Genomic DNA, 72,089 nt, shown 5'->3' on the forward strand with positions numbered 1-72,089 from the left:
ATGCTATAATACTATAAAACATATTATAGCAAAGTCAAGCGTTGGCAAAATTGGATGGAAGAACTGACCTAGGAAAAAAAAACCAACAACAAAAATGTGGAGAGAAAAATTGAAGAATTATAGGTATCCCAGAAGAATATGATGAAACAGAAAGTCTAAATACCACATATACATGATACCATAAAAGAAAATCACTGTATTGGAATCAGATGGGGAGAAATCTTAGTTTAATTCATCCATAAATGTGTCGCAAGGTTACAGGTTTCTTTTGTCAAAAAGAAACTAACCGACTCTCCGGTTCCTAGATAGACACAGATCAACATACTAATGGGACCTTAAGTCAGAATTTTCTGGGTCTATATTTTGGAAATAAGAAAGGAAAAGAAAAATTGGAATATGTCATACCAAAAAGCAAACAAAAATTGCTTGAAATCTAGATAACCTATCCTTCAATTATGAAATAATTTTACAAAGAGAAAAATTGACTTTTCATAGAAATTAATATTTTGCTAAGGATTTTTATTGATGAAAGCAGAGTTGGTAAGAGTTTTGCAAATAGAAATGCAGCAGGCAAGAGAAGCAGGAATAGATAAAAGAGCGAAATTGATAGTCTAGTCTCCTGAAAACAATCCAAAAGGGGAAAAAAAGGGGTAGCTAGGTGGCACAGTGGATAAAGCCGCGGCCTGTATTCAGGAGTACCTGAGTTCAAATCTGGCCTCAGACACTTGACACTTACTAGCTATGTGACCCTGGGCAAGTCACTTAACACCCCATTGCCCCGCAAAAAAACAAAACAAACAAAACAAAAAAACCCAAAACCCAACCCAAAAAGGGGAGAAAAAACCAAACTGTTATTCTATCATTAGTATTGTACCTTTTTAATTGTCAGGAGGGAACAAAGTTTAATAAGCCATGGAAACAAGGAGGGGCAGGGAGGAGGAAGAAGAGAGATAGAAGAAAAACAGAAAGAAAAGGAAAGAAGAAGAGGAGAACAACAAGAAGTCACAAACAACAACATCAATAACAAAAGAAAGTAATAAAGCATTAGTCCCAACCCTTTTGTTTCTTGACACCCTTTTGCACTCTTAAAACAAACAACACCATTTTTGGATAGTCCAAAAGAGCTTTTGTTTTATGTGGGTTATATCTGTGAAATTAGAAATTAAAGCTTCTTAGGAACCCCAGAAGAAAGGTTTCCAAGAACAAAGAGCACATACTGAGAACCACTCCTGTAGAGAAGATGGAAGAAAGGAAAAGGGGAATCCTAAAATTTCTTTTAACTGGGGTATCATTAGAGAAGATTACACAGAATTTGAGGGTGGGAATCTTGTAAGTCTCGTGCCTATCTGAGTTGAGGATGAGGAAGCCAGAGAAGAACACAGGGAGGAAGAAAAGGAAGTGGTAGAAGTATAATAAATTTATCAAGCAAGTAGGATAGGATTGGGAGGGAATATGTGAATGAGAGCAGAGTCAAGGGATGATATTACTTTCAACAAAACAGAACAAGTATACTGTAGTGAATAAAGGCCAAGACGTGGAGATACAGATGTCTAGCTTCAAACCTTAGTCTCCTAACTTTGAAAAACAACAGACAAAAAGCTTTTATTAAATCCTTACTGTGTGCTAATCATTGGAGATGCAAACAACAAACAAAACACACACACACATACACACCTTAATAGCATACTGTCTAAATACTTAAGGGGAAATCTAGCTGCATAAATGATAAAGCACCTACTATGTTGCCACCACTGTGCCAATCATTGGAGAAACATACAAGCAAGACAGTGTCTGTCCTCAAGGACCTTACATTCTAGTGGAGAAAGTGGTGGTGTTCAATCATTTTCCAATCCTGTCCTGTTCTTCATGACCCCATTTGAAACAGCAACAGCAGTAGTCACTTACTACTAAAGACTTGGGCATCTGATGACCAACACGCTTTTTCCACCAACCTAAACACCATCAAACTTTAGGGATGCACCCTCACAGCAAACACTGGCATTTAATAGGCTATGACATTAGGGGTGAGAAAGTCAACACATGCATTTGAACTACAAAAGGGAGGAGACACACCCATGAGTCTTTCAGCAGCACCCTCCTAAGGTTATCCTCCAATGTTCCCTGAGCTTCTTTCCCCCATTTTCAATTGGAAGCAGAAACCCTGGCTTCTTGTCAATCCAAGGTATAGAGTGTCACGGTCCAGTGATTCCCCAGGGTAGTAACGTGTCAATGGGATGGCTGAACCTTCTAGAGAAGCATTAGGATGAAGATTCCTCCCCATGGGACCCTCGGAGGTAGAACTCCCCCAGAGAGTGGGCTCCAGTCTGAGAAACATTACTATCCTCATTACCATGTCCCACTAGGAGACTATTCTTTTGATGGCTGGACTGAGGACTAATAATTCCGAATATGAACTCCAGGCGGGCTCAGTAGTCTGCAACCTCACGAAGCTTCAAAAGGAGAGAATCTGGTTCACATTTCCACCTCAGCACCTCCCCTCCCAGCCAGCAGACATCTTATTGTGCCAACCAGCTGTGCATAGGAAACACACTCTAGGTTAGCCTCCTAACAGCACAATAACGTTCTTTCAGACACGAGACAGGATGGAATTTGAGGGATGACCTCAGAATGCTGGCACCTAAGGGGAAAGAGAAGTGATGAGTACTTAGGGGTGTGTGTGGGGGGAGAATAAAAAAACATTTGACTCACTTTTTTTTAATCACTCGAATTGTATACCAGACTCTTAGGGACCCTGAGTTGTTACCACCTCTATTTTCTTTTGGTATTTTTTCACATACATTTATTACTTTTTTCCCCATTTCTTTTATAGCTAAGGGTAGGGATGTGCTTGTAAATGTTTAACAACCAGATCTCTGGAGACACTCTTTTCAATTTAATGTGCATTTTATCAGTGCTTTCTTAAGTCTAGTAATCAACAAACCAAGTCCTAGGATCAACTTTGCTAGGTATAAATTCATCCCCCAAATTAACAGTTGACTCTTGGAGTCTTCCAATCTGTCTCCAGCACACCAATGATTAAGCACTGTTCATTAACAAAAAGGTCTAATTTTCCATTAGTTCTAGCAGCTTCTTGGTTGTCCTTCATAATCTATCTTGGCTAGATAAGTGTAAGGCTGAAGGTATTCAGCTATGTGAACAAAAGCCTACGCGTTTACATGGACGATCTGTGATTCCATCAAGCATTGGAGAATCTCAATATGGGAGCTTCTTCCACAAACACAGATTGCAACCCCTTTTATGACTTAAGAGATACAGGGTTAGAAGGGAAGTGATTGACATAGTCACATAGCTAGAAAGAATCAGAAGCAAGATTTGAACCCATATCTTCAGAAACCCAGCATTCAATCCACTATGCCACATGTCTTCTTCAAGAGCATAAGAAAGACAAGTATGTGAACTGAAACAAATACATAAGTCCACCATTGTAAGGAACTGATGTCCAGATTTACAAAGTGGTGAAACTTAGACCTGCTGCCTTTTAAGAATGAACATGGGGGGGGGAGGGGCTCTAGGTGGGGCAGTAGATAAAGTATTGGCCCTGGATTCAGGAGGACCTGAGTTCAAATTCAGCCTCAGACACTTGACACTTACTAGCTATGTTACCCTGGGCAAGTCACAACCCTCATTGCTCCACCCAAAAAAGAAAAAAAAAAGAGTGTAAGGGACAGCTGGTGGTGCAGTGGATAGAGCACTGGCCCTGGATTCAGGAGGACCTGAGCTCAAATGCAGCCTCAGACACTTAACACTTACTAGCTGTGTGACCCTGGGCAAGTCACTTAGCCCCAACTGCCTCACCAAAAAAAAAAAAAAAAAAAAGAGTGTACTTGGGATCACCCAGAAGCAAGTTCAAGATACTGAAAATGATCACATGCTTGTCTATAACTTCTGTCACTAACCAACCATTAAACCTACCCCAAAAGATTGACTTTAATCCAGCAGTACACACAATATGTCCTTGTTTGCTGGTCTCTTGTGACCTTCTTTACTGGGGTTCAACAGGAATTACCTGCTACTGTTATCTTAACTGCAGCTGAAAACTCACCCTTATCCTTTTTTGAAATACCCAGGACCAGAGGATTTAGTTTTAAATCAAAAGGATCTTTGGGGAGATGCAGTCCAACCCTCTTCATCTTACAGATGATAAACTAGAGGCCTAAAGAAATGTCCTCAGATCACATAAATGGTAAATACGAGTGCCCAGATTTGAACCTGGGTCCTTGCTTCTTGACTTCTGAATCGATAGCTGCTCAAATCTTTAGGGAGCACCACACTTGAGGTCATTTGGGATGATTTTTTCCCTTGTATCCTCTTCCAGTAAGATGGAAAAAATGTTGTGTGTTCACATGAGTCTTGGTAGTGTTTTGTGCCTGACATGCCATGAAGAGATTGGAAATATTAACAAAGGAGGAAGCAAAGGGAGGGGATGGGGGTGTGTGTGAAGGGATGGGGGTGTCGGGAAAGCAAAGGATATTATTAACTAGGAAGCTAAGCGATCCCATGTTAACCATAATGAGGCAGCAGGTCAAATGCTGTGAAGGTTTCCACATGTGGACCACAGTTCAGATCATCTCTTACAATTTGGTGGATGGGTGGTTCTTGCAAATTTTTTTTTGTTGTTGTTTTGTTTTCTTTTGTAATTTAATGAGCATGGTTGACATTTACATGGGATGTTAAAATTTCCAAACATGCTACATAAATTATTTCATTCTAGCCTCAGAACAATTCATTGAGTTTGGCAGTGCAGGAAAATATCCTTTTTTTGCAGATGGGGGAAACTGAGGAAAAGAGAGGTTGGACGACTTGTCCAAAGTCACCAAGCTGGGACTAGAAATTTCCCACTCATTGCCCCCTCCAAATCCAGTTTTGTTTGGATATGATTATTTTTTAACTCCTTAAGGTTGGAACTGTCTTTTGGTGTTTGTTTCTTGGTATCTGTAGTACTTAGTATAATGTATTAGGTGCTTAATATGTACTTGATATCGTGACTTGGGGGCATCGAGGTGGATAGAGCTCTGTCCTGGAGCCAAGAAAATTCATCTTCATGAGTTCAAATCTGGCCTCAGACACTAATTAGCTATGTGACTCTGGGTAAATCACTTCACCCTGTTTGCCTCAGTTTCCTCATCTATAAAATGAGGTGGAGAAGGAAATGGCCAAAAAAAGTTAAGTGACTTGCCCAGGGTCACATAGCTAAAAAGTGTTTCAAGTCTTGAGGTCCAAGGCTTTATTTACTGTGCCACCCAGCTGCCCTAGTCAATATTCAAATAATCTTGTATTTATTCATTTGCCTATAGAGTATATTTCCCAGTAGAATGGAAACTCCTTGAGGACAGGCACTGTTTTTCATAGATCATAGGTTCAGAACGGGCAAAGCCTTAGACACAATCTAGTCTGACCCCTTTTTTACAGGTGAGAGAACTGAGGCACTGGGAGGCCAAAAACTTGCCCAGTGTCACATAGGCAGTAAGCAGCAGTGCTGGGATTTGATCTCACCTTCTCTAACTCCAATATTCTTTTCTAGAACATTTTGATTTTGAAATTTTTTAAACCAATAAGAATTTTTTAAAAAAATCTGTCCCTGTTGCTTTCTCCTGACACTGCAATTAAGGGAAGAATAAAAGGCCATAATACATATTGTACCTTTATGGCCCCATGTCCCCCCAAAATACATCTGAAAATGCTCATCTTGTCTCCATCTCCAATTCATCACTTCTCAGTCAGGAAGTGAGTTCACTAAGCTTTGGATCACCAAAGCTTACAGTGTTTTGTACACAGTAGGTGATTATTAAGTGCTTGTTGAATTGAATTAGATTGTAGTTGTTTGATAGTCAATTCATTCTGCATAGAGCAAAGGCTTGTGCTAGTAGAAAGGCAGTATCATATGATAGGTAGGGCGCTAGATTGTGAGTCAGAAGATCTGTATTTGTGTTGTTTTGGTGTTTGTTTTTTTTTTTGCGAGGCAATTGGGGTTAAGTGACTTGGCCCAGGGGTCACACAGCTAGTAAGTGTCAAGTGTCTGAGGCCAGGTTTGAACTCACGTCCTCCTGACTCTAGACCGGTGCTCTATCCACTGCGCCACTTAGCTTTCCCTTAAATATCAGATTTCTTTTTTCGTTTGTTTGTCTGGGGTTTTTTGTGTGGCAATGAGGGTTAAGTGATTTGCCCAGGGTCACACAGCTATTAAGTGCCAAGTGTCTGAGGCCAGATTTGAACTCAGGTCCTCCTGAATCCAGGGCTGGTACTCTATCCACTGAGCCACCTGGCCGCCCCCTTTGATATCACTTCTAATGGTGGTGATGATGACGGTGATAGCACCAGCCATTCACTGGTAATGGTTGTGATAACAGTCATGGCTGTGGGGATGATGGTGGTGGTGGGAACCGGCTCTATAGGCAAAGGGCCTGGGTTCAAATAATACCTTTGTGATTAGCAGGGCTGATGAGGATGACTATGATGGTGATAAAGATGACAGTCATGGGGCTCATAGTGATAATGATCCTGATGAGAGGGAGGGTACTGCCAGTGATGGGGATGATCACTATAATTTTTTTGTATTTATCTTTATGTTCAGTGGAGCTCACATAGGAATAGCCATTGGGGAAATTGTTAGTTTGCTATTGTTCTCTTATATTTAGTGACTGGGCAACTACATAGTGCACTGGATAGAGTGCTGGATCTGGAGTCATGAAGACTCATCTTTCTGAGTTCCGATCTGGTCTCAGACACTAGCTGTGTGACCCTAGGAAAGTCACTCAACCTATTTGCCTCAGTTTCCTCATCTGTAAAATGAGCTGGAGAAGGAAATGGCAAACCACTCTAATGTCTCTGCTATTAATATCTCAAATGAGATCAATGAAGAGTGGGACATGTCTGAACATCATCAAACAGCCAAATTATCATACTCGATCACAGAGGCAAATACAAGAATTCATTCTATGCCCTTGTATGTGTCTTACTAAGCTTATCAGTCACATCAATTTGATTGGTTCCTTGCAAAGACTGTATTGATCAATAATTCCAAACTCCTTAAGAATAAGCCTTGGGAAATATCTGATAACCATAGCTACCGTGGATGTTATGTGGAATATAGAAAAAAGCTCTTGGATTTGAATTGGATCATTTTTCAAAAATGTTGAAAAATTGTTGGGATAATTTCCAATGATCTGTGTTTGAATTCTGCCTTCACTATTCACTGGTAATGATGGCGACAATGTTGGTGATGCCACCAGTCATTCACTGATGATGGTGGTTATGACAGTGATGACATAGAATGTGAGATGAAAATGCTGATACACACAGGGACAATCATTGCCATTCACCTGACGTGCTCCCTCCAGGATGTGCTGGTATATTTAAATACTCCTACTCATAGTTCTAGGCATAGCTCTGAAAATGACGTCAAATATGGCCAGCTTCCATTATTCAAACCAAAGAAAGGGTTCTAGAAAAATACAGTTAGCCACAGATTATGGATTTCTATGTGAAAAGTACCTTAAAGTTCATCACGTTCTTCTACCACCACCCCACTTTGCAGATGGAATAACTGAGGCCCATGGAGGCTGGGTGACTTTCTCAAGGTCATACAGCTAGTAAATATCTGAGGTACATCGTCCAGACTCTATATCCAGTACTCTCTCTACTGTACCAAGATGCCCCCAAACAGAGTCAGCTCAAACAACCCCAATGATAACAATAGAAATAACAGTTCATACTTCTATAGGGCTTTATTTAGAGGATCTCTTTTGATCTTTACATCAGCTTTTTTACGGAGGTGCTATTATTATTACCATTTTATAGAAGAGAAAATTGATGTTCAGAGAGGGCTTGATTGACCTGCTCATGATAATAGACAGAGTTAATGAATAGGTAGAATCTGTACTAATTCTTCCCCACTGTCTAGCACCCTAGAAAAGATAGATAGATAGATAGATGAATGGATGGATGGATAGATGGGTGGATGGATGAATGCATGGATAGGTAGGTAGGTAGATAGGTAGATAGATAGATAGACAGACAGACAGATAAAGATAGCCAGCATTTATATAGCACTGACTATGTACCCAGCACTATGTTAAATACTTTACAAATATTATTTCATTTGGTCTTCATGACAATCCTGGATGGTAGGTGCTGTTATTGACCCCCCTCCCATTTTATATTTGAGAAAACTGAGGTAGAGTTTAAATGACTTGATCATGATCACAAAGCTAATACGTTTCTCAGGTCAGGTTTTAACTCATATTTTCCTGATTCTAGGACTGGCACTCTATCCACTGTCCTAGAAAAAAAGAGGAAGAGAGAGAAAGGGAGAGGGAAATTTAAAAAAGGAAAAAGAGAAAGCAAAGAGGAAAGGAAGAAAAATAGGAAATAAAGGTATTAGGAAAGGAAGTAAAGAAGTAATGAAAGAAAGAATACAATTTATGAATAAATGAATGGATGAATGAATGAATGAAGAAAGAGGAGAAATAGATGGAGAAAAATAGGAGAAAAGAAGTAAAGAAAGTAGGAAAGAAGAAAGGGAGAAAAGAGAAGGAATAAAAGAGAAATATGGAAGAAAGAAAAGAGAAAAAGAAAGAAAAGGAAAGAAAGGAAGGAAGTGAAGTGAGAGGGAATGGTAGTGGGAAGGGGGAAAAGGAAGCAAAGAAAGAATGAAAGTGAGAAACAAAAGAAAAGGAAAGAAACTAGGAAAGAATGGAGAATGGGAAGGAAGAAAGAAAGGAAAGAAGGAATGAAAGAGAGAAAATTATTATATCATGAAGAAAAAAGGAAAAGGAAGGAAAAAGATAAAGGAAAGAAAGTGGGTAAGAAGAAAAGGAGATGAAAGAAAAAAGGAAAAAAGAAAAATAAAGAGAAAAGGAAGGAAAGAAAGAAAAATAAAGGAAAGAAAATAGGAAGGAAAGAAGGATGAAGAAAAGGGATATAAATGAATGAGGAAAGAGAAGGAAAAGAAAAGAGGAAGGAGAGAGAAAAGAAATAGAAAGGTAAGAAGGAGGAAAGAAAGAAAAAGGAAGAAAGGAAGAAAGAAAATGAGAGGAAAAAAAAGTAAGGAAGAAAGGAAGAAAGAAAAAATGAAAGTTGCCCAGCCTCCTCTGATTTGCCCTTTTGGGATTTAGCTTAATTCAACCTTTCTGCTTGTTCACCCTGTTCTCTTCAATTTCCTCCTTTTCCAAAAACAAATCGAGGTGTCTCTTGAACTCGTGTATCCCCTTGCCTCACTTGCCTTCCTCTTTAAACAGTTTCCATATGTGTGGTTCGCTTAGGGCGAGAAGTCCATCCGCCTCATTGCTGAGATATCCGATGTCTGGGTAATGTTCTTTGTGTTTGGGCCCCTCTGTGCTATGGAAAAGCGCCTCTCTTTTCCTTTTGCCCTTTCATAAATAGGGCCATGGCTTGGGAATCTCATTTCCTCTGTGAATAAGTCCAGCTCTTTTATTTTAGAGGCCTACAGGAGGCCATAATTCCCTTGGGGGGCACCTGAAATCACTTTTGTTTGGTGCTGTGGTCTACACCATCACAAGTGAGAAGTGCCTATAAAATACCACTAATTCTGTTAAAAGGCAGAAGCATATAATGGAATAAATGACAGATTGTATGGGGATGACCTGGGTTCAATCTTGACTCTGTGCCTTACTACTTGTATATCGTGAGGACAATTCATCAAACTTACTCGGATTTCAGTTTTCCATTCTGTAAAATAAAAGATTTAAGGTCCCCTTGGATGTGAGATAGGCGTTGATAGAGGAAGGCATTTTAATGTGTCCACTCAACAAATTATTTTTAGACTTGTGAGAAAACTTAGATATCATTTATATAAAGACTCTTATTTTATATTTAAAGGTGTGGAGGTATATCCTTCTTAATTAATCACAGAAATCCCAAGCATCTAAATTGAATTAATCAATTAATAATAAAAAAAACCCACCAAACCTTTGGAAAACTGAATAAAGACAGATGACTCTATGGAGGAAATGTCTTATGATTGGTTGAAAAAGATCAGGTAATGCCCTTTGGACTGTGTGAAAAGACAAGTGGATTTGGTACCGATCAGCCAAATAGGAGAGGACTCCAAATTTGAGAGTTGAAGATTCTAGCCTCCTGAGAGGAAATCACTCTTGGGAAGAAAAAAAAATGCCCTCCACTTTCTCCTTGTTGTGAAAAATTTTAAGTCCCCAGGTTAGAGAAATTAAAACCAAATTGTCCAAGCCAAAGAAAATAGGTTTATTGAGAGAGGGATCCTTATTCAAAAATTGACCATGTATTAGGGCACAACAACCTGACAGTCACACGTAGAAAGGCAGAAATAGTAAATGCATCCTTCTCAGATCATGATGCAATAAAAATTACATGTAATAAAGAGAGAGGGATCCTCTCTCACAATAAAGCTGGTCTCAGGTCTAGGACCTAAAGACCCTGAGCCTCAGGATCCATGGATATTTATACGCAATAACATCTCCCACAATATTAACACAATTCAAGTGGTACATGTAGAGTAAGTATGAAGTAGGGAAAAAGAGAACATCAGTCAATCATATTCAACTTGCTAACCTCTTGGATTTCATTTTTCCACCTAAGATGGTGTCTCTTTGGTTGCTGTCCACTAAGGTAGCACTAGATTAGAACCAGATGATTGGAGAAGGAATAGATGAATGCCATTTAGATGTTCTTTTTAGCCCTGATGACAATATAGCATTTGAATTTGCTCTACTAGTATCTGTCTTACTTCATTATTATTAGCTTAAGCTACTACTAAAGAATGCCTTGACATGTTAAATCACAGTTTTCTAGTCTTGTAACTGATTATTGCCATAGTCAAATCACTTATATCTACTTATATCTAAGGGGTAGGAAAAATCTCACTCATTCTCCTTTGTCCCTCTTGACCATGTCACCAGAGAGCTTGTACCAGTAGCATCTGACAAATCCAGATGGAAAGAGAGACAGACATGCCAAGGGCTCGGAGAGATGATGACCTGGTGAATTTCAAAAGGTCTGAAAACCTGGAGGTCCCATTAGCATTGGTAGGAATGTCCAGCAGAGTTGGAAGCAGCACTGCTGGTGGCTGAAGGGATGGGCTTGCTTCTTTAGGCCCCCTTTCCATTGGTGACTTCTTCCCAGAACCAACATTTGAAAGAAAGACTCTCAGAACAGCCATCTCTCATTCGCTGGAAGTAGCTACTATTGCTACCTTTCTCTCCTACCCTTGCTTTTCAGGTCCATTAGAATAGCATCCATTAGAATAGACATCTCTGTATAACTTATATTGAATTGATTGAATTCTTAATGGGGGGAGGGTATAAGGAGAGAAGAGAGAGAATTTGGAACACAAAGTTTAAAATTGATGTTACAATTTGTTTCTACATGTATGTGGGTAAAAAATCTAAACAAACAAACAAACAAACAAGAGAAGGAAAGAATGATGCATCACCTAGCCAGAATACCCCTAGTATCCTGACAGAGTAATTAATTATTTAGTCAGTTTCTAGGGACCTGGCCTGACAATATGAAGAGAGAGTAAAAGGGCAAACCCTGGAGGGGGTATTACATATAGATGAAAAAAGCAAGAAAATGGGGAGTCAGCTAGGTGGTACAGTGGATAAAGCACTGGGCTCTGGATTCAGGAGGACCTGAGTTCAAATCTAGCCTCAGACACTTGACACTTACTAGCTATGTGGACCCTGGACAAGTCACTTAACCCTCATTGCCCTGAAAAACAAAAACAAACTAAGAAATGAGAGGTTACCTGTCTAAGTTCACACAGCTAGAACAACTCAAATAATTTGCATTTCTGTTTCTCTTTACATCTTGCAAAGTAGAATGTTTCACCAATGCCATATGAGGTGGTTGGGTAAATAAAATTACCCCTGATTTACAAGAGAAGAACCAGAGGCTTAACATTTTTGTTTCAGCATTTCCATTGCCTAGCACAGTGCCAGGCACATAGTAGGTGCTTACTAGATACTTGATTGATTTGCAAAGTTAACTGTTTTCACTTTTTAGAATCTCTGATTCTTTTCCAACATACAACCCAAGCACCCTCTCTTCAATTAACGCCTTGTCTTAGCTCCCCTCCCCCAAACTAAAATACTTAGAATTTGCTTTCTAATATACATGTGTACATTCCCCCTCCCCCAATGGAAAGTAAGGTCTTCAAGGTTCGGGACTTTTTTCCTTTTTGTCTTTTCAATTCTGATGCACAGTAGGCCCTTAATAAGTGCTTATTGAATTTGAATTGACTTGAGTGACTGGTTGGATTTGAACTCAGGTCTCCACAAACCAACTCCAACTCACTACCTGTCATTCTGAGCTGCTTCTCACAAAACAAAATAGCAATGCACTTTATTACGTCTCATCTCTAGAAATCAGAGTGTAGGGCAGAATGTATGACCCTTAAAAGTCAGGGACCATAAGCTGAAACTCCTGAGGTTAGAAGTGAAGCATTATGGGAAGTGCCTGTTTTTGTAAACAGTCATGAAAAGCCTAGACAGACAGGCTGTGGGAGATGAATTCAAACTCATTGCCAAATGGCTTAAATTATTAACATGAGTTAATAACGAGATTTCCATCTAGTGTAGACCCAACCCTAATAAGTGACCTTTTAGACATGTTTCCAGCATTACTGGCTTTCTTATCATAGACAGATTTTTTAGCAGCTAATAAAAAGTAAAGGAAAAATAATCTCATGTAAAAGGTCCTTACTGGAGTTCAAAAGCAGAGTGCAATTAATTTTTAAATACGTCATTATTTAGTAAACAATGAATTAAATAAAATGAGCTAGACAGTCTTAAAAAAAACTAAACCGTTATTACTTTAACTGTTTAATTCAGTGTTTTTGAAGTTCTCCTTTCAAAAATAATTCAGTTCATAGAATAGCCTCACTTTTAAGTAAAAAAAAAACAACAAAAACACCTCATTTAAAATTACTTATATTCTTTACTATTTTTTTCAGCCCTGAAGCAGGCTTTTAAAATATGCTTCACTGACAATTTGCAGACCAGCTTCTATTTAAATTACATTAATCTAAAAATGCAAATTAAAGCCATTTTGGTATGCCCCCTCATCCCTATCTGATTAGTAGATAAAATTTGCCATTAGCAGGAATAAGTTAGGGATATCCTTCACTTCTAAGGAGAGCAGTGATTGGGGTTATCTTTTTGAAAAACAAATTGGGAATCTGCAAGAGATGTTGACCCTTTAGTTCAGGGATACCACTATTTGAGGGGCACTAGGTGGCACAATGCATAGAGTGCCAGGACTAGAGTCAATAAGACTCATTTTCATGAGTTCAAATGTGGCCTCAGACACTTACTGACTGTGTGACCCTGGTCAAGTCACTTAACTCTATTTGCCTTAGTTTCTTTATTGGTAAAATGAGCTAGAGAAGGAAATGGCAAACCACTCCAATATCTTTGCCAAGAAAACCCTAAATGGGGTCCTAAAGCGTCAAACATAAATGAAATGACTGAACAAACTACCGTTAGGACTATAACCTTGTAATGTAATTAAAAGAGAGAAAGATTGCCCTATTAGTATAAAAATATGTATAGGGAAGTTTATTTGTGATAGACAATATCCACATAGTCAATGGTGGTGAATGACTACATATATTGGTTTTTATCAATAAAGGAAAGATTAACTTTTTCAAAATGAACAAGTGACAAATATTAAAAATACAAATAAGTAGTGATATAGCAAAATTATAAAGACAGAATATATTGCTGAATTTAAATATTCTAATAATACCCCAAATCTGAAAGATATTATGTATTTTTTTAAAAAGGTCAGAAAAAGACACCAAACGAACGAGATGTCATTATCATCATTTTTTAGAAGTTACTATATTCAAGGTGAGTACAAAGAAGTTACAACATGTTAGCATGATTACTTTCATTCATCTTCAGTCTTCCAGCTCTAAAGCCTTTGCCTAGGCCATCCCCTATATGAGGGATGCATTCTCTCTTCACCTCTTCAGAATCTTTTTTTTCTTCAAGGATTTTACTTAAGCACTACCTTTATGTAAAACCTTTTCTTATCTGCCTCCAACCTCACCAATTTTGAGCAACCTCCTGCCTTAAGTTTCTCTCCTGTTCTTCTTCTTTTTTAAAATTACATTTATTGGTGTTGGTGTTTTGTTTATAGTTTTTTTGGAGGGGGGTGGGGCAATGAAGGTTAAGTGACTTGCCCAAGGTCACACAGCTAGTGAGAGGCTGGATTTGAACTCAGGTCCTCCTGAATACAGGGCTGGTGCTTTATTCACTGCACCACCTAGCTGCCCCCTGTTATTCTTTTATAGTCTTACTAAATCATCAATTTAAGGTTGGAAGAGTCCAATCCTTTTCTTTTACATATGGAGAAACTGAGGCACAGAGTGGTGAAGTGAATAACCTATGGTCATACAGCTAGTAAGTGACAGGAGTCTTACATTTGAACTCAGGTTCTCTCCAAATCTAGCACATTTGACACTGTTAGATACCACCTCTCCATGTTGCCTACCCTCCATAGAATGTAAGTTCTTTGAGAACTGGGATGGCTTCATTTTTATTTTTATATCCCCAGAAGTTGGTACAATATGTGGAACATAACAGATAATTCAATAAATATTTGTTGATTGACAGATTGAGAAATGACATAAAATACCTCATCAAGGCATGTATGGTCAGGGAAAAAATGGATTTGGTTTTGATCAGGTATAGCAAGTATGAAGATTGAGATGGATAGCTCAAGCACTTATTTGGATCTAAGAAATTATAATAGCTAACATTTACATAGTACCTACTATGTTCCAAGCACTGGGCCGAGTACTTTACAATTATTATGTCATTTGATCCTTATAACAACCTTGGGAGGCAAGCGCTATTATTATCCTCATTTGATAGATGAGGAAACTGAGGCAACAAAGACTAAGTGACTTGTTCAGGAACACAACAGCCCGTAAGGGTATGAAGCCTAGTTTGAACTAGGGTCTTCCTGACTCTGACATTCTACCCATTGAACCACGCTATCAGCTGGACACAAACCAGAGAAAGATGGCTACCATATTGGATGGATCCTCTAAGGCAGAAATTACTAATTTGGGTTCTGTGAACTTGGTGTGTATACATACATATCTCATATACATATGTATACATACATACATATGTATATTATGCATATATTTATATATCAAATAATTCTACTTCAATAGAATTAGTTTCCTGTAATCTTGTATATTTTGTTATATGCACGTAAAATATTACTCTGGTGTAGCTAGGTGGCGCAGGGATAAAGCACCGACCCTGGATTCAGGAGGACCTGATTCCAATCCGCCTCAGACACTTGACCCTTACTAGTTTTGTGACCCTGGGCAAGTCACTTAACTCTCATTGCTCTGTTTAAAAAAAACAAAAAACATTACTCTGAACAGGAGTCCAGAGGCTTCACTGAATAGCAGCCAAAGGGGCCCATAATAACAAAACTAGTTAAGAATCTTAGTGTACAGTGGACAAAAAGTATGCTTGAAGGCTTCACCATGACATGGAGGGTAAGTCTGGGTTCTACTGAGCTAGAAAGGCATTGAGTTTGGTCCTAGCCAGAGATGGATTTTTGTTGGCTGCAAAGCCAACATTCTAGCAAAGCCCAGAAAAAGAGGGCTCTTCACTAGGAGGTCTTAGCTGCTGATCTATACTCAAAAAGATTTGAGATTTTATCATTTCCAGAGTTCACTTCCAGTGATACGAATACCACCCATCTACTTCTAATCTTTCTGAGAAATTATTGGTCCTAACTAGTTCTTCTTCCCCTAATTCCACTACAATGTTAGCAACAAATTACCTAATTGGGGTCCATATAGCATGCTGAAGAACTTCTTCACCTTAGCCCAACATTATATGAGTACCAGAAGGCTACTCCATAGATATTCTTCATCCACTTGGCAGTTCTGTGTAGATGGATGAGCGCAGATGCTGTTGAGCTTTTCTCTTCAATATTGACTGAAAAATTTGATTCGTTTTGATGCAGTCAATATGATGTCATCTACAAAATGGAGCACTTAGAAGACCTCACTACCCACAGGGAATCCTTTTTGCAGCCTGAAGTCTGCATTGAATATCCTCCACCAGAGTGGTGAATAGCTTTGGCAGAATTCATCTCGTCTAGTTTATGTTTCTTCTGATGTTTATTATCGAGAGTTATTGAGCAGTGTTACATCTAAGTAACACTTATCTGACTCCAACCTCTACCAATTTCGAGCAACCTCCTGCATTAATTTCCCTCCTGTTATTCTTTTTTTTTTAATTTACACTTATTGTTTGTTGGTGTTTTGTTTATAGTTTGGGGGGCAGGGCGATGAGGGTTAACCTTCCGATGTCATTGTGCTCTTGAGGGACCAAGGACCAAACACAACACAGGATCTTCAATGTTCTCATAAGTGCATGTCTCCAGCAACCATCTTATCTATAGAATTTGATCCATCTGGTTGCTTTTCCTGTCTTTGTTTTCTTTCATGCCATTTTGGTCTTTTTCCAGGTTACATCTCGCCCTGAGGGTCCAAATGTGTTGGTTCTACTATCTTGACATCTTAGAAAAAGATAGCGTATTAAAGTCTTTTTTTGCAAATCTTTTCTATTTTTACTTCTGTTTGTATCTCTTTCCACTTTTCCTTTGAATGCCTTTGTAATGACTTCACTTAAGTATTTTGCGATTGTTGTTTGGTCATTTCCAACTCTTCATATCTCCATTTGGGTTTTTTTGGCAGAGATAGTGAAGTGTTTACCATCTCCTTCTCCAGTTCATTTTTCAGACGTGGGAGGAAACTGAAGTGAATGGGGTTAAATGACTTGCCCAGGGTCACATAGCAGTAAATGTTTGAGGCCAGATTTGAAACTCAGGAAGATGATTTCTTCTGATTCCAAAGCCAAATGCACTATCCATTGAGCCTCCTTACTCCCTATATCTTTCCAAGTTTCTCTAAGCTGATTTTATCCTTCATTCCTTCTTTCTGATTTAGAAGACAATACTGACTACAAAATCCACCATCCTTCTTTGAAAAAGTTTAAAATGAGTCTATATTCTGACCCAGTGTTGTCCATACTAACCATCTTCATTATTGTGGCAAGTAAGTTAGGATGTTTGGTGAACAAAGAATGGTGCTTTCTGGGCTCTCCTTTTGTGGTAATTACTTTCCACTGTTAAAATTCTATAGAAGGCATCTGTGTGGTTTCTGTGGTTCATTTCCTGTTTTTTAATTACTTGCTTAAATAGTTCAGGGATAAATCTTTTTTCTCTTTGTTATTCTTTCTTTTTTGTTCGATTTCAGATCATATCTCTGACTAAAGAATGAACTACTCTACATTAACAAGTAACACAGAGCTAACATGCATATCAATGAATTATTTTCCTATATATTAAAATATGATCATTCTATTTTGATTGTTTTTTGCTGCGCCCTTTTCTTTTCCTATACATTGAAATTCTTCCCTATACTATCATTTTTTCTTCTTTATTGTTCTATTGCTATTCACTATATTTAACTCCAGCTATTTTTTTTAAAGAAAGTTTTCAGATATAGAAACATGTGACTTCTAAGTATTCCAGAACAGGGCTTCTTAAATTTTTCCACTTGCAACCTCTTTTCTCCCAAGAAATTTTTTTTGGGGGGTGGGAGGGCTGGCAATGAGGGGTTAAGCGACTTGTTCAGGGTCATACAGCTAGGTAAGTGTCAAGTGTCTAAGGCCAAATTTGAACCCAGGGTCCTCCTGAAGTCCAGGGCCCGGCGCTTCTTACATCCACTGAACGCACCTAGCTGCCCCCTCCCAAGAAATTTTACAGTACCCTGGGATTATATAGGTATATAAAATAGGTATACAAATCAAACATTTAAAGCCAAATTTTTCATGACCCCCACATTCAGATACGTGATCCCATATGGGGTCACGACCAACAGTTTAAGAAGCTTTGTTTCTAGAAAGCTTTGGATTCTTTCATTCCTTCTTCCTGAACCAGGCTTTCCCTTAGATTTCTCCTCATCATCACTTTTCCCTCACCTTTCGCTTGAGGTCACCAAGTATCAGAGGGTATGTTGATTTCATTAGGGTCTTGTCATGTTCTGTAGAATTCCTGTACTTGAAAACAACTGTCCTGTTCACCCTTACGTCTTCTTTTCTCCAGGCTAAATGATCCCACATTTTTCAATTGATCTTCAAATGGAGGCATCTTGAGACCCCTCACCACGTTAGTTACCCGTCTTTATGTGATCACTAGCATATCAATTATCTTTTGTTCAACAACGTGGCTCCTAGAATTGAACAGATGTATTCTGATTGTCAGAAAACATTGGGAGTATCATTGTCTTAGTCTTGGATATGCTACCTCTCTTAATACAGCCTGCTAAAATCACATTAGCTTTTTAGAGATATATTTATATGTAGACAGATATGTATACATATGCATATATATATAAGTATATAAGTACAAACATATAGATATATGCACAATGCATTATATATTTAAATTCATGTATGGCTCTGTTAGTGTGTATATATATACACATATACATACATACATACATATTTGTTTATCATACTGTTGACTTAAATTGAGGTTACACTATATTCATTATATAACAGGGCTGTATACATATTATCTTCCTAATAAAATGTAAGCTACAGGAGCATCAAATGCTTTGATCTGTAGTCTATTTATCTGATACACAGCAGCTCATTACTAAATACTTATCCACTGTTTAATAAAACTCTTGGGGGTCAGTTAGGTGGTGTAGTGGATAAAGCACAGGCCCTGGATTCAGGAGGATCTGAGTTCAAATCCAGTCTCAGACACTTGACACTAACTAGCTGTGTGACCCTGGGCAAGTCACTTAACCCTCATTGCCCCACCAAAAACAAACAAAAAAAACCTCTTGGATGGTTTTTTTTTTTTTGGGTGGGGGTAATAAAATTTATGCAGTTGTGATGCCTGTATCCTGTATTTGTAAAGTTGGTTTTGGGAGCCCAAGTGGAAGACTTTCCATGAATTCATATTCAGTTTCATCTTACTCCATTGGTCCCAATGTTCTGGGCTCCCGACTCTCATCCCATCCATCAGCTTTTAAGATTCTGCAATTCTGAGATGACGGTCGCCTGTTTACAAACCCTTCATCTCCTGGCTTCCTTGGCTTCTTCCAGGCTCCAACTAAGATTTCTCCTTCCTCAAAAAGTCTTTCTTGATCTCCCTTTAATGCTAGCACCAACTCTCTGCTTATTATCTCCATTTTACCCCATATAGATCTAGTTTGCATGGTATCTTAGATAGGGATTATTTCTCTCCTCTTTTGGTGTTCCTGGAATAGAGTAGGTACTTAATAAATGCCCAGTTGGAACATGCTAGGCACTTATTAAATGCTCATTGACTTGACAGATTTAAAAAACCATATAGAATGATTAATTATAGGATTTTTATGGCATGAACGTAGAAATCAGCCCAGGAAAGAGTTATACACTTGAATAACTACTGCACCCATAACACTTGGGTTCAAATCACACCTGATACTCATTGTCTGTAAAAGTCACTTAAACTGGGCATCATCAGTTCCCTTATGTGTAAAATCATTAGAGAGATGATTTCTGAGATCCCTCCCATCTCTAGATTTTGGATCCAATGAACATCTCCTACCTGTGTGATCCTGGCCAGGTACCTAAGTCTCCTGGAGCCTCTGTTTCTTCATTTATAAAATTAAGGGATTGAACTGGATGACTTCGAGGTCAGATGCCCATCTATGATCCCGTGACCTCCCTAGATAAAGGAAGACGTGTTGACAAAGCGTTGACTGAAGGTGTCAATGTGCCAGCGGTTGCTCATCTTCCTGAGCAAGTCGTGAGACAGAGGAGTGATGGATGGAAACCATTCTCTTTCTGAACTCCAGTCACACACACACACACACACACACACACACACACACACACACACACAAGCTGCTTCATATCCACTTTCTCCGTAATGAAAACCTGGAATGCAGCAACTTTCTCAGGCAAAATAAATGAAGCTGGCCTTTTGCCCCACTTCTGATGCCCCTCTACCCCTCTCTGCATAAGGTGTTAATTACTAATGGATTAGCACCTCATCTTTGTCACAACAGACAAGTGGGGAACTGGAGGTGACAACATGAATCTGCAACCCAATCCACAGGACTTTGGCCCTGGGCAAGAAACACAGGTGAGAGGCAAGAAAGAGGAAGCAGCTCAATTTCAAACTCTCATCTGATAAAGCTGAGGACAGCTGACAAGAGTAATCCATCCAGGAGGAAGTCTTGAGGCTTGGGGGAGGCTCTGCCTCTGCCCTCCTGAGAAGGGATGTCCTTATTCTCACCTCTGCTGGCTTTGTTTTCTAGCCAGCCTGGGGTCCATTTAAGTGAGATACCCTCTTCTCTGGGAACCTACTGCTCCTGTAAAAAGTGAGGGGCTGGACTAGATAGGCTTCAAGGTTCCGGGCAACTCAGAATCTTTGACCCTAAAACACAATAATCTTTGAGTATTATAGAATATTCTAGCATCTTCAGGTACTATAGGATACTATAGTATCTAGGGGTGTTATGGGATATTGCAGTTTCTTTGAGTATTAAAGGATATTGTAATATCTATGGATATTATAGGATATTGTAGTAACTATAACCATTTATTTATTTACTTATTTATCTATCTAGTTATCCATTCATTCATTCTTCATTTATTTATTCATTTATTTACTTACTTACTTACTTATTGCAGGGCAATGGGGGTTAAGTGACTTGCCTAGGGTTACACAGCTAGTAAGTGTCAAATATCTGAGACTGGGTTTGAATTCAGGTCCTCCTGAATCCAGGGCTGGTGCTTTATCTACTGCACCACCTAGCTGCTCCCCAGTAGTTACTGGGTAATACTCATATAATATTCATAGTTATGAGTATTATAGAATATTGTAGTATCTCTGAATATTAAAGGATATTACAGTCTCTTTGGATGTTACAGGATATTGTAGCATCTTTGAGTGTTATAGGATATTGTAGTACCTAGGAGAATTAAAGAATGTTGTAGTATCTTTAGATGTTACAGGATATTTTAGCATCTATGAGTATTATAGAAATCATACACTCAGAAATAAAAGGGATGTAAGATGTCATCACACCAACCCCTTAATTTTACATTGAGGAAACTGAGACCCAGAGACATCAAATGACTTGCCTAAGGTCATACAGTGAGTAAGAATCTGAGGGAGTATTTGAACTCAGGTCTTTGTGGTTCCCAGTGCAAGGCTCTGCCCCCTTGACCACCCTCTTTGTGGGAGAGTGCTGGGGTGTTTCCCTACCCCAGTACTGACTTATTCTTTGGAACCAAAAAATCCAGGGCTGGATCAACTTCTCCAGGGGGGTTGGACATATTTTGGACCATGAGCCTCTTTGGCAATCTGGCAAAGTCTGAGAATACCTTCCAGCATGAATTTGAATACATAAAGTAAAATACATAAAATTATAAATGAAACCAATTATTCTGAAATGTAATGTGTTAGACAGGAGCACAGCATTCACCAGGGAACTAGCTGGTGGTTGTACTAACCTAACTACAGTGATTTCTAAGCAGTGATTAAGTGCAAATGATATTTCCAGATATCTACAACAATTATAATGTGATATTAAAATATCTGTGATTTCTATTGGTGACAAAGTCTGAAGGACTGCCTAATACCACCCTTACGTGTTACTTACATTTCAAATGGAAAGCAACTTTTTTTTATTTGTTTGTTTTTTTGTTTTGTTCGTTTTGTTTGATGGGGCAATGAGGGTTAAGTGACTTGCCCAGGGTCACACAGTTAGTTAAGTGTCAAATGTCTGAGGTCAGATTTGAACTCAGGTCCTCCTGAATCCAAGGCCTGTGCTTTATTCACTGCGCCACCTAGCTGCCCCTGGAAGGCAATTCTAAAATTAATTTAGATGTTGATGAAAATAAAGGTGTGGTGGGTTTTTTTCCCCATTCAAATTCATAGACCTTCTGATTCCCATCCACATGGACTCCAGGTTAATAACTTTTAATCTAGTCCAATTCCCTCATTTTACAAAGGAGGAGACAGAAGCTCAAAGGGTAAAAGGACTTCTGTAAATATATGTAGACAACAGCTAGGTGGTGTGGTAGATAGAATGTTGGAGCCTGAGTTCAAATCCTGCCTTAGACGCTTTTTCTAGCTGTCTTGTCTGACCCTGGTCAAGTCACTTAGCCTCAGTTTGCTCCTCTATAAAACAGGGTTCATGGAGCACTTACATCCCAAGGTTGTTGGGAAGATGACAGATTTGTAAAGTGTTTTGCCAACATAAATGTGCTAACTGTAAGCAGCAAAGTGGGGAATCCAGCCTGTCTTCTGGTTTCAAATCCAGCATTCTTTCCCCTCCATTCTAACTATGGTTGGTTAGATAGTCAACAAGTATTTCTAAAATGGTACCATGAGCTAGTTAGGCACTGGAGATACGCAGAAAGGCAAAAATATAGTCTGTACCTGTAAGGAGCTCACATTCTAATAGAGGATAGTATGTGGGAATAACCATGTACAGAGAAGAGATATATAGTGTAGGATTGGGGGCTAGGGGATGTGGACCAAACACTGGGAAACACACATACAGAAATTGCTGTATCCTAGGCAAATGGCTGCAGGTTTGGGGAGTTCTCCTTTCCACTCCCTCCAAGTTCATATAGTATATGGAAGTTGAAAGGGAACATTTAGTCTAACCCATAGAACAACAACCCCCCCCCCCCAAACATATCTGCCCAGCCTCTTATTTGACATCTTTCAAGGACAGAGAACTCATCACTTCCCCAGTTGCCCATTCCACTTTTGTACAATTTGAATTTGAGGGGTGTTTTTTTCCTGACCACTAACCTATTAGCAACTTCTACCAATGTTCTTGAATTTGCTTCTGGGAACAAGACTCCAGGTTTTAATTGCTCTTGTCAGTCACGTCAGTTGTGTCTGAATCTCCATTATCCCATTTAGGGTTTTCTTGGCAAAGATACTGGAGTGGTTTGTCATTTCCTTCCCAGCTCATTTTACACATGAGGAAACTGAGACAGACAGGGTGGAAGTGACTTGCCCAGGGTTACATAGCTAGTAAGGGTCTGAGGCTAGATTTGAACTCAGGTCTTCCTCACTCCAGGTCTGGTGCTCTAACCACTGCACCACCCAGCTACCCATCTTTACCAGTCACTAACTTAGGAATACTGATTGGCCACCACTCCTCTGAGCCTTAGTTTTTTCCACTTGTGAAATAAGAGGTGGGATAGAGCCAATGATCTTTAAGGTGGTGATGTGGATAGAGCTCTGGGCCTCAAGTCAGGAAGACTTGACCTCAAATCCTACCAGATGCACTTATTGGTTGTATGACCCAGAGTAAGTTAATTTCTGTGCCTCAGTTTCCTCATCTGTAAAAATAAGGATCATAATAGTACCTACCTCCCAGGGTTGTTGTAAGGAGTAAATGAGAGTTTGTAAAAATACTTTGCAAACTGAAAACACTCTATTTTTATTATTAATTATTATGCCAACTCCGATCATCTATGCCCATGATTCTGGGGCTTAAGTTGGGTTTCATTATGCATCTTTGGGGAATTAATGAATTACTGTGGACCCTTTTTTTGGATTAGCCCCTTTAAGCTCTGAAACAGGGAGTCTTCAGCTTGTGGCTATCCTGGGTCTCTTGGGTGGTCAGTTGGGTGAACTTTAAGAACTCTTCCTCAGAATCATGTTTTTCCATGTGTGAAATAAAATAAAACAGGGGCAGCTAGGTGGTGCAGTGGATAAAGCACTGGATTCAGGAGGACCTGAGTTCAAATCCAGCCTCAGACACTTGACACATACCAGCTGTGTGACCTTGGGCAAGTCACAACCCCCAGTGCCCCCCCCCCCCAAAATTAGAGTTCAAAGTCATGGAGGAAGAAGACATCTTACATCTTTCCATTTTCTCAACAGAGGAAAAAGCTAGAATTGAGGGGAAGGGTGACCATATGGGATTATGGGGTATTGAGAATGAAATCTGTGAAGTGAGCAGAACCAGGAGAACATTGTATATAGTAACAGCAACATTGTGTGATGATCAAGTGTGATAGATTTGGCTCTTCTCAGCAGTGCAATGATCCAAGACAGTTCCAAAGAACTCATGATAGAAAATGTTCTCCACATCCAGATAAAAGAAATGTGGATTCTGAACACAGATTGAACGATAACTGTTTCTACTTTTTGGCTTTTTTTCCTTTTTGAGGTTTTTCCCTTTGTGCTCTGATTCTTCTTTCACAATATGACTAATGCAGAAATATGTTTAATGTGATTGTACATATATAACATATATCAGATTGTTTTCTGTCTTGGGGAGGGGGTAAGGGAAGGATGGAGAAAATTTGGAACAAAAAATCTTATGAAAACAAATTTTGAAAACTATTTTTACATGTAACTGGAAAATAATAAAATACTTTAATGATATATTTTTAAAAAGAATGAACTCTGTTTACTTTGAGATCTTGCCAAAGATGTGGCCTTATTTTTTGCAGTTGAATAGGAATACATTTTCATGAGGGCCTGCCTGTTTCAAGGGCAAGCAAGCCCAGACATCGTGTATATTCTGGGTCCCCAAGAGCATGAATAAGCAGAATCCTTGATTTCACATTCATAGGATGGGGGTCCTATATGGACAGCTGGAAGGACTAATTTTACAGAGAAAGAAATAGAAGACCTGAGAAATTAAATGACTTGTGTAAAACCATACAGTTAATCAGTGATTGAGCCAAGATTTGAACACATGTCCTTTGATTCTGGAGTCCATTTCATTGTACCATACTGCTTATATTATAGAGTGTGAGAGCCAGGAGAGACTTTAGAAATAAATTGGATACAGAACTTCTTCACCTGGGCACCATGAACTTTTAAAAAAATTAACAATTGTATTTCAATAGAATCAATTTCCTTTGTAATCTTAAATATTTCATTTTATGTATTTAATACAATGATGCTGAGCAGAGGTCTCTAGGCTTCACCGGACCATCAAAGGGGTGAAGAACACCAAAAGAACTAAGGAACCCCCCCAGACTAAAGCAGGCAGCTCATTTGGCTCCTATAGAAGCTTCATCCCATAGGAGGGACGTGATACCCTAAGGCCACAAGGCTAATATGAGCTATAGATGGAAATAGACAGAGACAAAGACAGACAGAGAGAAACAGAGACAGATACAGAGTCAGGGAGACAGAGAAAGAGACAGAGAGACAGAGATGGAGAGACAGACAAAGAGAAAAGAATCATAGAGAGAGAGGGAGAAGGAGTGAGAGACAGGAGGGAGAGACAGAGAGAGAAAGAGTTGGGGAGGAAGAGCAAGACAGGGAAGGAAAGGGAAACAAAGAGGAAGGTGAGTGAGAGAGGAGAGAAGGAGAGACAGAGAGATAGACAGAGAAAGTGACAGAAAGACAGAAACAGAGACAGAAAGACAGAGAGTATACGTGTGTGTTCCTCTGGTTGCTAAAAACAAAACAAAACAAACAAAAAACCACTTTATCTACCAGCATCTATAGAGAGAGTAAAAATCCATAATACTCCATGTTCAAACAGAAAAGATGAGGTAGCCCAGGAAGTCAGTCAATGAGCATCCATCAAGTACTCACTAGGCACCAGGAACTGTGCTAAGGGGCTGGGGATGACAACATGCAAACAAATATGTGCACACAGCATATAGACAGAGAATGCAGAAAGCAGTCTCTAAGGGCAGGGCACCAGCAGGAGGAAGAGAAGGGAACAATGGGGAGGAGATGGATTTTCAAGTGAGCTTTGAAGCAAGGGAGGGATAGCCTTCCAGGATTAGGGTTAGGGTTAGAGTCAGGGGGTCAGCCAGTGCAAAGGCAGCCAATGGGGAGATGGAGACTGGCAGGCCAGGATCAGCAGGTGTGCCAGGAGAGCCAGATTGTAGACCACGTGGGCAGAAATTGAAAGCCTTTAAATAGCACAGGGAGATCTTTATATTCAATCCAGCTGGTGGGGAAGTGGCTAGAGCGCTTATACTACAGTGTAGATGGCTTCCTCAAGGAGTTTAGCTGACAAGGATCTGTGGGTTGCTTTGTTTTTGTTAATACTGATTCTGCTGTGTTTTTTGTTTTGTTGTTTTGTTGTTTTTTGTTTTTAATGGGTGGGAAATCCCAGCATGGTGACATTCACCTGTACTCTCTCCTATCTGGGATTCTGAGACTGGTGGGTCTTTCTTGGACCTTCACCTAATCACTGATTGTTTAAAATGTGGGATAGGATTGGATTTTGACCAAAAAATTGAAAGCACAATAAAATAGAAGGTATTATTAGAAATGAAGATTCATTGAGGAAAAGAAAGGATTTTTTTTTTAAAAAAGGCAAGGCTGTACCATATACATCTTGCTCTGATGATAACAACAGCTATTCTTCTTAGTTAACAATTATACTTTAAGATATGATACATATTTACATTCATCTTACACATCTGAGTGAATTCTTGTCTACACATTACTCTGAAATTCTTAAGTCAATCCAGGAGCAAAGTTAGAAGAAGATTCCAATGATATTCCTAACTGGGATTTCTTTTTCAATTAGGGAAAGTCAGGAAAAGAAAGTGTCAGCTGGTAGTAGCTATGGGGAAACAGATACCATGGAACCCTGGGAAAATAGGGACTGTGTGCTGGCCATCTATGCCTGGAATACTCTCCTTCAACATTTCCACTCTTGGAGTCCTTGGCTTCCTTCAAGACTCTGGTTAATCCTCACCTTCTCCAGGAGGATTTTCTTGGATTCCCCAGCTACTAGTGCCTTTCCCTCCCTAGTTACCTTTCATCTACTCTGTGTGTAGCTTGCATCTATCTACATATATGTTGCCCTTATTAGAATGTAAGTGCTTTGAGGGCAGAAACTCTTTTTGCTTTTTCTTTGTTATGCTTAGCAGTAAGCAAAATGCCCAGAACATAATCAATCAATTATTCAACTAATAGATTACCAAGTTTTTAAGATGCCTACTATGTGCCAGGCACTGTGCAAGTACTGGGGATAAAAGTACAGGAAGACACAGTCCTTGCCCACAAAGAGCTTACATCCTAATGGGGGAGAATAATATTGATTGATTCAGAACCATACTGATTTCTTGTGATTTCCCAGTTCCCCATCTCCTTCTCTGCACATGGACAGAGTTTTAAAGATGAGACATCGCATGCTATTCCCATCCTCAAACCTTCCACTGGACTGAGCTTGGCTGGGAGGTGCCCAGAATATTGAAGTTATATTTACCTGCTGGGAAGAAGATACTCAATTCAGGGAGTATTTATTATGGTGTTCTAATTAAATTTCTCTACCTCTTGGTGCTGTGGTGAGAAATACATGTCATCCTCTAAAGAATTAAAAAAAATAACTAGAATAGCAATGCATTTATTGAGTTCTCACTATGTGTCAAGCACTATGCTCCTCACTGGGGATAGATAAAAAAGTTAAAAGGCTTCTGCTTCCAAAGAGTTCACATTATAACCAGCAGAGAGAAGACATAAAGGAGGGCTCAGCTACAGGGCAAATGGAAAGTTCCAAGAGTCCAGTGAGCAAAGGGGAAGGTCAAATAGTAAGGCTCAGTGTACTTTGGGGAGCATTGCTAGGGTCAATAGTTGTCTCCTGGGTGGTGGATGTCCTGTGTTGAATGTGGAAAGTCTCAGCTCCCCTTGGCAACAGATTTTGCTGGATCCTTGGGCTACTGGTTGTCCTTCAGAGGATCCCGGAGGGTTCATTATCTTAAATGTTGGCGATGAGACCCTTCTTTCAGCACCTTTAGCAAAGGGCAGCTGACTCCCTCTGATTATGACTCCAACTCCAAGACATACCAGGGAAAAGTAAGCAAGTCTTGTTTCCCTGTAATTTTGCCATTTTTCTCGGTGCCTTTGGGGAATAAGAGCTAGGATTGATCTCTATTTTAAGAAAGGATTATTAAATAGAAAGTTGGAAAGTCCGTGACCAAACCCTTTCCCATTCCTCCTTCTGACCTTGCAGAAGCTGATGGAACTGTGGTCCCATGAAGACATTTCATGGCCCCATAGGATCTTTACAACAGTAGGGCCCAATGTATTGATTTGGACAATTTGCCTCTAAGGTCAGCTATATTTGGGCATTGTGGTTTCCCATCTTAACACATCAAATTTGTCATTTTTCTTGGGCTCCATGAGAAATGCCAACTCTTGGATTCCAGTTCTAGGAGTGGAAATTTGTCTCTTCCTCCTAGAACTCTAGGGTCTCATAAAATGTGTCTTAGGTTTGAAGGATTTCTGTCCAGTCTTTAAAATGGTACCATTACCCCCATCCATTCACTGTTGTGTGTGGTATTAAAAGCCCCAGTGTCACTGGCGGAGTCTCATTGTCTCTCCTTTGGGTTGATGGTTAAAAATTCATAGTAATTTTCGAAGAAAAAATGCTTAAACTACTTTACTCTTTGCTGGTGTTCCTTTTTTGATTCAAAATCAAACTTTTGTCTAGACAGACGAGGGCTGTTTTTGCTGATGTATCTAGTGAGCTAGATACCTTGAGGTTTAAAAAAAATGCCGCACCTCCTCCCTTTCTTTTTTCTAAGTCTTCAAATCCCTCTTAGTTCCAAATGTATCTTCTTTGGATATACACAAACATATTTGGCTACTTGAGTCAAGGGTCCCAAGATAAATTTTGGAGTATTTCTCTTTTGGCTGTCTAGGGATCTTTAACAAATTGACTTGACTGGAAATTCCATTTTGAGAAACTTAATGATGGGGGCCCAAAATTCCCAGGAAGGTCCTAAAAATCTCCTCACCCAGTCATATATCCAGCTAGTTTCTTTCTAATACCATTTTTTTTTTTGGTGGGACAATCACATAATCTCATAGCCAGAACGAAGGACAAACTTTATATGTTTCTAGTCAGAGGTTGACTCCTGCATGAAGTGTGAGACATCATTGATAAATCAAGCCTCTTTTTGGATACCAACAATTATGATGAACCCAGCACACCAAGAGATAGCCCATTTCAGTAAGGTGTGTGTGTGTGTGTGTGTGTGTGTGTGTGTGTGTTTGTATTGCTGTGTTTGAGCATGGAGATAGAGAAAGATCTAATTTTTTTGTTTGTGAGTTCCTTATCATTCTGGAAAACAATTTGAAATTTTTCAACTAAAGTGGCAAAATTACTATATCCTTTAACTCAGAGATTTCACTGCTGGCATATGCCCCAAGGTGGTCATTGATAAAAAGAAAGGTTCTCTATATACCAAAATATCTATAGCAGCATTTTTTTTTCCTGGTAGCAAAGAACTGAAAACAAAGTCAATGCCCATTGACTAGGGAATAACTAAATAAATTATGGTGCCTAAATGTAATGGAATATTCCTGTGCTATAAGAAATGATGAACACAATGAATACAGAGATACATGGAAAGACCTATATGAAATGTGGCAGAATAGAGTTCACAGAGCCAGGAAAAAACATATACATACAATCTCTACAACCATGGAAATGCAAATACCAATAATAACTTCCTCTCTCCTCCAAAAAAAGTTATGAAATGACAACAAACAACCTTGATGCCCCCCCCTCCGCAAAAAACAGATCTAAGAGATACCATTCTTGTGAAAAGGTGGGGAATTCACATATGTGGAATATTTCATTTCATGATGGATTTTTGGGGAGGTATATTGATTGGTCAGCTTTGATGAATTCTGTTTTCTCCTTTTCTTTTTAAAATCTTTGTTCTGAGAGATGACTCTGTAAAAGGAAATAAGGAAAGATTGAAAGAGAAATCTTGGTGATATCAATAATATTTACTTTAAAGGAAGTTATTTCTTATATTGAGCTGAAATCTTCCTTCTTTTACTCATTGGTCCTAGTTCTACCCTCTAGGATTAAGGTGGATATGTTGATATTTATTACAACTCATTTAAAGGGGAAATATGAAAAGAATGAAAGGCCTGGATTCATATTCTGACTTTGCTTCTAACTACATAACCTTGGACAAGTCACTTCCAAGATCACATAATCTCATAGTTGAAAGGGACTTCAGACACCTTCAACCCAACCCATACCCAAACATAAATCCTTTCCACGAACACCCAAACCCATGGCTATCTACTCTTTGTGTGAAAGCTTCCAGAGAAGGGGCCCTTACCATCATCAAAGACATTTTATTTCATTTTTTGGATAGTTTGTATAGTTAGGCAGTCATTTCCTCAATGAGGTCAAGTTTAAATCTGTTTCTCTCTAACTTCCACCCATTGCTCCCACTTCTGCCTCATGTGGTGAAAAATCTCTGAGTCTCAGGTCCTTTATATGTAAAACGAGGTGTTTGGGAATGTTTTCTGAGGTCCATTAAATCTGTAAAAGCCATGGAATATTTGACAATAGCGCCTCATTAGGCTTTTCTTCTCTATAATAAACAAGCCTAGTATCCGGCTAACCCTCATCAGGAATGGATTCCAGTCTTCTCTTCTGGGAGGGTAGATTAGGAGGCATGTTTCTTGTTCTTTAAGATCTTATATTCTATTATTGTGCTATAGGAAATGACAAGCAGGATGATCTCAGAAAAACATAGAAAGACTTATATGAACTGATATAAAGTGAAGTGAGCAGAACCAGGAGAAAGATTTTTTAGTTTTTTGTTTGTTTTGTTTTGTTGGGCAATGGGGGTTAAGTGACTTGCCCAGGGTCACACAGCTAGTAAGTGTCAAGTGTCTGAGGTGGTATTTGAACTCATGTCCTCCTGAATCCAGGGCTGGTGTCGATTTCTATTTTAGCTTCTGCTTCTAGAATATAAGGGCAATTTTCCCTCACAATCTCTTGGAGGATGGTGTCTAAGCTTTTGTTTTGGTCATGGTTTTCAGGTAGTCCAATGATTTCAAATTATCTCTCCTAGATTTATTTTCCAGGTCAGCTGTTTTTCCAAGGAGATATTTCACATTGCCCTCTATTTTTTCATTCTATTCAATTTGCTTTACTGTGTCTTGGTTTCTCATAAGGTCACTAGCTTCCATTTGTTCCATCCTAATTCTTAGACAGTTACTTTCATCAGACAGTTTTTTAATCTCCTTTTCCATTTGGCTTTTCAAACTGTTGATTCTCCTGCATTGCTCTCATTTCTCTTTCCATTCTTTCCTACTTTTCTCTCCATCTTCTTTCTATTTCTCCTACTTTCTCTTCAAAGTCCCTTTTGAGAGCTTCCATGACCTGAGACCAGTTCACATTTTTCTTGGAAGCTTCAGATATAGGAGCTTTGACCCTATTATTATCTTCTTCTTCTGAGGTTGTATTGTGATCTACCTTACCCCCAAAGAAGTTTTTAATGGTCTTCTGCTTTCTCTGGCTACTCATTCTGGCTTACTATTTCTTGGCTTTTAACTCCTTCTTAAAGTGTGGCGCTGCTTCCAGGATACAGGGAATAAGTAAATAAAGGTAGATTTAAGGACCATTATGAAACCACATATATAATTCCTAAATTCAGAGAGGACACTGGGGACCAAAATTATATCTGAGGGACATTGTCCTTGGTCATGAATTCCCATTAAGGAGTCCTTCTTGAGACTATAAATTAGGGGCTGGTGTGGATTATAAATTTCAAATATCTTGGATATTTTTCCTTTATACATCTTCTATTTCCTCCCCTTTCCATAATAAGTCTTGATTTTTTAAAATCACATAGGAATATAGAAAAGTAGATTAAGAGCTGAATCTGACCTGATAGAATGTCTATTCCAACACCTTAATTTTACAGATAAGAAAACTGAGGCAGAAGGAGGTTTTAAGTAACTTAAAACATGACTGATTTCGTTTTTTAGGAATAGATGATTTTGTTGACCCTTCCTCCCTGAATATAGTCCACAGCTCTATTAGAAAACCTCTTAAAAACAGCTGTGACCCTGTAAATTGGCAAAGTTGGCAAAAATAAGGAAGTCAATATTGGAATCAATAGTGGAATGGCTGTGGGGAGAGAGCACACTAATGCACTGTTGGTAGAGCTGTGAATTGGTCCAAACATTCTGGATCCCGGTTTGGAATTACACAAGAAAATTGACTAAATTATTCATACCATCAGACAGCATTAAAACTAATGCTATATATATATACACACACGTACATATGTGTATGTACATGTACATATGTATACACACACACACATATATATATGTACATATACATATATACTGTAAAAGTAGAAATGGCATGCTCATTACACTTGTAGGTGATACAACATCAGGAGGGATAACAGAGTCAAGATCCAGAATCTTACACATGGGTATGAAACCTCAACTTCACATTAAACAGGTGAGGGCAGCACATGTAGGCACAATTTCCTGGAGGAAAAAAATGTAGTGATTTTGGTGGATTACAAGCTCCGTATGAGTCAGCAATGTGATACAGTCACAAAAAAGCTTATGTGACCTTGGGTGATCTTAAGAGAGGCGTGACTTCCAAGATTAGAGAAATGATATTCCTTATGTACTCTGCTCTTGACAGGTCTCATCAGTGCTGGGCACAACAGACACTGATGACTAGGATGGTGAAAGCCTTTTAATTCAGGCCATAGGTGGATCAATAGAAGGAACTGGGAATGTTCAGCCTAGTTTTCTTCAAGAATATCTGTCATGTGGAAGAGGGACAGAGGGATACTTGTTCTCTTTGATCCCATAGTGCAGAACCAGGGGCAATGGCTGAAGTTACAAAGAGAGAAATTTAGTCTTGTTCTCAAGAAAATTCCCAACAATCAGAGCTACTTCAAAGTGAAATGTGCTGTCTCAAGAAAATGGCGTTCTCTCTCCCTGGAAGTCTTTAGGTAGAAGATGGATGACCACTGTGTTATAGATGCAATGTGTTGGACTGGATGGCAGCTGAGGTCTTTTCATACTACTATGATTCCATGACAGACATCCATGGTAGGGGAATGATAGGACAAATTGTGGTATGTGGGTATAATGGAATATTTTTTGTTTGTTTGTTTGTTTGTTTTTTGCAGGCAATGGGGGTTAAGTGACTTGCCCAGGGTCACACAGCTAGTAAGTGTCAAGTGTCTGAGGCCGGATTTGAACTCAGGTACTCCTGAATCCAGGGCCGGTGCTTTAACCACTGCGCCATCTAGCTGCCCTGGTATAATGGAATATTGCTAAACTAAAAGAAATGATTGATATTGAGAATATAGGGAAGCATAGGAAGACATATGTGAACTGATGGAAAAGCAAATTAGTAAGAACCAGGAAGACATGCCAACAACAATGTAAGTGGAAAAAACAATAATAAACTAATGAAAGTAAAATGTAATAAAATAATTATAAATATAATAAAAATAATAAAAGCTAATGGAAATTGAAAGATCTAAAATTATAATGACCAACCTTAGAGTGGATTGTGGACTCCCAGACCTTGAAGATCTTCAACGAGAAGGCAGACATGTACTGGAAAGTTGAGGGATGCCTACTCTTTAAGTTAAGGAGCTAAGACTAGATGATCTCCCAAAGTCCTTTGTTCCAACCATAATATGACATGACAAGCAACTGGCTGAACTAACCAGTGCCAACACTCTGCATTCTATGCATACTCACATTTTTGTTTATTCTTCTTCCAGAGATCAATATCTAGTTTCACTCAATTGGCATGATTTGGATTGTCCTGTAGACACTAATACCTGAGGACTGGTGGGTTCACCACTGAGGTAACTTTGACCCCAAGGGGATAGAGGGTCAGTTGACTGTGTTTGACTCCTGGCTTCATTGAAAAGTCCTGTCTGCATTCCTACTCAAGGAAACATTCTGAAAATGTGAGGATATTGGCAAGAGAGGGGATAGTGACAGGGGAAGGGGCATCGTATTAGGTTGAGAATGCTACCATAATATGAATGTAATAGAATACAATTGTGCTATAAGAAATGATGAGCAGACAGATTTCAGAAAAAACCTGGAAAGGCTTACATGAACTGATATTCAGTGAAGTGAGTAGAACCAAGAGAACATTGTACACAGTAACTGCTACATTGTGTGATGATCAAATGTGATAGACATGTCTTTTCAGCAATACAATGATCCAAGATAATTCCAAAAGACCCATGATGGAAAATGCTTACCGCAACCAGAAAAAGAACTATGGAGCCTGAATGCAGATCAAAGCATAGTATTTTCACCTTTTTGGGGGGGTTGCTTTTTGTTTCTTCTTTCTTGTTTTTTTCCCTTTTGTTCTGATTATTCTCTTACAACATGACTAAATGTGGAAATATGTTTAATATAATTGTAATGTATAACCTATATTGAATTGCTTGCTGGCTTTGGGAGGGGTGAAGGAAGGGAGGAAAAGAGAAAAATGTGGAACTCAAAATCTTACAAAAATGAATGTTCTTTACATGTAATTGAAAAAAATTATTATAAAAATAAAAGCATCAGCTGTTTTCCAAAAAAGAGAAAATATTACCAAATAGAGCTATTAGATAACAATAGCTACTGTGCATATGGTGCTTTAAGGTTTGCATAACCTCATATGAGCCTCCCAACAAGGCTGGGAGGTAGGCGTTAACATATCCCAATTTTATAGATGAGGAAATGGAGGCTGAGTGGAGTTAAATGACTTTGCCCAGCATCACCCAGTTAGTAAGCATCTGAGGCAGGATTCTAAATTAATAAGGAGACCATCTCTCTACTATGTTCCCGGCTGTCTCTAGAGATTTGAGAGTCCAGCTACAGGGGAGATGGCAAGACCCAGTGTCCATTAGCATAGCAGATGGTGGGGGACCTGGGGGATATACAGGCAGTGATGATATCAACATCTGAAGGATACTGAGAGGCAGCAACAGGGTAGATGGCAAGGTCTGGTGGCTCTCCATTCCCCTAGAAGGACTGTAGTTGGTGACATAACTTAACCAAGTGTTATGAACAAGCTATGTGACTTTCCTTGCAGACCCCAGATGGGGTCTGGCAGCTTAGAAATCAGGGAGTAGTACAAAGGGAAGGGAAAGGGAACCCAATGTGGCACTGGGTTAGACACTGAGAAAGACACAAGTAAAACAATTGCTGCTCTCAAGAAGCTCATATGCTACTCTGAATTGGGAAGAGTGGCTGGACATGATGAAATATATATTGAAGAAATCTATCCAACAGATGCCACAATTCAAAAACTACTTGGGTATCTGTTTTCAAGTTATCCAAAAGAGCTGGTGACCCTAAAAGATTTTAAGAAAATGGAAAATATTAAGGATATTTTAAGGATATCTCCCCGCTAAAGAGAGAATCACCCAAGTAAACATTAGCAACTCTCAAATCATATATCTATAAAATCTTTTATGAGAAAGGCCAATGAATCCATCAATAAAAATGGGTAACATTTATATAGAACTTTAAGATTTTCAAAGTCCTCTACAAATATTATATCACTGAATAAAACCCAAATATTATATCACTGGATTCTCATAACAACCTTGGGAGGTGGGTACTAATATTATCCTTATTTTACAGATGAAGAAACTGAGGCAGGGAAAGGCTAAATGATTTGTCCTGGATCACACAGTTAATAACTATCTGAGGCTGGATTTGAAATCAGGTCTCCCTGACTCTCTCCATTGGGCCACATTATTCTAGTAATAGTCTTCCTTTCCCTAACTGAGTTTTTTGAAGGGGATTCCCTACAACAAATGTAGAGTAAGTCAGTCAACAAGCATTCATTAAGCATTTGCTATGTGCCCACCATTGGGCTAAGTGCTGAAAATACAAAGAAAGGCAAAAACATACTACCTGCCTCTAAAGATATCACAGTCTAGTAGGGAAGACATAATTAAATAGTCAGTCAATAAACATTGTTTAACCTCCTACCATGTGCCAAGCATTGTGCTAAGCTTGGGATACAAAGAAAGGCAAAGGGTAGTCCATGCTCTGAAGGAGTCAACCGTGTAACAGGAAAGAACATTCAAAGAACTATTTGTAATTGTGTGTTTATAGGATTGATTAGAAATAACCAACATTAGTAAGACACTGGAATGAAGGAGAATGGGGAATATTTACTGTAGGGGAGATTTTTAGCTGGGACCCAAAAGCATCCAGGGAAGGCAAGAGATAGAAATGAGGAGGGAGAACATTCCAGGCATGGGGAAGAGGCCGTGAAAATGTCCAGAGATGGGAAATGGAGTGACTGGTGTGAGGAACAGCCAGGAGGCCAATGCCACTGCATCCCAGAGTATGTGAAGCAGAGTAATATGTAAGAAGACTGGGAAAATGGGGGAAGCAAATGATGAAAGACTTTGAGTGCCAAACAGAGACGTTCATAGTTAATCCTGAAAGTAACAGGGAACCATTGGAGACTATTGAGTAGAAGGTGACATGGTCAGACCTGTGCTTTGAAAAGATCACTTTGACAGCTGAATGAGGGTTGGACTGGAATGGGAAGAAATTTGTGGCAGATCAACCGTGGGTTATTCCAGAAGGCTAAGTATGTGGTATTGAGTATGCACTCGGGGGTTGGCAGCATTAGAGGAGAGAAGGGGGTATATGCAAGAGGTATTACAAAGATAAAATTGACAGGACTTGGCAATAATCTGAATATGGGTGGGGTGAGAAAGAGTGAGGAATAGAGAATGACTAGCATGTGAGCCTGGGGGACTGGGAAGATGGTCGTACTCCCAAAGCAATAGGGAAGATAGGATGAGGAAAGGTTTTGGGGGAAAGATAATGAGTTCAGTTTTGGACATGTTGCATTTAAGATATCTATAGGACATCCAGTTCAAGGGTCCAATAGGTAATTGGAGATGTGCAACTGGAGGTCAGTCAACAGTTTAGGTCTTATTCAATTGTTTCCTTCATGTCTGACTCTCCATGACTCCATTTGGGGTTTTTTTTTTTTTGGCAGAGATATTGGAGTAGTTTTCTGTTTCTTTCTCCAGCTCCTTTAACAGATGAGGAAACTGAGGCAAACAAGTTTAACTGATTTGCCCAGAAACACACAACTAATAAGTATCTGAGGCCAGATTTGAACTCAGGTCTTCCTAAATCCAGGCCTGGTGCTCATCATTATAGAAATTATCACCAAATTCATGGGAGTTGAAGAGATCACCATATATAGAGGCAGAGAAGATCCACGACAGAGCCCTGTGGAACACCCAGAATTAGAGGATAGGTCTTGAATGAAGATCCAATAAAGGAAACTGAGAAGGTACAGTCACATAGGTAGGAGAACCAGGAGAGAAGGGGGAGTAGTGCCTGAAAAACCTTGTAAGAAGGAGGAGAAACTGACCAACAGTGTCTACAGCTGCAGAGAGGTCAAGGAGAATGAGGATTAAGAAAAGGTCATTGGCTTTAGCAAATGCATACCTATAAGACACATCAAAAGCACTGGTAGGTAGCTCAAGCTGGAAAAGCCCAATTCCGCAGCTGCTTCTACTATGACTAGTCAACATTTAATAACACTGCATGGCAAGAGTTTTTTAACCTGGGGTTGAGTAATTAATTTCCCCTCTTTTTTGATAATCAAATATCAATGTACGGGGGCAGCTAGGTGGCACAGTGGATAAAGCACTGGCCCTGGATTCAGGAAGACCTGAGTTCAAATCCAGCCTCAGACACTAGACACTTACTAGCTGTGTGACCCTGGGCAAGTCACTTAACCCTCATTGCCCTTAAAAAAATAAAAATAAAATAAATTTTAAAAAATATCAATGTATTTGGTTTCCTTCATAATCTTGTACATTTTACTTTTTACAGTAAAAAAAAAAAAACCAAAACCAAGATTCTGAACAAGGGGTCCTAGGCTTTGCCTGACCTTCCCAAGGGATCTGTGACAAACAAAAAGCTTAAGAATCTCTCTGCTTTAAGGTTTATAAAGTCTTGTCTTTGTGTCAACAGTAGGAAGTAGGGAGTACCAACAAGAAGAAGAAGAATTCAATACAAATCAATGGAAGGAGTCCCTTCCCCAGTGACATCACAGCTCTTTGACATGTTCAAGGGACCATCCCTGCCCTGTTTTTGAATAACTCGACAAACAATCAAGACAAGTTAAAAGACAGCCATACAGAGGGACATGCAAAAAAGAAGACTGATTTTATCCTCTGTGTTTTGAGAAGAATATACAAAGGAAGCCATGTGGCCGAAACTCTCTGGGATGGTTTAAAAAAGTGAAGGAAATTCCCCATTCCTGATTGTAAGAAGATCTGGGTGGGACATGTATAAATGAGTTGATTGCTGCCCACACTTTGATGTTGGCTAAATGGTAGTGCTCTCTCAAGGCAGGAACACAATGCAATCATGACTGTGGCTCTCTTTTCCATGAAAAACACAGAAGGAGGCCTCTGTTTGGACTTTAAAATATGCCACTGTGAGTCAAGCAGTGATGGCCACAGCATGTGTGGTTCATGGGAGGTTTATGACTGGCTCAGAATCAAATATGAAGAAGGTGGCTTGATTCTTCCATCGCAGGTGGGGATGTGGGTGTGGGTCTGTTGGAAGACAGATGGAGAAGAAACTGACCAGGATGCTGACAGCCACACAGAGAGGACTGTATCACTAGTAGTCGCCATATTGGTGGGTGGACTGATGGAGGTGGAAGCAAGCTGAAGCTACTTATTGAACACAACCCTTTCCAAGGGTCACCACCACTACCACCATTTGTTTCCTTGTTTCCTCTGTTCTGTCCTACTCTGTCTGCCTTTCTAGATCTTCATCCAGCAGTTATGCCCACTAATCATGGAGAGGGCTCCTCCCTCTACTATTTCACTTGGTGATCTCATCAGCTCTTATGATTTTAATTATCATCTCTGTGCCAATAATTCTCAGATCTGCCTCTCCTGCTCAAAACTCTCTTCCTTATTTCTAGCCTCATTTCTTCAGCTGCTTATTGGACATCTCAAATGTGTCAAAGTTGAACTCATTTTCTTTCCTACCAAACCCTCCCTTCTTTCTAATTTGCCTATTATTGTTTTTTTTGTTTTTGTTTTTGTTTTGTTTTTTAAAGTGAGGCAATTGGGGTTAAGTGACTTGCGCAGGGTCACACAGCTAGTAAGTGTTAAGTGTCTGAGCCTGGATTTGAACTCAGGTCCTCCTGATTCCAGAGCTGGTGCTCTATCCACTGCGCCACCTAGCTGCCCCATTGCCTATTATTGTTGAGGGCACCACCATCTTCCCGGTAACCCAGTCTTGGAGCCTCAGTGTCATCCTTAAATTCTCACTCTCTCTCACCCCTGCCCCCCATCCAATAAATGGTCAGTTCCTGTCATTTCTACCTTCATCATATAAGTATCCACTTCTCTCCTCTCACTTTGCCACTGTCACTGCCTCCACCTTGCCTTCATCATCTTATGCCTGGACTATTGCAATAACTTTCTGGTAGATCTCCTTGCCACAAATCTCTCTCAGTTCTAGCCCATCATCCACTTGGCTACCAAATTAATTTTTCTAAAACACAAGTTTGACCATGTCAACCCCCTCTCCAATTCATTCAACTACAGTGACTCCCTATCACCTCTAGGATCAATTATAAAACTCTCTGATGTTCAAAATGTTTTATAACTTCACCTCACCCCCTCCCACTCCTCCATACCTTTCTAGTCTTCTTACATCTTACTCCCTATCACCACCACTATATCCTCTGGAATCTGATGACCCAGGCCTCTTGGCTATACTTTTATCTCCTGACTGGAAATTCTCATTGGTTCTTTGAGAACAAGTGCTGTTTTTTGCCTTTCTTTGTATCTGTCCCCAGTATTTAGCATGGTGCCTATCACATAGTAGGTGCTTAATAAACGCTAATTGACTGACTAATTGACACAGTTTGTGAGGGTTTGAGGTGATATTTGAACCCAGGTCTTCTTGACTAGAAGGACAGAGCACTACCTACAATACTGCTAGCAGCTGGCCCACACTCCCCAGAAGAATGGGACTTTCATTTAAGTTTTCAAATGCTTTGAAAAGACCCAAAAGTCCACTGGACTTGGTAAAATATGACCCTAGAAGAGCGCTGCTCAAGACCTCCTCAATCTGCCCTTTGCCTCCCATGTCACCCACACCATCTGTCCATCACTGCCTTTACCCACGTTAATTCTTGCCCATCTCTCCTGTCTTTCATCATTAGTCCCATTCAGGCAGAAATTCAGTCCTAGTTGATGAGCACCCAGACAGTGCTAGGACTAGAGCAGGCATTTAATCAGTGAGCAGACCATTAGAATTCCTGGCTGAGCTTTGGGGGAATAAGTACTCAGAAGGCCTGGCTTCGAATCCCAGCTCTGGCTCATATTCCCTTTGTGTTTAGGGATGAATTATTGTGTTCTCTGGGCCTCAGTGTCTTCATCTGTGAAAAGAGACAGCTGCCCCATAGGAGAGAACCAGGAATAATGGGTGGATTGGCAAAGAGGCAAATTTCAGTTTTGGTGAAAGGAAAAACAAAATAAAACAAAATTTCTAATGAGTAGAACTTTCCAGAAATGAAGAGGAGTTTCCTTGGGACATAGTGAGCTCTTCCTCCTAAGTGGTCTTCAGTCACAGACTGGAGGATTTATTATTGGTTGTGTTGTAGAAGGAGTCCTTTTCTGGGTAAGGGTTGGAAAAGTTCACTCTTGAGGTCATGTCCAACTCCAGATTCTGTGATCTCTGGGGTTCCCTCACTTATACACCTTATGTTCCTATATTCCTTTAAGAATGGGTCCCAAATACTAAAATGTAAAACGTCCCAATGTGGCCGGCCTTCCTTCCTTGCTTCTTTCCTCTTTTCCATTCCTTTTCTTTTTCTTCCCTTTCCTTTCTCCTTCTATTCCTTCTTTTTCTTTCTTTTTTCTTCTTTTTCTCTCTTCTCCCTTCACCTCTCCCTTCCTTCCTTTCCATTCTTTTTCTTTTTTCTTCTCTTTGCTTCCCTTTTCCTTATCTTCCTCTTTCTTTCTTTTCTTTCTCCTTTTTCTATCTCTCTTTTTCTCACTTCCCTCTCCCTCCCTCCCTTCTTCCTTTCCATTCTTTTTCTTTTTTCTTCCCTTTCCTTCCCTTTCTCCTTATCTTCCTTTTTTATTTATTTCTTTTCTTTTTCTCTCCTTTTCCAGCTCTTTTTCTCCTTCCTTCCTTCCTTCCTTCCTTCCTTCCTTCCTTCCTTCCTTCCTTCCTTCCTTCCTTCCTTCCTTCCTTCCTTCCTTCCTTCCTTCCTTCCTTCCTTCCTTCTCCTTCCACTCACAGCTAAAACTTTGACACAAAAACGTCCAGGATGGAAAGAGTTACTTGTTTCTGAAATTCACAGAAGATATTGAACTGGTTCCAAAACTTTTGAGAAAAAGTTGGGGTGGGGGAAAGATAGAGATTGCATAGTGAACATTTGGATCAGATCCGATCGTTCCCCTGTAGTTTCACACTATCGGTTGTTGCTTCTTTGAGTGGTGACTCACTGATTTTTAGCAAGACATTGAAGCTGTGGAGACAGGGGATTGATTTTTTTTTTTTTCAGCAGACACTGTATTGAAATGGGAAAAAGGAAGGGAGGTGCAGAAACAATATAGTCAGGTTATAGAGCTTGTCTCCTTGGGGTGGAGTTTGGTGGCTTTTATCCCCATTCCCATTTATTTAAATATTCTCCATTATTTGGATGCATATTACATATAGTCCAAATGACCATAGGATACATTTTTTTTTTTTAGTAAGGCAATTGGGGTTAAGTGACTTGCCCAGGGTCACATAGCTAGTAAGTGTTAAGTGTCTGAGGCCAGATTTGAACTCAGGTCCTCCTGAATCCAGGGCTGGTGCTCTATCCACTGCGCCATCTAGCTGCCCCCATAGGATACAATTTTAAAGGAAACCTTTTCATTCAGATTTTGTTTTTCTGCAGAGACATGGTCTTAGGCGATAAGAATTTGAATGCCCATACTTCAGGACAAGATGTTAGTTTTAATATTCATAATGTCCTAATGTCCCTATATGAAGAAGACAGAACAGGGATAATTATACCCATTTTGCATTTTGAGAAGCTAAGGCATGGAATGGTTAAAGTTTTATTTATCTAAGTCACAAAATAAATATTGTCAGGATTGGGGGGATCAAGAAGGAGTAATTTGAACTAAGGTTAGAAAGTCATGTTGGGGAGGCCTTTAAATGTCAGACCAAAGACTGTATTTTCTCTTAGCATCAATAGGGAGACATAACCTTTGTGTGAGGTAGTGAATAGAGCATGGACTTTGTATCAGAAATGCTTGATCATGGTGAGGGTGGTGGTGGCAGTAGTGGTAGTCATCATTGTCATAGTAGCAGTAATGAGCAGGTAGGTGGGACAGTGGGTAGAGTGCTCAGCTTGTGATGAGGAAAACTCATCTACGTGAGTTCAAATCTGGACCCAGACATTTGCTGGCTATGTGACCCTGGGTAAGGCATTGAACTCTGTTTGCCTCAGTTTCCTCATCCAAAAAATGAGCTGGAAGGGCAGCTAGGTGGCACAGTGAATAGAACATCAGCCCTGGAGTCAGGAGGACCGGAATTCAAATCTGGCCTCAGATACTTAACACTTACCAGCTGTATGACCCTGGGCAAGTCACTTAACCCTGATTGTCTCACCAAAAATAACTAACTAACTAAATAAACAAAATAAACAAACAAATAAATAAGTGGATGGGTGGATGGATAAATAGATGGTTAAATAAGTAAATAAATAAGCAAATGCATGAATGAATGCATGAATAAATGCATGAATGAATGAATGAATAAATAAATGGATTTTAAATAAATAAACAAATAGATGAATGAATGAATGATTTGCTTTATGGATGAGCAAATAATTAAACAAACAAACAAACAAACAAATAAATAAATGAAAGAATGAGCTGGAGAAGGAAATGGTAAGCTACTCTAGTATCTTTGCCCAGAAAACCCCAAATGGGGTCATGGAGTGTTAGACCTAACCAAAGTGACTGAACAACAACAAAAAGTAATAATGATAACCGATATCGAATTGCTTACTCTCTCAGGGAGAAGGAAAGGGGAGGGGAGGGAGGGAAGAATAGAATTTGCAACTCCAAACTTTTTAAAAAATGTTTAAAATTGTTTAAACATGCAATTGGGGGGAAATATTATTTTTAAAAAATAATAATAACAACAAAATAGTTAGCATTTATATAGAGCTTTAAGGTTTTCAAAGCTCTCTTCATGTGATCTCATTGGCTCTCAAATGTGTCTTAAATTGAATTGATTAACTACGTGTACAAGTCATACCCTCACCCAACCCCCACCCCAGCAGAATTCATCCCTCTGAGAGCCAAGAAGTGGTTCGTTCTTGCTTTTATTTGAGCACCAAGCACAAAGACAGGGCACCCAGTTGGTGCTTAAATGTTAAATGGAATGAAATTGATTAGTGGAAAGAGCTCTGTTCTTGAGACAAGAAACTACGGTTCTAGTCCTGGTCAGAGCTCAAAATTAGCCTGGCTTGAGGCAGCTAGGTGGTGCAGTGGATACAGCACCAGCCCTGGAGTCAGGAGTACCTGAGTTCAAATCCGGCCTCAGACACTTAATACTTACTAGCTGTGTGACCCTGGGCAAGTCACTTAACCCCAATTGCCTCACACACACACACACACACACACACACACACAAAATTATATAAAAAAAAAAATTAGCCTGGCTTTTTTCTGTGTAGTGTGGTAGAAAGAACTCCAAATTTGGAGTCCAAAGAACTGAGTAAAAGTCGTTATTTACTCATTCATTCAGCAAATTATTCATTTATTCATTCGTTCATTGATGCTACTTTGGACAAGTTCCTTCCTTAATGTCTCTGGACCTCAATTTCTTCCTTTGTAAAATGAGAATAGGGCAGAAGGGTAGTCATGGTCTTGGATGGTTGCAGGAAGATAGTGTGATAGTGTGCAAAGAAAGCGGGATTTGGAGTCGGGAGGGCCTACGAGTCTTGGCACTGACAGTCTTCCACACCTGGGATATACCACCTCCTCACAGCCGCCCGGTAGGCTACCTCTCTTCCTTCACAACACATCTCAAACATCACCTTCTTCTACACACGAAGCCATTTTGGGTCCCTCCAGATAGATGCTACTATCCTCGCTGTGTGTGTTGAAGTCCTTAGTATTTATTTGTATTTATTCTCCACAAGAATAGCCAGCATTTGGATAGTGCATCAAGGTTTGCAAAATGCTTTACAAATAGTATCTCATTTGATCCTCACAACAATCCCGGGGGGGGGGGTGCTATTGTTACTCCCATTTTATAGTTGAGGAAACAGAGTCCAGGAGGTCGTTATTGTGAGACAGAAGTTATTTGACTATCCCAGGATCACACAGCTGGTAAGTGTCTGAAGCTGGATTTGAAACCAAGTCTTTCTGACTCCAGATTCTAAATTCTGCTTGCTACCATAGTTAAGTGCATCCTTGAATCTATACTTGGTCCCCATTGTGTGAGCTCATTGAGAACATGGATGGCTTCATTCTTTTTCTATGACTCCCTATACAGAGCCTGGCATATAGTAAGAGTCTAATAAATGATCCTTGATTGATCAGTCCGTGCTACACTGAATCTCTCTGGGCCTTAGCTTTACTCCAGCAGTAAATTGAGAGGTTTGGCTTACATGATTTCTAAGGTCTTTTCTAAAACCTATAGACCTCTCATGGATCTAAATCTATTCTTTTCGGAGGTTTTTGTTTTTTTTCCTGAGCCTCGGTTTCCTTATATGTACAACCGGAGGCCTAGCTCATCTGGATTTAGCATGAGGTGTGATACTGTAGATCTCATCGGGGAACAGGGAAATGAGTAAGTTTACACCAACCCAAGAGAAGAAGTGGGCGGGAGTGACTCAAACCCCCAGATCCCTGCTGTCATTGTTTCCCCACTTGGCAACCTCCTCTAGTTCAGGTAAACAGACATGATTTCATCATTGTGTAGCAGGACTTCACCCCTGGGAAGGCTGTCGGGGGTCTAAGTGGCACCAGCGCCTTCCCTGCTAACAATGGTCTTTGTTCTTCACACTTTCCCTATCAAAGTGTCCCAGCAGGGATGTCCTTCACTTTAGGAGGCTGATGGATGTGATATAATTCATAGATTTACGACCTCAAAGGGGGAGGTGAGGACTTGGGCTGTGTGCTGTGCGCCTTGTGTTGGAGGAGAACAGGAAAGGAGGGGTCAGGTGTAACTTTAACCTACTTAAATAGAGCCAGTTATCCAGTCCAGCCTTCCTCCCATTGGTAATAATTACCCATCAGAAGAGGCTATTTTTGGTTCCATGGGATCACTCCTTCACCCTGTGTAGGCCGGCCTGTGTAGATTTCTGGAGTGTGGTTTAAACTTGGACTTTTCCAGGGGGAGGAAGGGGGACTGCCTTCAGGAAATAGCAACAGACAAGAACAACAAGAAAGTTGTCCCAGTGTGAAGTGGAGACTCAAGCCAGTTGGGTTCACTGCAAAAGTGGTTTGCTCAGTCCTAGGACCTTTCGGTGGTACCATAGGAAAAAAAACAACACTCTCTCTGCAGTCAAAGCAGATGGGTTCCAATCCTGCCTGACTTTGAGCAAGTCACTTCACTACCTTGAGCCTCAGTTTACTTTTCTGAAAAATAGACAAACATGCCTCACAGGGTGGTTGTGAGGTCATTCTTTCTCAGTTTTCTTGGCTGGACCATTATCATTATCCTAATCTCCCACAAGTAGGTGCTTCTCAAGGTTCAGTCATGGGGTCTCTTCTTTCTCTACATTCTCTAGGTGGTCTCAGCAGCATCCATGGGTTCAACCACCACCTCTATGCAGATAACTCTCAGATATCTAAATTAATCTACCTATCTAGTTATCATCCATCTGTCTATTCACACACACACACACACACACACACACACACACACACACACATCCCACCCTGGTCTTGTTCCTGAATTCCATCTCTGCTTCACTAAGGGTCTACTAGGCATCTACAACTGAGTGTTACATTGAGATCTGAAACTCAACATGATCACAAAACAAAAAAAACCAAAAAGTCTTTATCTTTCCCTCATGTCCCCCAAACTTGCCTCTCTCCCTAACTTCCCTATTTCTGTTCAGCGTACAGCCTAGGTTTGCTGCTTCAAAGCCGTTCCCCTCCCTCTCCCTCACTCCACACATCCAATCAGTTGCCAAGTCTCCTTGATCCTTCCTCCATCATCCATCTCACACTATTGTTTTCCTTCCATTCAGAGTTATTACCCTGGTTCAGGCTTTTGTCATCATCTCTCCACCCCCCAGACTCCTAAAATGGGGGATAGGGACTGGGCCTATGATTTTCCTGGTACAGGGAATTCCTCAAGGAAGGTAGTCCAGAACCGTCATTGAAACTTATAAAGACGGGGGGGAGGGGGGGCAGCTAGGTGGTGCAGTAGATAAAGCACTGGCCCTGGATTCAGGAGGACCTGAGTTCTAATCCGACCTCAGACACTTGACACTTACTAGCTGTGTGACCCTGGGCAAGTCACTTAACCTTCACTGCCCCACAAAAAGAAAGAAAGAACAAAAGAAAGAAAAGAAAAGAGAAGAGAAGAAAAGAAAAGAAAAAGAAAAAGAAACATAAAGAGTTGGCCAGAGCATTTGGAAGTTAAATGATTTACTCCATGTCACACAGTCAGGATATGTAAGAGACTAGACTTGAACTAAAGTCTCCCTGACTTTCAGATTTTCTCTCTATTCATCCCACTAGTTGAATGAAACTCAAATAGAAATGGGGTCATTAAATTGGACATAAGGATTCCTGCAGATAACTAAGCCAGTCAATAAGCATTTATTAAATGCCTACTATGTGCCAGGCATTGTGTAAGGGCTGGGAATACAAATACAAATCAAAGACAGTCCTCAAAGAGCTTGTATGCTAATGGGGAAAGATATACAAAAGGAAGCTGCTAGTGGGAAATAGGGAGAAAAATATACTGAACCCCCTCTTTAAAATAGAGGCCTCAAAATAGATGGCCTTGTCTTCCAGTCAAAGGGTCCAATCAGAGGGGCAGAAGGTACTGATGAGATATAAGTATTGACTTAATTTTCAATTTGAATATTATCCATCTTGACTGTATTTTGATTTATGTCATTAAATACTTCCCAATTACATTTTTTTTTGAGAGGCAGTGGGGGTTAAGTGACTTGCCCAGGGTCATACAGCTAGTAAGTGTCAAGTGTCTGAGGCCGGATTTGAACTCAGGTCCTCCTGAATCCAGGGCTGGTGCTTTATGCACTGCATCACCTAGCTGCCCCCTCCCCCCAATTACATTTTAATTTGGTTGAAGCTGACTTGGGAGTATGTGGCCTGTACCTCTGCATTACACTATGTATATCCATCTAGGTCCCAGTTAGTGTCAATAATCAATCCTCTGAAATGGTTGCGTTATTTGGATCCAACTAATCACCATATTTTACGCATGAATAACCTTGAATAGTTTGAATTTGAATAATACAACCCCTTTATGAACATCCATTATTTGCACTAATCAAGACCTAGGCATCTATCATTTTAATTTTCTGTGTGCATTATGTCTTCCTAACACCTTTCCTCCTCCTTGAGGTCAGATGCTATTATTATTATTTTTTTTTTTAGTGAGGCAATTGGGGTTAAGTGACTTGCCCAGGGTCACACAGCTAGTAAGTGTTAAGTGTCTGAGGCTGGATTTGAACCCAGGTACTCCTGACTCTAGGGCCGGTGCTCTATCTGCTGCAACACCTAGCCGCCCGCAGATACTATTATTTTTAAATCAGGCATAGTGCCTGGCATACAATGCATGCTCGACAAAAGTTCAACTGGATGAATGAAACAGATTTAATCAACCAGTCAACATGCATTTATTAAGCACCTACTATATACTGGGCACTGATGGGTGTCAGGGATACAAGTATAAAGACTGGAATATATGAGATCAGTGCTCATTTACACCATAAAAATATCAGTTATTATGATTATTGCTATTGTTAATGGCCGGGACGGGGATTTTCTTACTCAAGAGGGTCAGTGGGACCTCCCTCCCCCTCCCCCTCTGGCCACCTCTCTCACCCTCCTACTCTTTCTCCATAGAGCCTCTAGTCCCTCTGAAGGAAGTCAGCCCTGTATGCTAACTTCCTGGTATTATGTGTTTTCTACCGCCTTGGGTTTTATGTAGGTGTTACTCTCTTGCTAAGAATATGCCTTGACACTTGAAAGGGACCTTTATTGTTGTCCTAATTGGTGAAGAATTGCTTTTCTTTTTTAAACATCTCTTCTCTGTAGGGTCAGACTGGAGCCATGTTAAATTTAGATCTGAGACTATATTGGGCCCACAGCCGGCCGGCTTTCCCAAAGCTTTCACTACTTAAGACAGGAAGTGAGTGCAGAAGCTTGGAGGCTTCTGATGAGTGAGAAGCTGACTCCAGAGGCCTCTGTTTAACCGATTTTGGTGGCAACAGACTAGATGTACACAGAGATTTGGAGTTCCTTCCCTCTTCTGACTTCAGAAGCTTATGTGGCCACCCTAGGATTCAGGGCTGGATAGAACATTACATAATATCTCAACTGCAGGTCCTTAACACTTTTTGTGTGTCCTTGGGCCCTTTTGGAAGGCACTTTCTCAGAAAAAATATTTTAAATGCATAAAAATACATAGGATCACAAGGAAAGTCAATTATATTAAAATAGTTATCACATTATTTAAGTTCTCAGATGCTCAGTTAAGAGTCCTTGACCCATTCCAACTACCCCATTTTATGGAAGAAATTGAGGCCCAGAGAGATTGTAACTTCAGGTCAAACAGCTGGCAGATGAGTTAAGTTAAATTAAATTGTTAAGTTGTTAGGTAGTTAAGTTAAGTTAAGTTAAAAGGTAAGTTAAACAGAGTTGGGATTTGAACCCAGATCTTTTGACTCCAGATCCAGTCCTTCTGACTGTATTGTGTTAGCATAGTGTAGCCCATTCCACTGAAGGGAGTGAAGGGAGAAGATGACCATCAGGCCTTCTAACTCTTCAATGGTGGGTTCCAGGAAGTAATGATACCAAAGCAGATGGCACAGTCCATATCCATGTGTAGAGTGTTCTCCCTCCTCACCTGCCCTCTGCCTTTTAGCATCCCTGAATCCCTTCAAAACTCAGCTTAAGAGCCATCTTCTGAAGGTTGTTGTACGGTTGTCTTCTTCTTCTTCTTCTTCTTCTTCTTCTTCTTCTTCTTCTTCTTCTTCTTCTTCTTCTTCTTCTTCTTTTTTTTTTAGTGAGGCAATTGGGGTTAAGTGACTTGCCCAGGGTCACACAGCTAGTAAGTGTTAAGTGTCTGAGGCTGAATTTGAACTCAGGTACTCCTGACTCCAGGGCTGGTGCTCTATCCACTGAGCCACCTAACTGCCCCATGTGCCACCTAGCTGCTCCGAGTTGTCTTCTTAGTACATGGATAACAAACTCCATTGGTGTGCTCCCTCCATAATTATCTGTTACTATCAATTAATCAGATCAGGATTTGAACTCAGATCTATACTGACTCCAGACCAGCTGATCTATCCACTGCACTACCGAGATACAAGGGTGTGTATTCCTCATTAATTAGACAATTAGCCTTTTTTATGTTTCCCAGTCTTTTATTAACCAGGCTAAATATATTTCAATTCTTTTAACCTATCCTCATATGGAATGGTCTTCCATTTTCTTTTTTTAATAATAATAAACATTTTTATTTAAAGTTTTGAGTTCCAAATTCTATCCCTCCTTCCTTCTCTGCTCTCCCCCCTCCCTGAGTTAATAAGTAATCAGATATAGGTTATATATATATATGTGCAACTATGTAAAACATTATCATATTCATCATTTTGCATATGAAAACTTGACAAAAAGAAAAAAAATGAAGGGGCCCCTAGGTGGCACTGTGGATAAAGCACCAGCCCTGGATTCAGGAGGACCTGAGTTCAAATATGGCCTCAGACACTTGACACTTACTAGCTGTGTGACCCTGGGCAAGGCACTTAACCCTCATTGCCCTTCCTCCCCCGCAAAAAAAAAAAAAAAGAAAAGAAATGAAAGAAAGGGGAAAATAGTATGCTTCAGTCTGTTCCATCAATATCAGTTCTTTCTTTGGAGGTGGATAGTATGCTTCATCATTAGTCCTTTGGGATTGTCTTGGATCATTGTATTGTTGAGAATAGTAAAATCATTCAGAGTTCTTCATCAAACAGTACACAATGTTCTCTTGGTTCTGCTCACTTCACTATACATCAGTTCATACAAGTCTTTCCAGGCCTTTCTGAAGTCATCCTGCTTGCACAAAAATATTCCATCACCATCATATACACCACAGCTTGTTTAGCCATTCCCCAATTAGTGGGCATTCCTTTGATTTCCAAACAATTAGCTTTTAAGAAGTGAGTATTTTTCTTTGTTTTATTTTTTTAGTTGGTACAAACCATTCTTCCCTCCCTCAAAAAAAATCTGTAATTGTACATGTATAACCTATATCTGATTGCTTACCACCTCAGGGAGTGGGGAGGGCAGAGAAGGAAGGAGGGATAGAATTTGGAACTCAAAACTTTAAATAAGACTATTTTCCATTAAAAAAAAAGTCTGTGATGCACTCTCCCCATGGTTTACACGGAATCCATGGGAAAGTGGAGTCAAGCTGGGAACACATGTGGCGAATGGGAGGCATCTCAAAGATACTGACTCTTGGACTTCTTTTTTACCCCTTTGTGGGATTATTCATGAAGGCCACCTTAGGTAGGATGGAGATCTTATTCCAGCCTCCTTATAGAACCTTGAATCTATCTTTCCCCATCATGTCTAGGGTATCCCTGGGTCTTTGCACTCATTATGTATCAGATACTGTGACAAGAAATGGATACAAAGAAAAAGAAAAAAAACACTGTCCCTGGTCTCAAGGTGGTTCCTCTTTCTGAGATCTATGATCTCAGGGATGTCGTTGTTCATTCTGCTGCTGTAGAGCCCAAGACCTTGACACCTTCTCTTCCCATGGAATTCTTGTCCCAATGCTCCCGTGAATTGTCCATTGGAGGTCAGCCCATTATGCTGGTAGACTTTCTCTAAAGTAGTTCTTCCCCTATTAGCAGCCTGGGGAAGCCCTTAGATATCTTCTCAGAATAATGTCTTTAAATGTATAAGATGAAATGCATAGGCATACAAAAGAAATCAATCACATTGAAGTATAGTCACTGAAATGTTTTCTTTTGAAACTCAAGTTTACAGACCTCAGGTCTCTAGGTTTCCTTTAGAGGATAGAGCATATGAGCAACAGGGGCAGCTAGGTGGAACAGTTGATAGAACACTGGCCCTGGAGTCAGGAAGGACCTGAGTTCAAATCTCACCTCAGACACTTACTAGGTATGGGACCATGGCTACGTCACTTATCCCCAGTTGCCTTATACATCCGGGGCCATCTCCAATCATCCTGTTGTATATCTTGCCACTGGACCCACATGACTGGAGGAGAGAGTGAGGCTGGTGAATTTGCACAGCCCTGCCTCACTTAAATCCAATTCAGGGCAAGTCAACCAGCATTTAAATAGCACTTTACTTATTTTTATTTTAATTTTTTTGGTGAGGCAATTGGGGTTAAGTGACTTGCCCAGGGTCGCACAGCTAGTAAGTGTTAAGTGTCTGAAGCCGGATTTGAACCCAGGTACTCCTGACTCCAGGGCTGGTGCTCTATCCACTGCGCCACCCAGCTGCCCCTATATAGCACTTTAAAAGTTTACATCTTTATAAATATTATTTCATTTGATCTTAGCACTTAAGTGCTATTTTTATTTCCATTTACAGGTGAAGAAACTGAGGTAGATAGAGGGTAAATGACTTGCTCAGGGTCACAAAACTAGTAAGTATCTGAAGTGGGATTTGAACTCAGATCTCTCCTGACTCCAGATCATCTGCTCTATCCACTACACCACCTATACACAAGGATATCTATTCTTCATTCCTTATGTTCAAGGGACCCACCCACCTTCTCTTCCTATTTGACAATCTTTCACACTGATGGCTTCTTTTAGGTAATGTGTGGCAGCCTGCTTAAATTCTCTTTCTGCCCTTTGAGCCACCTTCAACTTTAAATCTATGGAGCCTGAGGCATTCAGTGACTCACAGATAATTGAGGAATATTGATGTTAGAAAGGCAGGTGTTGGGGCAGCTAGGTGGCGCAGTGGATAGAGCACCAGCCCTGGACTCAGGAGGACCTGAGTTCAAATCTGGCCTCAGACACTTAACACTTACTAGCTGTGTGACCCTGGACAAATCACTTAACCCCAATTGCCTCACTAAAAAAAAAAAAAAAAAAAAAGGGGAAAAAAAAGGCAGGTGTTTTGTCTCATGGGGAAGCTGGCAGGGGTTGTGCTCATGAGAACTGAACTGTAGTCACTTCATAGCTTTGTCAAGGGCCAGGCCTTTGGTCTTAGTTTTTTTTTGGGGGGGGGCAATGGGGGTTAAGTGACTTGCCCAGGGTCACACAGCTAGTAAGTGTCAAGTGTCTGAGGCCGGATTTGAACTCAGGTCCTCCTGAATCCAGGGTCGGTGCTTTATCCACTGAGCCACCTAGCCGCCCAGGTCTTATTTTCTAAAGAAGAATCTCTGGAAATCCTGACACATCTGTCATATGTCCATATGCCCAAACACATGGGTGCATACCCAGAGCACCACATTTTAGGTTTCCACATGTCTAGTCTGCCTATCTGAAAGAGAAACACTTGGAATCACAGAATCTCAGAGTTGGAAATGACCTCAAGGATTACCAAATCCAACCTTTACCTGAAAAGCTTTCCCACTATTATATATCCAAGAAGATTCAACTTGGGAGACCTCAATTGAGTGAGAACACCACTCCTTCCTGATACAGTCCACATACTATATTCTGAACTGTTTTAATTATAAGTGTGAGTTCCCTCACCTCCGATCCTAATTTGTGTCTTGGAAGTTTCTACCTCTTGTTCCTGGTTCCAGGGGCAAGGCAAATCAAAACAAGTCTGATCCCTCCTCCAAGTGACAGCTCTTCCTTCAGTTCCTTGAAGACAAGAATACAATCCCTGCCATTGGGGAAAGTTGAAGTTGGTGGGTTTCTTGAGTTCAGGAGTTCTAAACTCTAGTAGACTAAGTCCATCGGGTGTCTACAATAAGTTTGACCTTCATATAATGAGCCCCTAGGAGAAGTGGGGTGTGACCAAGCTTCCTGAGGAGGGGCGAATTGGCTGAGTTTGAAGAAAATGGAGCAAGCTGAGTTCCCATGCTGATTAGTAATGGGATCAGGCCTGTAATTATCAGCCACACATATAGTCTGGGTGAGATAGGGAGACCTACTCTGAAACCAACCTAAAAAACCAACCAGTTGTAATGATTGGAATAACGCCACCTGCTGGAGACTTACTGTAGAAGAGTTCCGCCCATGAAGCAAAGGTCTTTGAGGGCAAGACCAGGAGTCTTTTCTTTGGCATCAGGAAGTGACGCGGGCTAGTGGGAGGAGGAAGGAAGAGACTGGTGCTCGGTCTCAGGCTCTCTTTCTTTTGGACTCTGGTGGAGAGCGGAGCTAGAAATGTGCTCTCCCTTTAATAGATAGGAATCTAGGCCTTTCTCTCTCTCTTTACCAAATTCTTGTTCTCCTTAATAAATGCTTAAAAGCCTAACTCTTGCTAAAGCTTATAATTTATTGGCGACCACTCATAAGATATTTTAGACAGACTAGCTAGAATTTTAGCCCTTAACACAGTCAAGGAACCCGAGGTACTCGAAGGCAACTATCACCCCCTCCCTTCTAGGTTTTCTCTTCTCTAAGTCAAACACACAAATATTGGCAGCACATTCACAGAATCATGGGAAGGCAGAGATGAGATGAACAATAGAAATCATCTAGGCGAGAGCTTCTTAACCTGGGGTGAGTGAATTTGCTTTTTTATTATTTTGATAACTATTTCATGTAACTGGTTTTATGTATGTGTATGTATATATGTATGTGTGAATATGTATGTTTACATGTGTGTATGTATGTATAGATTTTTTAATCTTGTGCACTATAATTGTTTTTTGTTTTGTTTTGTTTTTGTTTTTGCACAGGGCTACGATTTGAACTCGGGTACTCCTGAATCCAGGGTCAGTGCTCTATCCACTACGCCACCTAGCTGCCCCTTTTTTTAATTGTATTTTTTTTTAATCTTGTGTACTTTAAAACATTATTTTGAGAAGGAATCCATAGGTTTCACCAGACTGCCAAAGGGGACCATGATATAACAAAAGTTAACAACTCCCTGATCTAGCCCAATTCCCTGTTATGAATGAGACCCAGACTTGGGATGGGATTTGTCCCACAAACGGGGCTCATGCTATTTGTATCATGACTTTCTGCCTCATGCCATTTGTTCCAGTTTAATGCAGTCCTTGACAAAGCTGGCCAGGGAAAAACTCAGGGTGTTGGGGGAAGGGGAAGTAGGTTCCCAATGTTGAGACTGTTATCAGTCTACTCTATCATTTCCTCCTCAACCCTCACTTCCAAGGGAAAAGTGTTTTGAGGGGAAATTGAGTAAATTCACAGCTGGACCTTAAAGAAATGCGGGTTCTATTCTTAAGATACACAGATTTGTTACACATGGCAGGGTCAAAGGAAACATTTCGGCCAGGATCCATGTCTCTGCCACAGGTATTTGCAAGGGTTTGGTTCACAGATATATATCTCATATAGGAATTTGGGTTTTAAGGATCCAAGGAGAACAGAATGGGAACAACTCTGCATTTGGAGTCAGGAGGCCTGAATTTGAATCTTTCCCTTGAGTATCTCTGGAGCCCTATTGGAAAGAGCACTGGTGTCGGACCCCAGTCCTGGTATTGAATTCTAGCGCTGCCTCTTGTTTAATGATGTAGTGATCACAGATTTAGACCTGGGAGGGAAATTGGAGGTCCTCCTTCCTGAAAGCAGAGGATCTGGAGTCAGAGATACTCAATTCAGTTACTGACTCAGTCATTTACTACCAGCATGACATTGCGTAAATCACATCACCAATCTGGGCCATGAGGAGGTTGGACCAGATGGGCTCCTAAGGCATTGATCTTATGACATCTCTCTCTTTTTTTAAAGTAATAAACATTTTTATTTATAGTTTGGGGTTCCAATTTTTATCCCTCCTTCCTTCCCTCCCCTCCTCCCTCTCTGAACCAGTAAGCAATTAGATATAGGTCATACGTGTACAATTATGTAAAGCATTACCAAATTAGTCATTTTGTATAAGAAAACTTGAATCAGAGAAAATAAATGAAAGTGGAAAAATTGCATTCATCAGCCTGTGTTCCATCAATATCAGTTCTTTCTTTGGAGGTGGATAGTACATTTCATCAATATTGAGGGCAGCTAGTGGACAAAGCACTGGCCCTGGATTCAGAAGGACCTGAGTTCAAACCCAACCTCAGACACTTGACACTTACTGTGTAACCCTGGGCAAGTCACTTAACCCTCATTGCCCAGCAAACAAACAAACAACCAAAAAACCAAGAGAGAGAGAGAGAGAGAGAATTGTCCTTTGGGATTGTCTTGGATTATGACATCTCTTGACCGAAGTCAGATAGACAGAAAGTGTCTGAGCCAGGATTCAAAGCCATGTGCTCTGACTTTACACCAAATGTTCTTTCCATACTGTGCAGTAGAAGGCATGCTGGGACTTTGAGGCAATAAGATCTGTTGCTTCCTAAGTGTGTGACCATCGGCAAGCTACTTCATCTCTTAAGTCCAGCGTTCTCATCCATAAAATGAGGAAAATGATACCTACAGTACTTGTTTCACAAGGTTGTTGTCAGGCTCAAATGAGATAATGTGTGCAAAGGGCTATATAAATGTCAGCTGTTATTTTTACCTGTACAACTTCGGGCCAGTCACTTCCCCTTCTGAACCTCATTTCCTCATCTATAAAATGAGGGGGTTGGAGTAGATAACCTCTAAGGTCCCTTCTAGCTCTGAACCCTTGCTACCAGGGAGAATGTGGGCAATGAAGGGCACACACCTATACCTTACATATGTTTGCACACAGACACATAGATATACATACAGATTTAGGTTACCCTGTCTTTGCCTAGCCTATCCCTCCAAGGGAGGGGTCTCTTTTCCAGTTATCAGTGAGGCAGAGCACATTCCAGCAGCTCAGTGCATTTATCCCAGCCCATAACTATCACTGTCTTGCATCATCCAGCTGCCTGCTGGTGCATTTCATCACCCTTGCTTTCTCCTCTAGGACCTTGCATCTCCCCTCCAGTTATCGGCATATTCCATCGCCCTCCCATACCCGGATGTATTGCTTCAGAGTAGGCTGGTGTTTGGTGTTGCCTATCAGTGGCTGCCATCAGCCTTCTGGCCTTTTAATCTGACTGATGAATCTTGCCTATTGGGGGATCGCTGGGCCAAGCAGGTGGGAACCAGTTTGGGAGTTTCTTTGAAGGTAACAAGACTGAATCTCTTCGTCCTCCTTTGATCAGGAAAGTCAAGATTGTTTTACTGAGTTCTTGGTCTCTTTCTTTGGATATAGTTGATCAGTCAGTCAATTACCGCTTTTAAGTGCCTGCTATGTATCAAGCAATATGCTTTGCATCAAGTATACAAAGAAAGGCAAACAAACAAAAACCATCCCCCAAGCAAGCAAACAAACAAACAAACAAAAAAAACTACTCTCTACTCTCATGGACCTCAGGGTCTAATGGAATCAATAATGTACAAACAAAATATAGACAGAATAAAGTCTGGGTAGTTACTTTAGAGGGAAGGCTTTAAGATCCAGGAAGACTGAGAAAAACTTCTTGGAAGAAGGTGGAAATTTAGTGGAGACTTGAAGAAAGCCAGGTAAGCCAGGAAGAGGGAGAGGATTCTAGGCATGGAGAATAGGGTGAGCCAGTGAAAATACAGTAAGGACATAGATTGAGTTGGGCAAGTAACAGCAAAGAGGTCAGTGTCACTGGATCATAAATTAGAGTAGAGGATCGGGAGTAAGTAGACTGGGGGGCAGCTAGGTGGCACACTGGCTAAAGCTCTGGCCCTGGATTCAGGAGGACCTGAGTTCAAAACTAGCCTCAGACATTTATTAGCTGTAAATGTAGCAAGTCACTTAACCCACATTGCCTAAAAAAAAAAAAAAAAAAAAAGAGGAGGAGTAAGTAGACTGGAAAGGTAGGAAAAGGCTAAGTGATGAAGGGATTTATAAGCCAAACAGGCAATCTGAGATTTGATTCTGGCAGAAATAGAGAATGTCAGGTATATAAAAACAACAACAACAACAAATTAACAACAACAAAAAAAAAAACCCCATTCCCTCAAGAAGCTTAAACTCTATGAGGCAGCTATGGGGCACCTTAGTGTATAGACAGCTGAGCCTGCTGCCAGGACAGTCCAAAGTTCAAATCTAGCTTCAGACACTTACTAGCTGTGTTACCTTGGGCATGTCACTTAACCCGTACCTGCCTCTGTTTCCTCATCTGTAAAATGAGCATGATAATAAAATCTACATCCCAGAGTTCTTATGAAGATCAACTGAAATAATATTTGTAAAGACCTTGGCACAATGTCTGACACATAGTAGGTCCTATTCAAATGCTAGTTGATAAAAATAATATATTATATATATATATAATGATTATTATTGGCAGCAACATTTGTGGATTAAAATTAAATATATAATACCTGTGGGCAAGTTAGGTTGTTGTATGCTGAAAATAGTTTTCTGGGTGAATGGGGGATTAAACTTCAGTCAATATTGATCCAGAAACATATACATACATATGTATACAATATGCTGTTGTGTGTACACGTATGTATACATATGTTATATGTACACACACAAATACACACAGAGCCTAACAACCCCCCTATACATAACACATACATTTATAGACATATATGTGTATATATACAATGTAACATCTATATCTGCTTATGTTTATATGTGCATATTATATACAGGTATACTATATGCACATATATCTATGAACTCATCTATAGAGAGAGATGATATAGCTATAGCTATAGATGACATAGATCTAAATCTATCTCAGACACAGAACTGGAACCCAGATCCAGTGTTCTTTCCACAATCTTAGCCTGCTCTGTACAATCTGGAAACTCCTTAAGGGAAGGGCCTATGATTGAATTTCTCTTTGAATTTCTAGAACCCAGCACAAATATCAGATTATTGGGGGCAGCTAGGTGGCACAGTGGATAAAGCACCGACCTTGGATTCAGGAGGACCTGAGTTCAAATCCAGCCTCAGACACTTGGCATTTATTAGCTGTGTGACCCTGGGCAAGTCACTTAACCCTCATTGCCCTGCAAAACAAACAAACAAACAAACAAACAAAAACCACACAAACAAATATCGGACTATTGGCTTTGGACTCATGGAACCTGGTTTCTATATCTATAATTATACTCTATTGTGTATATTATATATAATATAACCCATTGTCTCTAAAATGGGAGGATTAGACTAGCAAGTCTCTAATCTCCCTTACACCTCTAAATCTGTGATCTTGGAAATATGAGAAATAAGAGACTTGGTGGACAAACTTTGTGAAGAAGGAGCGTGAGGGAAAGCTCGAAGAAGTTTGGGGCCTGATGAATTCAATCCCTTCATTTTACAGAAGGAAAACCTGATACTCAGGGAGTTTAAGGGACTTGATAGTAGGATTGGGAGGGCACACCAGGCAGAGGGCACAGCCTGAGCAATGGGACAGAGACAAGACTTTTGAGGAGGTCTGTTTAGGAGACAATGAGTAGAGTGGAGGGATTGTGTGGGACAGGACCAGGGACCATCAGTAGGAGGAGGAGATTTTCAGGCTTGGATTGTAAATGTTTCCCAACAAGGAGAGCTACCCCCAAGTGGAACAAGCTCCCTTAGGGGATTCCCCAACCCCTTGAGTTGTTCAAGCAAAGATCAAATGACCAGCCATCAGGGATGTTGGTCAAGGGGATTCCTGGTTAGGTCACGAGGTCCCTTCAAATAGAAAGACTGTGATTGGGACTGATGCGGGGAGAGAAGGCTGGAGAGGCTGGTTCCTAGACCAGGAAGTGAGAGGCATTGGAAGGATGGGCTCCTTCTTCTTCCATCCCCTTCCCCATCTTGCCTTCCCCAAGCCACCTCTGTAGTGAATCTTCCCCATCCATCAGCAGACAGCTAGGAGCCAGAAGTCCATTGAAAGGGGGAACTGAGCTGAGGACGAGCTGCTGAGAGGAGCAGAAAAATTGTTCCTTCGAGGACTTTATAGATTTTTTTTGGCATGTAAAAGCATTTCTAGTCCTTCTATAGGGTGGGGGCAGGGACCCAACCAGATAAAAATACCTTTGCGTCCACCAGGACGCTTTCTTCTTTTTCATAATTCAAGAGTCTGTCAATCACCATCGATGGAGATAGTAAAATGGGACTGAGTGAGTGTGGATTGGCTGGGAGGGCGTTGGGCGATGGTAGATGGCGATGGGGGTGGGCTGAGAAGGCTGGAGAAGGGAGGCCAGAGCTGTCAAGTGGCCAAAAGACCTTTCTGATGTCCCTCTAAGCAGGTAGGCAGGTGAGAAGCCCTGCCAAAGCAAACAGTGCTGGGAAAGTGTCAATACTGAGTCACTAGGTGGTGGCTCTGCTTTTCAGCCTGCAAAGACTGCCTCAGGGAGGGGTCAGACTTGGGCAAAATGTCGATGCATTTACTGTCAGCGCATGCTCTGTTACTCCAAAGCTCTCTCTGGCTTTTTCCTAAACAGGACCCTCAATAGACACCATGGGGGAGGACATAGAGAATCCACATTAGGGCTTTTCCTCTATCCCTCTCTATTCTGGATGAAAAGCTGAAAGTCCCAGCCTAGGCTGTCTCAACCAGGGAAGAAGAGGTCAAATCTCTTCACTGGTAGATTCTGGGCTCCAGGGAGGACTTGTAAAGTGTTGTCTGCCTGGAACAGTGGAAAGAATGCTGGGTTTGGAGTAAAAAACAACCTGGATTTAAATTTTGGCTGTGTCATTGAATACCCAAGTGACCTTGGGTAAGTCATTGGGGCAAGCCTCTCCGCCTCATTTTCCTCAAATGTAAAATGAGGTTCCTTCCCAGCTCTGATCTTTCACATTCTCCTCCATCCATCCATCTTCCCCCACCCCCAAGGGACCATAGGAAAGTATGGTGCAGAGGAAAGAGCACCAGTGCAGGATGTGGAGGGAGCGGGGTTCAAATTCCTCTTTCACTTCTTACTGCCTTTGTGACCTTGGGCTAGTCACTTATCTTTCCCATGGAATTCTGGGAAGTCCTGAAAAATGAGAGAACTGACCTGGCTGGTCCCTGAGGCCCCTCCCAACTCCCCAAAGCCACGATGAGCCGTCTCAGAAGTAAAAAGAAAAGTAATTTTAGGGCTGGGAGAGTCTTGGAGATGGCCCAGCCTAACCCCATGGTATTGTAACAGACACGTCCACATGTGGGGCAGGAGTCACCCATGGCGGGAGGGCATTGATGCAAAAATCAAGATGTGTCTGCACAGTTTTACTGACCAGATACATTTAGGAGAAGATAGACAGTAGGCTGCAGGGAGGAAAGAAGGGACCTGGGCTCTGCTATCCTCAGGCTGGCTGACCTAAAGGGAAACCCTGGGCCGCAGTTTTCTCATTGGCAAAATGAAGATGGTGGATTGAAAAATTTCCAAGTCCTCCTTGTATTCTGATTTTCCTTGCTCCAAGGCCTCTCCCAGCTCTACCATGGCATGTTCTAAGCCCCCTCCCAGCCCTAACATCCCCTGTTCTAGGCACCTCCCAGGCCTGCCATCCCCTGTTCTAAAGCCCCTCCCAGCTCTGCCATCCCCTGTTCTAAGGCCCCTCCCAGCTCTGCCATCCCCTGTTCTAAGGCCTCTCCCAGCTCTGCCATCCCCTGTTCTAAGGCCCCTCCCAGCCCTGAGCTTCCCTGTTCAAAGCCCCTCCCAGTTCCACCATCTCCTATTCTAAGGGTTCTGTCAGCTCTGAAATTCTTTTTTCTAAAAGGCCTTTTCAACCTAGCACAAGACTAGGCAGATACAAACACTACTAAAGACTTGAAGAAACCCAAAGAAGCCTACCTATAAGAGGAAAGCCTACAGGGGCTTTCTTTTAAGTCTCTCATTGTAGGGAGAAGTAAAAATCCTGCCAGATTGAGTCAGAGGCCCTTAGTTCAGGTCCTTACACTGCTCTGGGCCCTCAGTTTCTTTCTCTGTAACATGAAAGGACTGGCCTAGATGTCCCTGTGGCTCTCAGGCCATGACCTTGGGCCCTGTCTTGGGCAGGAAGTTGCTAGCATTATGTCATTTCCAGTCTCTGCCCCAGGAGACCTCATCCCATTGGTATGCCATGCCGGGGTTCAGGGAGGCTGGGTGGAGGTGAGGAATAAATGGAATAGTTGAGCCCCAATCAGCTCAGGTGCCAGATGTTTTCCCTCCTCAGCAAGTGTGGCCAGAAGGTCAATAACAGTGGTGTGTGTGCCTAGGAAAGGTGTCCCCCAGCTGTGAAACATCTCTCATCCCCCCTGCCCCTGCTCCACCATATCCCCACACCCCAAGTCCCAGGTCTTTTCTTTATGGCTCAAGGGTGTTGTCTGACTTCTAGGAGACAGATGGGAGGCCAAAGAAGAGAGGCGGGGGGAGGTCAAGTGAGAGACACTGGTACATGATGAAAAAGCTGAGATCAGTGGACAAGATGTCTGAGCCTTATGATGCTTATCTTGTTCCAGTGGACGGAGGAGTAAAGGGCATTTCTTATCTCTCCTTGGCTTTCCAGCTCACTTCGGCTACTTAAGGAAGCTCCATCTAAAGGCTTTCCACATTCCTGTGTGCTCTGGTTCCTGCAAAGCAGGAAGGGGCTCTTACTCCAAGCCTTATTCCATCTCAGCTGGAAGTGTCATTGAATGTCCAATTCCCACAATTCCCCAAGGACAGAGGGAGGGAGCCTATGTAGCCCTTGGTGAGGAAAGGAGTGGAATGAAGGAAGGCAGAGAAATACTTGGGAGTATATTTTCTTTTCTCTCTCCCCACGCCCTTCTGGTAAGGGCAAATTTCTGTTGGGGGAGGGATCAATAAATAATTTTAAATAAATAAGTTTAGTTAAATACTTTTAATCATTCTCGATCGTTTGCTTGAATCATTATTCTGGCTTACAGATGATCATAAGAACTCATGGTTTGGAAGGATCTCATTGACCACCTAGTCCAATCTGCTTATTTTATAGATGAGGAAACTGAGGACCACTGAACTGAGTAGAGTGACTTGTCCAAGGTCACCCAGGTAGTAATCTTTGGAGGTAGGATTTGAACTCAGTTCCTCTGCTTTCACAAATAGTTCTCGCTCCTGTACTAGGTGAATTGCAGCAAACCTTAGAACAGGCTGCATTTCAATGGTTGGGTATCTGGTTCAAGCTCTGTCCCTAACCATCAAAGAGTATTTTAAGAAGGAAGGCCGATCATGTGTAAATGTCTCATTTCCTGAGGCCAGTTAGCCCGATTTCATGAATGGTTAAGAGTCTGAGGTGCTTGAGTGTGCTTCTGTAATGGAGTGTACCTGGGAGTTTGTGTGCAGAGCCCACACCCTCTCCCCTCCAGCGGCTGGTGTTTTTCCACTTTGGCAGTCAGGTGAACTCGCTGAGATGACTGACGCCCATGGGTTAAACCCTCATTGTCTCTGAAACCTTTTGGCTGTCCTCCTGATGTCTGAGTAGGGACTGGAAGGCTCTCCCCATCAGCTGTCTTGAGTCTTTGTGTCATCCCACTTGGAACTGAGGGAGTTCTTGGCCATGCCATCAAAGTCACAGAGACCTCAGGGCCAAATAGCCAACCCATTCTCTCTATAGCTGAGCTAACCCATGATTGCCTATCCTTAGCCTGAAGACCTCTATTGAGCCACTTGGGGATGGCTTTCCTTCTTAAGAAGTTTTTTTGACTTCAAGTCCAAATATCCTGCCTTTGCAGCTTCTACCCAGGGCTCCTAACTCTCTCCTCTGGGGCCAAATACAATAGGTCAAATCTCTTCTCCAAATGGTCCCCCTGGTCCATTAGACTATGAGCTCCTCAGAGGCAGGGGCTGTGTTTTCCTCTCTTTGTATCCCCAGTGCCTGACCTATACTTGGTGTTTATTGACTGACTGACTGACTGATTGAATGCAGCTCCATGTCAGCTCTCTCCTAAGTCTTCTTCAGGCCAACCATTCCCAATTTCTTCAAGTTTGTGAATTCCAATTATCCTGAAATTTCATCAGCCAACAAGTATTTCTGAGATACCTAGTGGGACCCAATCATGTGAAAAGCCTGCTATTTTTTTTTTTCAGTCAGACCCAAGCGACCTGGTAGTAGAGACAAAGATAAGTAAGGGGGAAGGAATCCATTGGGCATAGCTATCACTGGATCTAGAACTAGAATCTTGGGAATCTTCTAACCCAACTCACTCATTTTTACCAATAAGTAAACTGAGGTCTAGAGAGGGGAAAAGGTTTAATTGAGATCATAGTAAACCCATGGCCTTAGGAGGCCAGCTTGTCATTTTTAAGATGAGGAGATGGAAGCCCTAGATCACAGAGGTAGTAAGAGGAAGAGTCAGATTTTGAATCCAGGTCTTCAGTCTTCAGATCTTAGCTCTCTTGGCAAATGTGTCATAGTAGAGAAACAGCATTGAATTTGGAGTGAGGAGAGCCTGATTTCTCAGATCTACTACCCCTTAGTTGCCAGGAAATCTTGCACAAACCTCATGGTCTCAATCTCTAACTGTCAAATGGGGACAATGATATCACTGATTGCCTCCCAGTGTTCTTGTGAGGATCATAGGAAATAGCATCAGTCACTCAAATAGCATTTATTAAACACCTTATCCTGTGCTAGGGAGATACTGAGAAAGGCCCCTCAAAGCACTCACAGGTTAGTGAGTATAAAGTTCTTCCTGCACTTAGGACAATAAAACAAAAATCCCATATTTTACTGGAAGCCTTTTCCAGCTCCCTTTAATTCTAATGCCTTCCCTCAATTAATTATTTTCTATTTAATCTGTACACAGTTTGATTTGTATATATTTGTTTGCATGTGTGCAAGTCCCTTGAGGGACAGTCTTTTGCCCCTTTTTGTATCTCCAGAATTAGCACAGTGCCTGACATGGAGTAGGCACTTAATAAATGTTTATTGACTAATTAATCAATCCATCAGAGAGAAATTCAAGGTATGACTGCACAGAGACAAGTGACCTAGACGGACCTTCAGCCCCTGGAGGAAGAAGAAGGAGGTCTTCCCCACTGCAGATCTAACCCTGGGTGCCTTACCTGAGTGTTTGCCATTCAGGTAGCTATGACATTTACCTCTGGCATTCTCCTGAGATTCACCGATAAAACCTCAGGTAATTACTGCCTTTGTCCCTTTAATGACCTGTTTAAATAGCTGTTGTTTGAATAATAGAACAATTATTTGGTATGGGAAATAGTGCCTCTGGTCCCACTTGCCATCCCTTTTTACCAGGTAGTCTTTCTCAGTTCTGTTTGTTCCCCCTTTTTCTGTGGGGGTTCAAAAGAGGCGCAAGCTTGGTGGGTCCCTGTGCCCCAAAGAGTGAATGACGGGGCAGGAAGAAGGTCAACTCGGGGTCAGTCCCCAAAGGTACAGTTTAGTAGGGTGAAGCCTTCCCCTGAATTTGGCAGCCTGCCCAAAATATCTCTATATGATGCAAGCAGCCTGAGTCTGCCTAACCAGCCTGGAGAGCTCCTGGGAGGGGGACAGGGGGGGAATGAGGGGAGAAAGAGTGGCTCATTCTGCTATTTCAGGTCCTGCTTGAAATCAATGAAACAACAGTATTTCCTGTGGGAGGAGATTTCACTGCTATAGATCTGATCCTCTGTGTTACCTGGCACTTGGGGACCCCCTGGAAATCTGTGCAGAAGCCAACAGCTACCTGAGGGCCCTTATTAACTTTTTTATACGGCAGCTGTCCCTATGGATCTGTTTCTAAATCCACCTTGACTCTGGTATTCCAGAGCTCAAGATTCTTTGGTGGCTCCCCACTGGCTTTGGAGATGAAGTAAAAATTCCTCAGCTTCAACTCCACAGTCTAAGGACCTCAGTCTGTTTTGTCAGTGAGAATACTCCGTCCCATCTTCTCCTGCTGAAACCTTGCCTCATTTCCACCTTCCCTACATTTGCTAGTAACCCCCCTCACAAACCACCTTGTATTTAGATACTTTGTAGTTATTCAGTTTATACTTATGCTGTATGTGCATATATTTGTTCAGTCATTTTCAGTTCCGGCTCTTGGGGTTTTCTTGGCAAAGATACTGGAGCAGTTTACCTTTTCATTCTTCAGCTCATTTTGCAGATGAAGAAACTGAGGCAAACAGGGTCATACAGCTATTAAGTGTCTGAAGCAGGATTTAAACTTAGGTCTTCCTGACTCCAGTGTTCTATCCACTGAGTCACCAAATAGCTGCCCAGAGAGAGAGAGAGAGAGAGAGAGAGATGTATATCTGTATCTCTTGGCTCCTGGCATTTTCTCTCACTGTCCTCCATTCCTGGAATACTCTACCTCCTCAGCTCTGCCTCCTGGCCTCCCCATCTTCCTTCAAGCCCAAGCTAAATTTCTACTTTTTACAAGATGCCTGCCTTTCCCAACCCCTCTTAACTCTAGTGTCTTCCCTCTGTCAATTATTCCCTATTAATCCTGTACATGGTTTACTTTGGATATATTTGTTTGCATGTTGTCTCTCCCATTAGATTGTAAACTCCTTGAGGGCAAAAACTATCTTTTGCCTCTTTTTGTAACTCCAGTGCTTACCATAATTCCTGGGATATAGTTGACACTTAATAAATGTTTATTGATTGAATGCTTTAAAAATTATGTTGTTACCAGCCCGGATTACTTATGTATTCAATTGGGTTGGTGCTACTTCTTTTCATAAATACTTTTTCTTTTTCTTTTTTTTTGGGGGGGCAATGAGGGTTAAGTGACTTGCCCAGGGTCACACAGCTAGTAAGTATAAAGTGTCTGAGGCCAGATTTGAACTCAGGTCTTCCTGAATCCAGGGTCAGTGCTTTATCCACTTCACCACCTAGTTGCCCCTCTATTTCTTTAAATAGCATGTCTTTGTTTCACAAGTTAAAAGAAATAAGGGATGGCCAGTGGATAGGCAAGAAGGCCTGAAGCATAGGAGATGGACTTCCTGTGGTAACCTTATGGGAAGACATGGGCAAGAATCTCATGAGATAGATAGGCTTGTATGGATTTGAGTCGGCATCACTAGAAGAAAGAGACAAATCAGTGAGATCACAGGTCCACTGGGCAAACACCCAGCAGCCAGCAATATCCCAAGTGCATGTAAAGCTTGATAAGTAGTCACTGGGAAATGTTTAATAAGATAAATATTTAATAAGATAAATAAAAATACTATATAACATAGATAATGTCACATTTTAAGACTAAGTCAGTGTGCCCAGTGGACACACAGAAGTCCTTATGCACAGTTTGGTGATCCTGTTTTTATTTGAGTTTGACCCCACTGTGAATGGAGTTTATGAGCTTAATGCTTATAAGCATTTTAGACCTGAGGTGGTGATTTCATTGTCATTGATGATGAAAACAGATTACTAAAGGAGTCCTCATAAAGCTGTCCATTTTGCATCCATTTCAGTCTATCAATCAATAAACATTTATTTTGTTATTGTTCAGTCTTTCAGTCGTGTCTGACTCTTCATGAACCACAGATCGTAGCACGCCTGGCCTCTCTATCCTCCACTATTTCCCCAAATCTGTCCAAGCTCACGTCTGTTGTCTCTATGACACTATCTATCCATCACCTTTTCCGCCATCCCTTTCTCCTTTTTCTTCATCTTTTCCAACATCATGATCTTTCTCAATGAGTCCCATCTTCTCATTATGTGGCCAACATATTGAAGCATCCACTTCAGCACTTGGCCTTCCAGTGAATAGTCTGAGTTAATTTCTTTAAGTATTGACTAATTTGTTCTCTTTGCTGTCTGACGGACTCTCAAAAGCCTTCTCCAGTACCACCATCTGAAAGTGTCTATTCAACAGTGCTTATAGTCCAAGTCTCCTCATTTTCCAATTTTCACAGCCATATGTCGCTACTGGAAAAAGCCATAGCTTTGACTTTATGGACCTTTGTTGGCAAGGTGATGTCTCCACTTTTTAGTACACTGCCCAGATTGGCTATAGCTTTCCTTCCAAGAAGCATCTTCTAATTTTATGGCTGCAGTCGCCATTTCCAGTGATTTTCAAGCCCAAGAATATAAAATCTGACACTGCTTCCATTTCCTCTTCCTCTACTTGCTAGAAAGTGATGGGACCAATTGCTAAGATCTTAGTTGGTTGTTTTTGTTTAATGTTAAGCTTCACACCAGCTTTGACCCTGTCCTCTTTTACCCTCATCAAGAGCCTTCTTAATTCTTCTTCACTTTGTACCATCAGAGTGGTATCATGTGCATATCTCAGATCGTTGATATTTCTCCCAGTAAGCACCTATTATGCTCCAGGCACTCTGTAAGCCAAACACACTGGCTATTTGGTGACTTTCCAGTTTCTCCTACTCAAAGGATAATGGTTTCTATGCAATCGGGATGATCCAACCTGGTTGGATGTCTTGGTAAACTTAGCCCAGGTCTACTTTACCTTTCATTGCTATTTCATGAGCTGATACCACTAATAATCTCCCACTGTCCTTTTTTGGGTAAGGTTCTGTGAATAAACTACCATAAAATGCTGTTGCCTTTGGTTGCCCTATCTAGTGATATAACAAGATCAGTTAGCACCGTGACTAGCACATAGTAAGTGCTTGATAAATGTTTTACTGATTGACTGAACTATATATTAACTATTAGTTTCTGGACTTTCTGAAAAGTGGCTTAAACTTTTTTCTGTATATTTTTATATATATCTGGGTCTTGATTGGTACAAATAATGAATCCCATGAAGTGATTGCATTATTCCAGTTTTCACTGCACATTTCCATTGGTCTGGAACCAATGACCAAATTTTATATAACTTCAAATGATCATATTTTATATAACTTTAAATAATTCAAATTTAAATACGTGACTACTTCATGAGGTTCTTTATTCATACTAACTTCAACCTAGCTGTACATATATATCTATATATTCATATCCATATCCGTATCTGTATCCATATCCATATCCATATCCATATCCATATCCATATCCATATCCATATCCATATCCATATCCATATCCATATCCATATCCATATCCATATCTATATATCCATATCTAGATCTATAGATACACACATATTTATGTATTTATGCATTCATTCATCCATTTATTTATTTGCTTATTTTGTTATTTATTTATTTATTTATATGCAGATATATGTGTGTACATGCTCCTCAACAGAATGTAAGCTTTTTGAGGACAGGGAACCTTTCATTTTTACTTACATGCTCCTTAGTGCTTAGCGAAGGCTGGGAATAATGTAGGCACTTAAATGTTCTTCATGATTGATTTAGCTGTCTTTTCTTTGTGTGGTGACTTTGGTTACACACAGAAGAATCCCAGAATTGTATACAGGAGACAATTGAATTTTGAAGATACTCAGGGATTGGTTTTCAATATTCCCAGGAAAATATCATGAGAAATATCATTACCCAAAAAGTGAGCAAGAACACCGTAACAACATGTCTGAAAGTTCATGATAGAGGCATAGACAGATGGCAATTGATTTGGAATATATATGTGTAAATGCATATGTATATCTATGTGTGTATATATGTAGGTAGGTAAATATGGATGCATACATATATGCACATATGCATATATGCAGAGCCACACACATATATACATAACATATATACACACATATAAGGTTTTAGGGGACTTCAATGTTGGTAATCTGAAGCAATGTCTTTCAGAGACAGTACCTCATTTAAATAGGCTGTTTGAATGTAACTTTTGTTAATTGATGAAGGACTCTTCTCATTGATATCTTTTTTTTTTTTCAATTTGGGGTTGATCTTGACCTTTGTTCTGATCAGTCAATGATCTGACCACATACTGCTGGCTCTGGACTAACTTCCATGCGGGTCTATAGTCATTTCCTCTCTATTAAGATATTGTCAATTTCTCATTTGGTGACGATGTTTATTCCTTGCCATGACAAGTATCCTCTTCAGACTCTTCTTCAATCAGCCAATCAATCAGTGGATCAATAAGCATTTTAAGTCCCTACTTTGCTCCAGGCACTGTGGGATATAATAGTAAATACAAAATGGCCCCAGACCTTAGAAACTTCCATGGGAAAGACAATGTATGCCTATACATATATAAGTATTGATTAAAAATATGAAAATGAGGGCAGCTAGATGGCGCAGTGGAGAAAGCTCCAGCCCTGGATTCAGGAGTACCTGAGTTCAAATCCCTCCTCAGACACTTGACACTTACTAGCTGTGTGACCTTGGGCAAGTCACTTAACCCCCATTGCCCCGCAAAAAAAAAAAAAAGAAAAGAAAGAAAGAAAAAAGAAAATGGAAACAGAGCAATCTGGTTCTGAGCTATCCCTTGCCTGGGATATTCAGAATATTTTTAGTGGCTGTCCTCCACACCCGGAACATTCTCCCTTCTCATCTTGTCTTCCCTGACTCCCTGCATGTCTCACCTAAAGTCTCATCTTCCATAAGAAGCAATTTCCCTTCCTTAATTGCAGTGCCTTCTCTTGAAGATTGTCTCTGTTTTGCCCTGTACATATATGGAGTGTTCCAGAAGTGTTTATGCAAATCTGTACACATACATCCTGTCCTTAGGATGCATCTTGTACACATCTTGTTTGTGCAGAATTGTTTTGATCATTAGACTTTGAGCTTCTTGAAAGCAGGGACTGACTTTTGTCTTTCTTTGTATTCCCAGAGCTTATCAATGCTGGATACATAGTAGTTACTAAATGAATGTTAAATGACTGATTTATTGGAGGCATTGGCAGGATCTGAGGCGGAGTGGTACTGGCATCTGGGGGGTTCCAAGTAAGACCCCATATAGAATGTGACACTTTGGTAAGTAGGGGATAAGTTCCAGCCATGGGGCACAGCCAGTACCATAACTTGGAGGTGGAGAAATGGAGTAGTCATGTAATATATGTAAAAAAGAATTGTAGAGGGACAGCTAGGTGGCGCAGTGGACAAAGCACCGGTTCTGGATTCAAGAGGACCTGAGTTCAAATCTGAACTCAGACACTTGACACTTACTAGCTGTGTGACCCTGGGCAGGTCACTTAACCCTTATTGCCCTGCAAAAACCAAACCAAAACAAAAAAAGAATTGCAGTATATGAGACAAAGTGCTAGACTTAGAGGCAGGAGGCCTGTACCACGAAAAGAATGAAGAATTTGCAGTCAGAGGACCTGGATTCAAATTCTGTTTTAACTACTATCTGTGTGTCCTTAGTCAAGCCAGTTAAACTTAATGGGTTTCAGTTTATTCATCTGGAATATGAAGAAATTGGACTACATGACTTCTGAGGTCCTTTCCAGTTCTTAATCTACCTACAAAGCAGAGGTGTGACCATAGGCAAATTACTTAATATCTCTAAGCCTCAGTTTCCTTATCTGTAAAATACGGACCATAGGGGCAGCTAGGTGGCACAGTGGATAAAGCACTGGCCCTGGAGTCAGGAATACCTGAGTTCAAATCTGGCCTCAGACACTTAACACTTACTAGCTGTGTGACCCTAGGCAAGTCACTTAACCCCAACTGCCTCACTAAAAAAAAAAAAAAATACGGACCATAACAGATGTGCTACCAATATTGCAAAGTTGTTATGAGAAGAGTTCTTTGTAAGCTTGAAAGTTCTCCAGGCATATGAATTATTATTATCATTATTGCTATTGTTGTTGTTATTTTTAAATAGAGTTGAGACCTCTGAGTCATCTACAAGGATTTAGTCTCTTCTGTTTCTTAATCCTGATATATATTTTTCCAGTATCACATTTTTTGCATTGATATTCTCTATGGCCATGTTTTTAGGCAAATTTTAGTGAGGTAATGTCCCTTTTGCATGGGACTATTTTGGTTTCAGAAAGGGGATGGAAAAATAATTTTTTTTTTGCTTCAAACATCTTTTCTTTTATTTTTGGTGGGGCAATGAGGGTCAAGTGACTGCCCAGGGTCACACAGCTAGTATTAAGTGTCCAAGGCTGGATTTGAACTCAGGTCCTCCTGAATCCAGGTCCGGTGTTTTATCCACTGTGCCACCTAGGTGCCCCCTCAAATGTTTTTATAATTTGTGTCACAACCACTTCATCCTCAGGACATGTGATTTCTCCTCCCCACAGCATTAAAAACAAAGGGATGCCTCACAGAAATCCTGCCTTTACATGGGTTTTAAGAGTATGCACTTCCCAAAGGTGAAGGGAACAGTCAGGATAAAGTTAGACAAAATTGTAGAAAACGACAACAATCCGACTGAGAAGAAACACAGCCTCTCAGATAAAATTTTTAGGAGGGTTTCAGACCTTTCTGGGCAGCAGATTGAGAAATGGCCCTCTGCTGAAAGTATTGAGGTCTATTTGAAGGCAGGATAATGGCATCAATATGATTATATGATCCCATCAGGTCATATGTAAGTGATGATTTTTAGAGTTTTGAAGGTTATAACTGGGAAAAAAAACCTTATAAACCAAATATCTGTTTGGAGATGACTGAAAATTTATGTAAGGATTGTTGTGGTGATATTCACAGAAGATAGATTTCTTGAGTTTTTCTTATAAGGTAAAGACCAGGGCAGCTAGGTGGCGCAGTGGATAGAGCGCTGGCCCTGGATTCAGGAGGACCTGAGTTCAAATCTGGCCTCAGACACTTTATACACTTACTAGCTGTGTGATCCTGGGTAAGTCACTTAACCCCAATTGCCTTACCAAAAAAAAAAAAAAAAAAAGAGGTAAATACCAAAATTGTGGGGTTGGGAGTCACAACCCACCTTTGACCACCAGAAAACTCTGATTAAAGCATAGTCATTGAAAGGCAAAGAAGAAGAGGAAGAGAGATAATTTGGAGCTCAAAATGTAAAGTAAATAAATAAATAAATAATGATGATTTAAAAAGAAAGTCAAGATGTAGGAAAAGAGAGACATTAAAGGAAAAGAGACAGAAGCAAGAAATAAGATTAACACAGGAGGAGTAAAAAAAAAAAAGAAAACAGTGTAGAAAAATGATATATATGTTAATGAGAGAAACTGCT

This window comes from Dromiciops gliroides, chromosome 1 (assembly GCF_019393635.1).
Source record: "Dromiciops gliroides isolate mDroGli1 chromosome 1, mDroGli1.pri, whole genome shotgun sequence".
In the NCBI taxonomy this organism is placed as follows: domain Eukaryota; kingdom Metazoa; phylum Chordata; class Mammalia; order Microbiotheria; family Microbiotheriidae; genus Dromiciops; species Dromiciops gliroides.